The 72,089-nt window shown below is 41.1% G+C and overlaps 1 protein-coding gene across 1 annotated transcript; it reads right to left on the reverse strand.

Moving 5' to 3' along the window:
• Positions 1–13,662: 13,662 nt before the first annotated feature.
• Positions 13,663–24,031, reverse strand: bmp4 (bone morphogenetic protein 4). The gene is made up of 4 exons (XM_004540344.3): positions 23,892–24,031; positions 19,951–20,073; positions 18,940–19,304; positions 13,663–15,161 (listed from the first exon to the last, which is right to left on the reverse strand). The coding sequence occupies exons 3-4, from the start codon at positions 19,295–19,297 to the stop codon at positions 14,308–14,310; spliced, it is 1,212 nt and encodes a 403-aa protein (XP_004540401.1). The 5' UTR covers positions 19,298–19,304; positions 19,951–20,073; positions 23,892–24,031; the 3' UTR covers positions 13,663–14,307.
• Between the last annotated feature and the right edge of the window lie 48,058 nt (positions 24,032–72,089).

Raw genomic sequence — 72,089 nt, forward strand, 5'->3', positions numbered from 1 at the left:
TTCAAGGAGGAAACCACTACTGACCAAAACCAGAACACGAGGCTCGTTTCACATCCCCCCCCCCCCCCCCCCCCCCCCCAAAAAATCTAGATGATCCCCAAGACTTTTGTGAAAATATTCTGTGGACTGATGGAACAAAAGTTGACCTTTTTGGACGGTTTAAGTCCCGTTACATCTTGAATAAAACTAACAAAGCATTTTATGAAAAGAACCTCATTCTAACATGTAATCAGTCAAAGAATGACAAAAAATTCAATGCAATCACTGGCCGACCCCCAATTTCTTCTCAGAGGTTGCTGTCCTACGTTTACTCTAGAGTCACTGAGATGCCAACATTAACAAGCATCCATATCTGACAAGTTAGGTGTGAAACCTGTTGCACAGACTACTTACAGCAATTTATTTGTTCATTAATTATCTCATAGATATGCATCACTTCAAGAAAGTTGTGGCTCAGGAGGTAAAGTAGGTCGTCTACCAACCCAAACACTAGTGGTTCAATCTCTGGCTACTACAACCTGCATGTTGAAGCGTTCTTAGTCAAGATACTAAATCCTTGCATGAATGTGTGCATTACTGGGTAAATGAGGCTTGTATGATCTAGAAAGTTCCACCAATCGGCTATTTCACTTACGGCAAACACACCAAAGGCTGCTGACTTGATCATGATCATGCACTGTGCGTATCTATCCACAACCTTGAAGAAAGAATGCACTGCTAAAAGATAATCCAGTCTAGATCTGTGCAGATGTTTGCTGCTCGTCTTATGGAGTGCTGTATTAAAGTCTAAAAGGTGAACAACAAAGCACAGGAACCAGCTGTTCCAGTGTTACATAAGGCTTTCTGTTAGAACTCATTTGGAGGTACTCACCAAATACCATTCATATTTTTTCCCCCTGTCCACTGAACACTCTCTCTTTTCTTTTTGTTCATCCCAAAGTCTTTTGCCTGTATGCTACACTGCACATCTTTTTCCTTTTCTCTCAGTTGGAGTTTCTACGTTCTGGGCTAAATCATGTCCATTTGATGTTATGTCCAAACCTAAACAGAGGTAATGTAAACACTTATTTGACACGGAGGACCAAAACACGTCAAATTGTTGAGAGCTGCAGTCAAAACTTCCGTTGTGGTTTGCATTGCAGCACTGATTCAGCTGGGGCTTTATCCCGCTGTTGGTCTATAAGCAGCATTGCATCATATAGCCACACACTTACCCTTCCATCAAAGCTTATGCGAGTGTTTTCCATCACTACCTGAACAACACTGTTGTTTTGTGCTCTGTGCATTCCTTATTCTCCGGTGTTAAAATGTGTCTATCGGTGTTTTGTCCCAGATTTGTTGGGTTTTTTGTTTGTTTTTAATTTCACACTTTTTCCCAGTAACTGTTTTCGATAAGTGTGCTGAAAAATACCTGTAAAGTTCTCTAAATCACAGATATCTGACACAGATATGATATTTTTTTCTCTTCAACCTCTTTCTTGTTCTCATCATCCTGATTTGAGAGCATCCTCTGCTTGTAAGAGTTACTGTACCCAAGCTATAATGCACACCAGACAGCCTGACTTCCTAATGACTGGTTGTGCTCCAAGCCTTTCCGGGCACAGCTATGGCCGGGAGCCTCACACAAACTCCCACAGAAAAAGAAATGCAGCCACACACACACACATCATAGTGACATGTTGCTAAATAGCTTTAAGTTATGTGTCGTCTTACCATATCACTGTATTGACTCCCATAATTTGTGCTTTTCTCTTTAAGAGCAAATTCTTTATACCATTTCAAAAACATCGATCGTTCATCTCTGAGTTGTTTCATCTGTTATTAGATGTTGGATCGCAGGTAGCATAAGGTTAGCATGTGCCAGGAGCACATGTGAATACCAGGTGACGTGAGTAAGTATGTACATCCTTTCCCAAACGTAAAGGACAAATAACTGGAAGTATTTTGTAAATCCCCTGGCTGTGTCCAATAGAACAGACCATCCGCTGTGATAGCCTGGACTTAATTAGTACGGTATTCTTCTCTACCTTCCCTCAGATTTTTGCAGGACCTCAGAACCACAAGAAAAATTTTGTTTCTCTCTCTCATTCCACGTCTGTCAGCCATTACAACTCTTTCCTGTAGCGATCTTTTACTTTTTAGATATAACTCATTTTGATAGCACACGTGCACCACCTCAGCAGGGGCTTTGCTCATTACCAAGGCAACATGTCTGTTTGTTTGGTGTGACTGTTCCTCTGCCTTTTTATTACTGGCTCAAATGTTTAATTGTATGTTTTCAGTGTTTTCCTCTTTTCCACGTCTTCACAGTCAGTCAATCCTGGGGAAACAAAATCCTGCAAGAAAGGTAATTTTGTGAAGACTTCAAAGGGCAAATGTTCAGTTTCATAACATTCATCTTAGACAGGGGTTAAAGTGGGATCTGGCAGGTGGGGGAAACCAAAGATTGGGTGTAGCAGTGCACCACAGGGAAAAGAATTACTTAGAAATAAGTCATATAATAACTTGTTTTGTGAGCTCCAGTGCATTTTTCTTTCTGTAGGCTGTGATCACAGGACATATGAAGCTACTCCAGTATTCACAGCTCTTTGTGGATTTAGTCAGCTGAATTCAACAAAATATAAGCAGATGTCTCACGAGCTGTATGGCTGTTTTCCAACCCCTAGACACTATAAAGCTGCTATAAAAGTGTAAAATTCAGTGAGTGAGTCTAATCAGCGTCATCAGCTTAAACATGACTTGATGTCTGCTACCAGTTGTGACCGCATGCTGCATTGCTGCAGAGCAGTGGCACAGATTTGAGTCTGACCTGTGGTCCATCGCAGCGTGTCTTTTCCATCTCCTTCCTTTGACTGTCTAAAAAATTATGTATATTTTTTTGAATTTTTTAAACTATATTTTTTGATCCAGCTAGTCACATCAATCACATAATTTCATTGAACAAATTTGCATTTTGGGTCAAGTTTGATTTTTCTGATTTTAGCATGCAAATAAAAAGGTTTAACCAATCAGATCCCTGCATTTGGCAACAAGTGCACTCATAACTCATAGGACGTGGCACTTGTTGCGGTGACCGCTTGCCCAAAACTTGTGTTGTGCTACCTGTTGTGCTCTGCTGTACATAATTTTGTGTGTGTGTGTGCCAGCTCATTGTGTGTACTAGATGCACCCTTTACCTAAACTACACATATTGCATACCTAAATACATCAAGCTACTTTATTGGCCAATTTAGTGGAAATATCTTTCCACAACACCACTTTCCTCCCTTAATCCATATAATCTAGTGGTTAACATAGTCGCCCGACATTTGAGCGATCCCTAAGTCAAAACTGAAAGGAAACCTAAAAAGTTGCATCAGGCCATCAGGCAGGATGTGATATAAAAACCTGCAGCAATGCAGATCCTGTCCTGTGGTGAACTCTTGTGAATAAGGGAGCAACTGAAATAAGTTTATAGCTGTTATGAGGAGATATATTAGCTTGAGAACAAAACCATTTTATACAAGGCCGTAAACATGTTTATTTCTGTTGTAAGGTTGGGCATTTTAATGTGGGATTCTATGGGACTGACTCATATTTGGAGCCAGGAACTGTAGTTTTTGGGTTTCTGACTTCATTTCTCAGCACTGGAGGTTGAGACTTGGTGGCACATTATTGTAGGAACCTCTTCAAACTTTTGCAAATCACTGCTGGACAAATGAAAATCAATTTTATCACATGACATTTCTTTTTGTCATGGAAACCAACAAGCTTCAATATTTTCTTGTTGAGGTTTGCTGTCATAAGATGTGGAGACTTCACCTTAAGCTTATCAAGTTTGTCCATCATTTGTAAGGATGTTAATGGGTTTTGTCTCTTTAATATAAACATATGTTTGAGTAGCACAGTGTCACTAGTTTGAAAGAATAATAATTCTTCGAGCAGGAAAGAAGTACTGGTCATTCACATAAAACCTGAACCCTTTCTACTTTCCCAAGAAAAACTCATAATAATCCAAATGCATGTTGGATACCCTTGTTTGTCTCTCACTAGCTCGTCGTAGGTTTAAGAACTTAGTGAGCACGATTTTTCCACAAATGTCAGGGGATTAATATCTGAAGCATATGATCAGTGTTCACTTACAAAGCCATGGTGTCCCTCAGGGCTCACGCCTGCACGCTTTTACTGCTTAGACCATATGTTCATGATCTCACTTACACATGCCCCAAAATCCATGCTTAAAAATATACAGTTGTGTACATTAATGCCAAGATCAACAAACAGCCTTGCGGCGGTCACTTGCAATGAAGGGAGCTTAGAAATGGTGGCTTATGTTCTCTTTATACTTGTATGGATGTGCAAACATTCATATATTGTTGGTCGTTTTGTAGAAATCCATCCATGATTAAGCTACAATATATTATAAGTTGTTAAATAATGTGATGACATTTTCTCCCTGACCCTATTGAACTCTCCAGGTGGCTCTGGACCCAGTGAAGGCCGTGCTCTTTCACTAAAATGAATCATGTTTTGGGCTGAAGCAAAAACCTCTAATTGTAAGCCAGGTCTCCTATCTTTGTCAGGATATGTAACTTATGCTGGGTGGCCTCCCCACACAAACACAGAGTATTGTACTTTCATCTGAGGAAGCAAGTTCTTCTGCTGTCTCCAGATTAACACGCAGACGAACAAACACCCTTTCAGAGCGATGCGCACACAAAGGGCAGGTTGTGCTGTTGCATCCTGCCACCAGAGGGTGCAGACAATATGCCCCCATCACCCCTGGCTTCAACCCAAGATTCCTTTAGGACCAAAGAATGAAGCTCCGGATGTCGGATGGGCAAAATGAGCCCACCAGACAACAATGAGCTATGATAGGATACACACATACATTTTCCACCCATACACAATCAAATGTTCAAAGACGTGCCTACATATTTGAAGATGTGTTCGATGATACAAGCCTATTCGAAGAAGCTGTCCTCTCTCTGTCTCGGTCTCTTTTTCTCACATGTTCCAATACAATGAAAATTATTTGATAACCCTGATGCAATCCCCCATATGAAGTCTCTCTTTGCCTGATGTTTTCTGTTTCATTCCAAAGCATTTTTACATTAAAAGCACAAAGGAACGTTGTTGAGGACAGTGAAATAACAGAAAATGTGTATGATCTTAGTATAAAACCCTAAATGAAGAAAAAAGATTAAAAAGGATAAAAAAGCACTGAGAGTGCTTCAGATATTTGACGTTAAAAGTTGTTTCTTTTGTCAAATGACTGAGCTGTTGCATACGTCTTTTATTACAGGCCTTACTTTGTTCAGTTTATCAGTGTTTTCCTTTTCCTCCTCCTTTCTACAACACCCCTGAGAGGTTAAATGGACTGCAACCTAAGGTAGCACCAGCAAATAGGAAAATGCTGGTAAAACACACAAAAACACAACGGAAGTAGTAAAGAACCAAAAACTAATAAACAGAACACAACAGAAGTGATTTAGGGGAGACAATAATCTGATGGAACAACTGTGGAAGATACAGAAACCAAAATATGCAAAGAATTGCACTGAGACACACTGAGACACACTGAAAAGAAGCTTTTGGAGCTTTGCTTTTTCTACATCTATTATATTTTGTTCAACTTCACTTCCATTGTATTTTGCAAGTTAGTTTTGTGCAAAGCTAACTGAACCTTGTGTTTTATTATTGTATTATAACAATAAAATATTATTTAGGATCCTGTGCACTCTTTCTTATGCCTTTCTCCATCTCTGAGGGTGAATGTATCACACATTACCCTTTATTTTCTCCTTGTGGTAAATACAGCAACTGCATCTTTAGCTAGCAGGCACATTGTATGACAAACTGCACAGAAACAGTTAATTTGTTTGCTAATAATTGATGAGCTGTTAGAAATGTTGTATTTGAAATTATCTTTGAAATGATCCCCCACTTAAAAATGTTACTCTGTGTACGCTTGCTTCTCTTCTGTAGTATCGGGCCACAACCTTGTATGCTGCTCTTTAACTTCCTAAAATATTGCATTAAATAATTAATAAATTATATGTTTTTTCGTCTTTACGTCATATACGTCACACCAATAGGATTTTCTTTCTAATAATGTCTCCACCAACTGGGTTAGAATCAGTTTGAACATAACAGTGACAAGAAAATAAAAGTCCATAACTCTCCTCAGACGCCTTAAACCTAAAATTCTACTTATGAACAGAAATCAAGCAAAATTAACTCTAAAATGATCATTTGAGCTTTTTTCGAATGTAATTCTTTAGATAAAAACTTAATATGAAAACGTGTTCAGTTCACTGAATGAAAACGTTTTCATCTAGAAGCACTGAACAAGAGATCTATTTTGTCACATAGGTGTCTAGATTACAAGGTAACAAGTAAATATAAAGTGGGAAAACAATTCAGAGGTTAGACCAGGCCCACACCTCCATTACTGCAGCATGAAAAAGTGTGCCAAGCATCACCCAGCAGCTGAGGCTGTAGACTGCAGAGCTTTGAGTTAAAACAAAATATCGGTATGATAGCATGCTAAGATATAAAATGTATGGGTTTATAAGCACGCTAACGTCTGTAAAATTAATGCTAAGCACCTGTAAATCAGCACAGTTGGGGCAGCATTTGTTGCTGCTCTCACGAAAAAACAGCAAAAAAAAAAAAAAAACCCAAAAAAGTGCTGGTGGCTCAAGATGAAAATTAGGATTTGTCATCTGAGGACCATGACCACCATTCAGTTCAGTCCAGAGTGGCAGACACGCATACCAACAGACCGCTGTTAGTGCTAAAAATGGTTCAAATAACTGCTTAGAGATATACCACTTGTGCTCATTTTAGTTCCAAGATGTAAATAATCTATGATAGAAACATCACAACTTTCCCAGACTAAACTGTTAAACCTAGCATATAGTAAAAGGGTTTTGGTACTGACTCTATCAACGTAGTGTGTGTGTGTTTTTATTTATTTATTTTATTATTCTTTATTCACTCGGGCTGTGGTGTTACCAACATTTGTTTCACATTTGACTGTCTGTGACCCATACAGCACAAACATCTGCTTGTAGACCTGGAGAAAGTTTTGAGGCTCATGTGTCATCATATTAGCATTTCACCCTGTGTGGAGTCATACAGACGCACATGTGCACCCAGACATACTCACACACATCACTGTTACACATTACTCTTGCCCTACAGCACACGCAAATATTCTGAACATCCATATGTACGCAGGCTAGCACACACGCCATCTTTTTGCATTTAGCTGCAGGAGCACCAGCGCAGCACAACAGCAGCCATCTCTAGTGGTCTCCTTCACCACAGAATCTTGATAACCTCTGGGGCTTTTGTTAGCTCAGAGCAGAACCAGACCGCCACTTTAAAACACACATGCATGCACACACCACAAATATCCCACCCCCAGCGTCCCTAACTGTGGCTGACACATCAAAGGCCAGAGTCCGAGGAGCCAAGTTAGGGAGGGTCGGAGGAATCATGGGAGACAAAGGAAGCGATTAAGAGATAAGGATCAGTCTAAGATATGACATTTCATCCTGGGCAGATCCGGTAGACACACTCCATTCAAGGAAGGGTATATAGCAACTAAAAGGGAGGAGGGAGAGAGGGCGGAGGGAAGGAGCTGCAGGGTCTCTTGCTTCTCTCCCTCATTGCACCTTTCTCAACACCAAAGTCAGTTTCTGAACAGCTTATGTGCACGCTTCAAAAAAGCGCCGGACAACAAGGTAGGGCAGCTTCAAAGGTGAGCTCTATTGATTTTCCTCGCTTGTGTACAACAAGCAGCCATTGCTCAGGAACAAAAACTGTTGCTGATTTACCACCTGGTTGTACATTTTCCTCAGTCTCACTGCCAAAGCACCCAAGGTTCCTCATTTTATTTCCTCTTAAATACTATTTAGCAACACAAAAGGAGCGAATGCGAAAAAAACGTCCTCATTGTGGGCCTAATTGCCTCAGGGTCATGTTACATCTCCAGTTTCACGTTGTTGCTTTCAAACTGTAGCCCGCAAGCCCGAGGCACAATCCACCTGCCTCCCAGAGTGCCACACAAAAGGGTCAGCGTATGAACACAGAGGGAGTCTGTTAGCAAATAAACACTGAGATCGAACTCCAGCCGTGCCTCACTCAAACACCGGTTCTCTTTTCAGATATATATTAACCTGAAAGGGAGACATTGCCTGCGGCCAAAATAAGGCTTCTGTAACTAACCTGAGCAAAACAATGAGAAGTCATCAGATGACGCCATACTGTATATCAACTATTGTCGTGGTGAAAGCCAATTTGGTGTTTCATAGAGAAGGGAATGAGAGAATGAGATGGAGCAGTTGTGCATAAACAGCTTTATCTAATTACAGGCGGCTTTAAACAAATTTCTGAGCTTGCCAAAGCTTTCAGAGTGGTGGAGATCCATACATGAACTATGCTTCTGTTTAACTCACGGTCTTTAATTTACTGCCTTATATACTTAGGAATATAGAGCTAACACGTAATGTAATATGATGCACAAGAGAACAAAGTTGTTTTAAGGCAATATCTGAATGAAAGTCCTAAAATCCACTCAGGCACTGAATCTATGAAGATACACCTATATTGTAATTTGAATGAATCTATGAAAAATGCCAAAAATAATGTTTGAATGGCATAAAATAGCATTTCAATCTGACACAGGACCTGAGAGATGTCTCAGTGGAAGAGGGGCTGTTAAGAAGCAAAACAGGAAAGAAAATACAAATGGATAACAGATTTCAAATAACAAAAATACATTTTTATTTTATACTCTTGGTTTGGCCCTCTTAGCGCTGTGAAGAGGAAGTAAGTATCTTTGCTCTAACAGAAAATAAAGGGAGGCCTCTTTCTTCTATTTTTGGAAAAAGGGAATAAAATCCTGAACAAGTTGCTTTAAATTAAAATAATGTTGTGAAATGAGCTTGTGAAAATAACTTTCCAAAGCCTCAAGCAGATGAGGATGAAACGTGTTTTTGGAGCATTGGTGTAGCGCTGCAGGGCCAGCCAGCACACCTGTTCAGTTGGAGATGCAAGGCAGGAGCTCTAAATACAGGCCAGAAGAGTGTCAGGGGGCCAGGCTGCGGGGCCAGCCATCTTTTCATTAGCCGTATCTAATGAAACTGCACAGGGCCACAGGAAGAAAGACCTACTGCCGGGACACCCTGCCCTGCCCGAAATTACACCAGAGACTCGCCCACAAAAGAAGCATTCCGTCCGCACAGCGACACTGGCACTTGACACCAAATTTTAAACCTGCGTGTTGTTTCTTCGACAAATGGAAATTTCCACTGTGGGCCCTTCCCAGGCCGAGAGGCTGGTGAGAGAAACGACTGCTGAGGGGTCAGTGTGTAACTCAGAGAACCCACGCTCCATGCCCCCCCCCCCGGCCCACAATTCCTGTGTGCTTTGTTTGGCAACAGTTGTCAAGATGCAAAAATCCAACTCTCTTTCTAATCACACAGTCAGCAGATAGTATTAAGCTTTCTTTGAGAAGGCTCCATTGTTTTCTTTCTGCTCATAACAACTGACAGACACCAAGGGCATTAACAGCCTCAATGGAGTGATCACTTGAATTTTGGAGTTGCCAAATCTTCAAAAGAAGGTATGCTTACATGTATGTATTTACTTTACATCTTTTCATAGCAAAAGATGTCCTTTCTTTATCCTAAATGTTCTTACTCACCTGAGTCTGATCCCTAACAAGTAAAATATCCCTCTGCTGTTACCTGTTAGTACCTCCAGCGTACTCATCATGCGTCTGTGCATGCATGCGTTTGTGCCAGTGACCCGAGGTCAAACTGTTCCACCGATGACAGCCTTATCCCCTTTAATGCACCATGGAGTGTCCCAGCTGCCATGTGCCAGCACAGAGGTGTGCGTGATGAGTGGAGATGAGTCACAGACAGGGTGAGAGGAGGTGTCACACAGATAACCCCTACAGATGGACAGCGGGAAGGGTCTAAAGTTTCAAACCTGAATGTGTGTTTGTGTGCCCTTTTGTGTAAAAATGATATATCCTGAAGAGAGTATAAAGAATATGTGTGCATTTCCATGCACGTGTGTGGAAGTATGAGTGAGAGGGTGTAACAAGAGGCCCTGACCTCGAGCAGCACTGACATGAGCTGTCACCATGATAGCCCCTCTTGATTCAGGACAACAGAATAAGCACACACAGTAAATGAGTCCCTTAATATGTGGACTCATTTAATATTTCCAGTCCAAAATTTCATTTTATAGAGCATTTATATACAAAGCCTTTTTGTGCAGTACTTTTCATAAAAATAATTTTATAACTGTATATTGTGTCCCTAGTGTTAGTAGTCTGGCTCACCCTGCAGATAGTTGTGGTTTTAGATGCTGTTTGGAGATCTCCGCTGTTCAAACATCTGCCAATACCTCAATAAAGCAGAGGTGAGCAAGTCTTTGTGGTGTTCGAGGCTTTTACGTGATATTTGAAAAATGCTAAATCAGCACGAATTTTCAAAGATATGCAGAAGCAACAGTGTTTATCCAGCTAATCTCAGAAATGTTTTGCTCTGAAAAGTTCTCTTTTGAACTTACAAAACTTGCCAACTATGCATCGCAACCATTATGCATGGCTCTGTAGTGAATGGATAGATTAACAATCTATCCAACAGTCAAAAGATTAAACCTCCTTTCTCTCTCATCTATTTTGTGTTATTGTAGTTTTAATTGACCTTAACAGACAACAGATATTTTAGGTATCTTTTATTTATTTTTTTGTTAGACAAGTTTACTACCAATCAAGTAACTACTTTCATGCTTGATTTGGATCATTTTAGAAAGTCTCTTAACTGGAAAAAGATAAAGGATGCCAGCGATAACAGTATTAGCTATGGTTGGCTGTACAAAATGAAGGATAAACGGAGCTAAACGGACTTCTAGAAATCTTTGTTTCTTAGTTTATTCTGCAACATGAGCCAGTGTAGTGCAAATTGATCTTAGCTGTGGTGCGAAGAGAATAAATCTTTTGGGGTTTTTCTATCGTATTTTCTTCACGGTGGTTACATTTCTGCCACACTTGCTTATAGCTTTAGTGTGAATGGAAGATTTTTTATTGAATCTGAAACAGTAAATTTTAATCGGTTTTGTAGAGTATTTGTAGCTCTTTAAATGCATGTTTTATGTAATTTGACAGTGAATATTGAATTTTTGAGCACTACCTGTATCACAGCTATTTTGGTGTCACACACAATTGATATTGTTCACCTTAATGAAGGCTCAGCCTAAATATAGCATTTACTACTGCTGCAGTTACCTACTATAAATCAGTATGGCCACAGTAAACTAGGCCTACTCGACTGTTAGCGGTGAAATAATAAATATATAAGTGAAATAACAGTAAAATAGAATACTGTGGCACTGAAACATTTGATAAAAAGAAAGGTAGTATAGATGTATCATTGTATGAGACTGCAAGTCAAACAGGCCAGACTAGATTCTGCGTTAGAACTCTGTGGGGTAGTTCTGACTTTTTTTGACATGACATGTTATTTAGCATCAATTTCCCAGCCAGCATGGGGACTCAAGACAAATATAAACTGTAAAATACTTCTAGCTTTTTGTTTCTCCACCAATGGACAGAAGTTAATGTTCTAGTAATTTTATGTCCTTTCCTAGTCCTCTCAAAGGGAGGTGATTGTTAAAAGCAGAGTCACATGACTTGTCTAAAAGATGCAGTCAAACACACTGAAGTCTCTAAAATCTTGTAACTGGGGGGGGGGGGGGGGGGGGGGGGGGGTTTAGAGATAGGGGTATGGAGTGCTCCCACTATAGCAAGGCAATGTAAGCAAGGATCATCTTCCTTTGTTCCTGCGGGAGGGCTGGCTGTCTGTAAACACACGGCTCACTTTACGGTGGAATGTCCAAATAAAAAGCTTTTTGAAGACTTCACCCAGTCAATTAGTCACGCAGTGTCAATAGACCTCCTGCATAATGACTCACCTGTAATTGCGTGAGAATGAGTACTTACAGGAAGCGGCGGGGTACGTCACATAGGAATGACAAAAGCCTCAATCTGTTTTTAAGGACTTGTTCTTTAATTGACCCCCACACCCTTCACCTCCATTCATGCTAACACACACTCATGAAGTCCTCACTGCTATGTGGCTGACTGCACTCAGTGAAGCTTCTTGGACTTGATGCTGCTGAAGGTTCTGTAAAGGTTGAGTCACCTCCACCAAATACACATTTTAAGGGCCTGCTTGACGTTAACCAAAATGCTAGCCTCACTAAGTTTGTCGAGCTTACATAAATGCAACTCGCTCTGGGCTTTTTAATAGACACGCATGCTCTTTGTGTAGGGTAGGGAGATAATGAACAGGCAAGGTGATTACCGTAACTAGCAGATGTTATCTCAACTTTAGGGGGGAGATCAGTTGAAATGTTGTAATTGTACTGTCAAGCTGCTAAAAACAACCCCAGCCCCCTTCTTTGCCAAGTCACACACACACACATGAACACGCACACATACATACCTCCCGTCCTCCTGCAGACACTTCAAAATTAAATTCTTCAACGTCCTCCACTCCTTTAGGAGTCACCCCTTTTTGAGGCAGATATGCAAGCATCAAAGAGACATCCAGCAGCAATTGGAGTGCCTCAGGGCTTGCACGTGCTCCAGTAGTAAAAACTAACAAACTTGTCTTTTATCATTAAATAAAACTGAATTAACGTCATACCTAATTTAGTTGATTCATCTTTTGTTTTTTTGTGTTTTCTGTCAATCGTTTAGTGGCTTAAGTTGCTTTTAAAGGTTATTTCAGAAAAAAACACCCATCAAATTAAAACTCTTTAAATGTAATTATACTGTTCTTTAGGCATTTAAACAATGCGCAGTGGTTTGCCGGAGACGAATATGTACAGGACGCTGTCTAGGCAACAATGCACAGCCAACGTCCCCCCAACAGTTCAAAGGAGACGCTCTCCCTAAACATTATCACATAATTTGGGACAGCTGTCAGCTTGTAAATAAGTGATGTAGAAGCCTTTTGTGTGATGGGGCACAGGTTGGAGACAGGCGTCTTTGCTCTGCCGGCATGAGCCGCTGAAGACAAAGGCAGGAGACAGAGTGTCTAACCTTTGATTCTTCTGAGGACTCAGCCGCCTTGTATGAGGGCAGGACGCATCAGCCACAATCATGCCCCCAATGTGGGGATGTCAGGAACAATAGAATCACTCTCACGCAGTTGGTCTGAACAACCCATCTCGACTGCAATTGGATTAGCAAGTATCCAACCACCACATGTTAGCCTAATTGACATTAAAGTGAAATTTGAGAACAATAAGGCCCTAACCCTAATCTCCTATGTCCTGTTAAATGGCATACTGCTTCTCAGAAAACAAAACAACAACAAAAAACTTCCTATGTTGTTTTAAAAAGATGCAGAAGCAGTTTTTCTGCTGGTTTTTGCTCTTCCTTTGATGAGCTGCAATCCATTGAAAGCTGGCGAGATACCAGATAACAAGCCAAACATTCTTTTATTTGGCAAAGACAAAACAGAGAGATTTCTGTGCTCGTCTCTTTTGTTTTAGTAAAAAGTGATTACACCGCAATTAACGTGCCACGGGGAGAAATTTCAGCCTCATGTTTAAATCCAAATTACAAAAGTAATGGGAGATTTAAGGTCAGATTGTAGTTTTTATTAACTCCTTTTTGTTTCTATTACATATACTTTACAATGACGTTTTTACCTTTATGATTTTGTTTTGAGGGCCTTTTCAAAATAATCAGATTGATGTTGAACGTCTTAATTAAAGCCAATACAATTCACCATTGTAACAAATTCACTCAGTGCTCTAATTTATGCAAATACACAAAGGATGCATCATTTGATATTACTGAATGTGTTACTGGAAGCAATTGATATTTTTGTTTATTTTTTTCTATATATAATATGAAAGCAATAAATATTACCAGTAAATAAACTTTACTTTTTAGAGTTTTTACTATTTTTCAACAAAACAAAACAAACAAACAAAAAAAACCTTATACAATCTAATGTACATTATGAAAAGTTGTACAGCTTTTTTATGTTTAAAATAAGGATTTATTTTTATTTATTTATTTTTAATATGTAGATATAAATATATATTTTGTCAAAATATATGATATAGTCAAAGAAAAAAAGTGAGACAAACATACATCTCATAAAAGTTATAAATAAGGGTCCAAGTGAACATTTTTGGGAGTAAAGACCTTCCGATTTGTTAGCGCCCGTGTTGCTTTTTTCAGTGCCGCAGTCCAAGCCCACACTTTAGTACGTCTGTGCGTTAGCGGCAGCCGCAGCCCTCCACTACCATTTCCTGGTAGTTTTTAAGGACCACCTTGTCATGTTCATCTAGGTAGAGCATGGAGATCGCGCTGAGCTCTGTTGGCACACAGCAGGCCTTGGGAATATTGTTGTTCACAGAGTTCACCAGTGTCTGAACAATGGCGTGGTTGGTTGAATTCAGATGATCTGCCAGAGGAAAGGGGCATTCCCCGTGGCAGTAATAGGCCTGGTAACCAGGAGGCGCCACTATCCAGTCATTCCAGCCTACATCGCTGAAGTCCACGTACAGCGCATGGCGCCGGCAGTTGCGGTTGCGTTTACGGCCCCGCTGTCTCGGGCTGCGCTTGGTCCGGCGAGTCAGCGGATGACCCTTTCCGTCGTGACCAAAGGTTACCAGGAGGGGGCGTAGCTGCTCCCAGTCTTCACCGGGCTCTTGGTGCAGCGAGCGGCTAATGCGAACGTGTCGGCCCTGGTGGCGTGGAGTCTGGTTGAGGTGCAGAACCTCCACAGCCAGCCCGTAATTGGGAAGTCGTTCACGAGCCCAGCGCAGCACGGCGGGGCTGACGTCAAAGCTCTCCCAGCGCGACGCGTTGTGGCGCACGAGCCGCGTATCCAGTAGCTGTGTGATAAGCTGCCCGGGTCGGGGGGCTTTGAGCACCTCGTACACGTTTATTCGGTGAAGTGCCTGGTCGTCTGAGATGGCATCAGCAATGGCCTCATCAATCTGATGACGGTAGAGCCTCAGTTCTGCGGAAGACAGAAGCTCGTCCTCTGGGATGCTGCTGAGGTTAAACATAAAACGAATGGGCATGGGTCCTCTGTCATCCAGCTCATGTAGCTGCTCCATGTGCTCTGAAATACAGCAAAAAAAAATATTTACTGCAAGCTTAACTAAGAAACTCAATAATTTTGAGACTATGTAAAATAGACTTATACATCCTGAGCAAGGGCAAAAATAGCAAGGGTACAAAATATGTGCAATATCCTGATTCAAAATTGCACAAGTTTACACTCATTTCCTCAGTTAAACAGCAGAATGTTTACTTTTATATGTTATCAAAAGTCACTACATGTTTGACTACCAAGATTTACATTTTATACTTTTTCTGTAATATTTATATCAGTATCAGTGAGTTCTAGCATAATCCTGTTATTGCCAGTTGCCAGTTGCCAGTGACAGGATGAAATGAATGTTACTAGGTTTTGAAGCTAGGGTAGGCAGCACTTTTCCAGCATCTTTCTGCAAAGTAACCACAATGAGCAGACAGAATGCGATTTTTCTTCAGACAAATGCAGGTTCTTCAACAAAATGCGAAGTTGTAAAGTTAAAGAGTGAGGCACCTTGACAGCTCTTTGAAAAGCGCATGTGGCATCAAAGTGTCACTTTAGGGTGCAAAGATTTCCGAGTTTGGTTCCCACCACATCAGTCTTTCAATGTTTTTGGTGATTTTGTTTGGTGGATCTTTGTTGTTTAGTGTCACTACTAAACCTACGAGGAATCCCTGAGAGTCAAAGGATGTGATAGCAGAGTTTGGCGAGTCACATCTTTCTAACCTGCTCAGGTAAGGTAACGTTGTATGAAGACAGCAGTGATAACAGTGGTAGTATGTCGGAGATGAATGGGTTAGAAAAGGCTTTCACGTTTAACAAAAGGGTTTGACGTGTCAGTTAAATATTACTCAGCGGAAAGTGCTGTGCTTATCTGTTGGGAACGCACTTAGGATGGAGAGTGAGACCTGCAGGATAGCAGTGCATTGTAGTTTTTTGTCTTTGCTTTTTCAGGTTTATGCCGACTGCAGTTTAAATGACTGATCAATATTAGTATGCCTTAAGCATCTTATGTGTTTTTCTTTTAATGGCACTCTGTGCAGCAAACTCAGAGAAAGTTAAACATGAAGAACTCTGGTGAATATCTTTGTGGCTGCCATGGCTCAGGCGGTAAAGTAAGATTGTCCACTAACCACAGGGTTGAACGGTTTGTTCTGATCCCAGCCTGTTGCTGGATGCGTGTGCAGAAGGGCTGCAGCAACTTTCAGCAATTACAATGCAATTTCTCCAGAAATTGTTTATCCTGGATTTATCTAACCAAATAATATGCTCCCAAAATCATCACTGCGATATGCACCAAGTTCAGTCTTGCAGATCTGTGCTGGAGAGCCAGCAAGGTTGTTGTTTTGTTCTTTTTTTGTTTTTTACTGGCATGCATCATTTCTCTGGACAAGTCTGATGCTAGATTGTGCAAGCAGCTCTCTGTCCCTGGTGTCATTTTAGGAGGTGGGCACTGTGGCTGTAGCGGTGGTTTATAGCCCCTAATTACGAACGTTTAAGTGTGTTTGTGAAGTCTCACAATCATATTTTTTCAATTCTTCTGGCAATTCTTTTTTCATATAGAGGCTCAAACAGACAGTAAATACATGCAGCCTAATTGGAAATCACAAGTATACTCATTTTTTGTTTCGGGTATTAGGTTTATCAGTGATCACAGGTGTGTATTGTACTTCAGCTGTATTATTTAGGATTTTTTGGAATTATTTTGACTCATCACATTTAAAGGATTTTGAACAGGGGTGCACTCAGTTTTTTTTTGTATACTGTGCAAGCATTGTATGCTTTCTTAAAAATGATTAGATATAAAATCATTTCTTTGTATAAAGATATAATTTTGTACACTGGAAATATGTTTACTTTGAAAGGCCTCCAGGGTATTCAAGAATATAAATGTATATCGTCCGTGTTTTCTTATCTATCTTTAAGGATTATCCTGCCCTTCTTTCAATGCCTTTCTCTGAGCACTTTGCTGAAACATGCATTACAAGGAGGGTGGTGATTAACGTACCACAGCTACAGTATAAACACAGTGGAGGCTCCCTATTCCACGCACAGTCTGCAGATTTCTGGCAAGATCATCATTGTTGGGGAAAGGAATGTTGTGTCTACTATTTTCCTGCTCAATCCACCCCTGTTATTTCACACCCAGGCCCTAATCTTACCCAGGTGGTTCTCATTATTAAAACCTGCTGTGTTTTTGATTAGCTCTGCAGTTTATTCACTTAAGACATTTATCATTTTCATCATGAATAATCATTAAGGAGTCAGACAGTACAGGAGAATCTCATTTATCTGAAGCCGGTGGGAAAGGAGGTGTTGCGAGAAGACGCGGTGCGTATTCAAATCCTCAACCAAATCAGATTTGAAGTGGGCACTAACACACTTCGTAACTTATGTAAAACAAAGAGATGCCATCAATTAGACCCAGTCAATAAACGTGCCATCTGAATTCAAGGTTAGAGGTTACACAGTTTAACCTGCCTATAAACATGTCTCTTCACATAATCATCCATCTGCTGCAGGCTGCAGTGCCTCCCTATGTTTTGGACAGATCATTTAACTGAGTCATACCATCACACAATGGCGCTGCCATGAAAGCGAGAACTGCCACTCTTAAGGCTTCAGAGCATATTATTAACATAGTTTAGTAAATCAGAAGAAGGGTAAATGCTTGTAGAGGAGTAGAAACCGATGCACAAGCACACATGTGCGCGTGTTCACATTGCATCATATGCAGAAGTTCCTGTACTAGCGGTGGTGCGCTTCCTTTTCTTGCTAGCCTTGCTACGCTACCATTTGAGTTCATGTGGCCGTGCGCTACCTTAGCAACACGTCTGGCAAGGCTGACTCATCCCTCCTTCCTCACTCCCCTCTCTATCCATAAATTATTCCCAGTTTTCTCAGTTATCCATGGTACAATTGAGTTCCTTGCTGACTAACAGTGATACATCATTTTCTTTCTTTTCCAAACACATTATCTTTTCAAACTAAGCTTACGTTTCACAGATCACTCAAACTGGACTTTCTCCAAGCCCAGAGAAACCTCTGCATTTGATACTAAAACGGACCAGTCACAATAAACAGAAACCCTTCTAATGTTCCACTCTGTCTATCACACCAGCTTTTTGAGGCCATTTTTCCATCTCGCCAAAGAGTTGCGAGCATCTGCTCTCAGCACCCACATTGTTGGCAGTAGGGGCTTTATTTAGAAGTCTGCAGAGTAGCATTAAAGATAATTGTACGTTGAAGAAGGTCCTTCTAAAAGAGCCCTCCATATAAACTGGAGACATGAGAGAGGAGCACACTACAATTCCCGTCCAAGAACGGGCTTTTTAAAGCCGTGTTCTCCTGGGTGGGGTGAGAAGTGTAAGTCAGTAATATGGAGGTATGCTTTTACTTCAGCTGCTAACCAAACACACAGAGCTTTGTCAAATTAGGCTCTTGAGAGCTTGTCTAGCAGATTTTTTTTTTGCCCCTCTGTAGACAGTGTTTGGTGACCACATCCTTAGATTCCTTGGTTATGGTGAGATGGGTGGAGCACTCTTACAATCATGTTTCAAGGGATGTCGGAAATGTGCTTTTTTTAAAACCCCGAATACTAAGCAAACCTCACCCATGCCAGCGCACTGCATTACCACCAAAACTATTGGAATGCTTGGCAACAGCGACCTTGCTGTAAGAGTGGTGTAATGGTTTGTGTGCTGACACTTGTATTTATCATCTCTCCTCCTACTAATGACATTCCTTCTTTCAGTTTTGTGCTCCTTAAAATTGTTTTTCTGGAGTTCATGTGTTTGCTTACCTTCATGGTGGAAGCCCCTCACAGTGTTGGCCCGACTGGCTGACCTTTCTGGGTACTCAAAAGCAATGTCGTGCGCTCCGGCCTCCTCAGCCTCACCCGACTGTAGCCGATAAAGGTCCAGCAGGTAGCGGGGCACAGTGGCTGAACGACTGGGCCGCGGCCGCCTTTTGAGGCCGAACATATGCAGCAGTGTGGCCTCAAAGTCCCGCAACAGTTCATGGCTTTGAGCGGCCGAACGACCCTGCAGGCCAGGTACTTTCTTTTTTCCTTCTTCAGGTATCAGACTAGCATGGTTGCTCTCTCCCAGCAGGACTTGGCATATTAAAATGACCATCAGCATTCGATTACCAGGAATCATGATGTCTCTGGTGAGAGCAGCAGATGGAACAGGAAGATAAATGATTAAAAAAAGGGCTAAATAGAGCAGATATAAAGGCAGCTATAAGATTTGTCTTACCCTCCATCCAAAACACCATTATTTTCTCTTGTATAAATGTTCCCACTAAAGGCAGACTAATTAGTTTCAATAGTCCAGTCTGCCTTGTTTACAGTAAAGTAGTCTCCGATCAGATAGACCATTTAGAGTTTATCTTTATCCTCCAAAGGTAAACAGCTAGCTCAAGAACCCATCTTTTTTTTTTTTTTTGAATGGAATCTCAGGGCCATTCCTCCCCACTATCTCCCTTCCTCCTTGTCTCCTCCACTATAATTAGACAAATAAAAGAGGCAGCCCTGGGGTCTAAGCAAATTCTTAACTTGATAAAAAGTCTCGGTCTTAAGACATTCTGCTCAAACAAACCATGGCCCAAACCTGGGACATTGTGCCACACACTTATAAGAAAAAGCTCTTCCTCAGGCACGTGGCTCGCCCAACACCCCTTAGGGACCTTCAGTCCAAGTCTGGATAGACGCCACATAAATGAGTGAGTCAGCAGACAGAGAGAAGGGAGATGCAAGATTTAGCAGCGTGTCACATGCCGCAAATTTAAATGGCATGGCCCACTTACTTACCGACAGAAAATAAAGCATGGGGAAACAGTCCATGTTTGTTGGGAGCAGGCAATGGACCCGTTCTTCTAGGAAATGTCAGGTGGCGTTGGGTGGCTGCAGGAGAACTTTGAAGTGACCCTGTTCCTGAAAGATGAAGGCAAAAAACACAGGGATATTGTGAACTGACACTTGCAAACACTTGAGGTTGTTACATGGCATTTCTTCAAAGAGTAGCACAGGAGCTTGTGTATGTGTGTGTTTATTGGTGAGAGAGAGACCCAGTGTCTCTTTAAGGCTTATCATTTTGGCTGGTGGGTAAGCTAGCTATTTGCTGTAAGTGGAATGTAAGTAGGCATGTGCTACAACACAGACAGCAGATACCTAATGCTTGACACCCACCTTGGTAAGAAAATACAACTTATTCAATGCTTACATCTATTTCAGAGACACCCATTTGAAAAGCAGCTTCCTACTTTACATTAATGACAAGCTAAAAATCTGATTAGCGCCAGGTTCAACAGAAAAACGTCAGAACCCACAGAGCACAAAACAAGTCTGATCACAATTAGCAAACTCTTTATTCAAGATAAGAGGGCTGTTGGTTTACTAAAACTGAAAACCCACTCAGCCTTTACCCCTCCAAGCGACTGAGTTGACCTATTTTAGACAAGGAACTAAACAGATTCTTCTTAGAAGAGCTTCTCTTCCATTTTAGAGCTCGCATGGGTTGTGACTCTGATGGCAGGACTTCTCTACTTTGATAACACTGTACATACAGTAGTACATTCACCACTGATGTACGCATGATATACTGAGCAGAATGTGCTTCTAGAAGACTAATTTAAAAATATATATATAACACTTCCACACACAAAAAAGAACCACTTTCCAAAAAGGGAAAAGTCAGAGCTTTAACAGGCAGGTTTAACAAGAACAACATGGATCAAATGATTCAGTTTGTACACCTCATTTGAAGTGTTAAGTGCTGCTGAATCGCACTAACAAGGTTACTGAATTTTAAGTGACCACAACAACAGCATCATGGAACAAACACTCCAAAGTGACACAAGGCTTCGGTCATCATTTGGATCTTGTTCCACTGGAGCACAACCAAGAATTACTGCACAGTGAGGAAGCATATTAGCTCACACTCTATCTGCGTGTGTGTGCGTGTGTCACATACAGTTTGTGTTTTTCAGCTTGCTAGCATGCCTGGCTTCATATCTATGTGATTAACTTGCCTCCTGCATGCCTCACTATACATGCAATCTAGGATCTATTTCCCTAACGGTATTAGACTTTGACCTCGGTTTGACCCTCCTTTTCTCGGTCATGACACAAGATCCACTGTGCAAGAAGAGAGGGTGACATGCAGTGTGCGCGCGCACGACTGCAAAACGCAGCGCATGCATTGACGTGCGTGTCCGCATAAGTGTGTGCCACCATTTGCATGTTCGTGAGAACTGCAGCAAAAAGAGTGAGGAGGATTCAGAACATGATCAGCTCTATTACCCATGGGGTGAGGGGATAAATGTGTGTGTGTGTGAGAGAGTCTGTGTGTGTGTACATCTCTGACAACAAACGTTCATTGTACAGAGAGGGCCTCTCCCATGATTACAGGGATTCATAGCACTCAAAAACACTGACCATACAGAACATCTTGTAACTGTAACCAGCCACTGACAAAGCTGCAGGCTAAAACAGACAGACACTCAAAATGGTGTGATGATGATGAAAGAAGATGTAAGGCAGACAGGGAGTAACGCTCAGCTCTGTGTCTCTCAAGCCAGTGTGCTCGTGTTTACTGGCCTGTTTTCACCAAGAGCGATAAGAAATAGTTTTACACCAAATTCTTAAAAAAACCACAACAGCAGCAAAAAAATCGCCACCCACACCTCTGCACTCATCATAAACGTGCAGTCATTTATTGCCCTCTCAATCAAACAAACGAAAACAACATGAGATTATAAAACAAAGCTGGACACACAGAAAAGCTTTCCACAAAGTGACAGAAATACATTTTGCAGCAACCGTTGCAGACCAGGCTGCAATTAGGCTGCAGCAGTCAAACTGCCCTTGGCTTTGCTTGATCCCCCTTGGCCTCTCTCATTCGTTCTCTCTCTCTCTCTCTCTGTCTCTCTCTGACCAGAGATAATGTGATCAGACTATGCACATGGCTCTTCAGATGTGTTTCCTGAGGAATTTGACAGTGATGGTGGGAGGGAGGATGGGAATGAGGGAGGGAGAGAGGGAGGAGAGCAACAGGTCACTGTGGAACAGTGATTTTATCATTTTAGTCACAGGGTTCTACTTATTGATTGATCAGTGGCAATGTCTATGCTTAATTCCGGTTGCTGCCTGTATAATTAGAAGACATTTATGTCTTTGAATGGTAGTCCCAAAATAATGCCATGTTCTTGGAATGAGCAATAGGTAAAGAAAACACACACACACACACACAACCCCAAATGTCAAACACTTTTTCTTTTTTTTTCTTGTCTTTTTTTTTTTTTGCTTTGTAGTAACCAAATTAACAAAGCTAAATAATAATATTTAACCAGTCAGCCTAAGAAAATTCTATATTTTATGTGCAGGTTGGGATATTTTTTAAATTTCTCAAGCTCGAAATTACAACATACAATGATGTTTCTCTGGCATTATAAACGAAAGGCAAAAAGTCTGAGGGAAAAGATGAGGTGTGTGGGATTTTTTGATGTATCCTGTCGGGTTTTTTTCCTTTTATTGAAAAATAAAGGGGAAAATGTCAATGGCACGTTTTTTCTTTTAAATTAAAAAAAAAAGTGTGTTGTTAATTGTGCGTTAATAACGGAAAACCCAGAACAATCAGACGGAGGCTGACAAGGAAAATGACCGAAAAAAATTAAAGCCATCACCAGAAGTGACATGTGACTTCTTTATATATAATATATATGTGTGTGTGTGTGTGTGTGTGTGTGTGTGTGTGTGTGTGTGTGTGTGTGTGTGTGTGTGTAAAAGTAATTCTAAAATTAATTTATTTGGCCATTCTGCTCCTCTGCAGTTCACGAGATGAATTTGAGTTGCAAACTAAACTGAGTGCCAAGGAGACCGGGCGTCCGCAGGCCGCAATTTTCCCTGCTGCAGTTTTACCGGATTAAATGACAGGATTTATCTTTACAACGACTTGTTGCAAACAGATGAAAAACACGTGAGTGGACAACAAACCGGACTCACATCTGCAAGACTCTGCAGCTGTAATGTATTAGCATTTCATGTTTTCGCAAGCATTATGTCATTACTGGACATCAGCTCGGTCACCTGGCGCAATTATGCGTCAATTATTGTTCAAAACCCGTGCGGTAAAATGAAATGAACTTCATCTTTTGCGAGAAACCCCCCAACTTATTTTCATTATCGCTCATCTCTGATCTGTCAACCTCCATCGTTCATACGAGCCTTCATACTTGGATGACAAGAAGCAGTTACAGATGTTTAATCAGTGTTAAACTGAATTATAAAATGCATACACGTGCGCAACGCTGGCGATTTCAATGAAAGACATAAAAAAACAGAACAGCAAAATCTGACGCTGTGTTTGGACATGACCTCATCTTGATTTGTCATCGGCTCAAGTCTCGGGCACAATAACCTGTTACTTGTTTGGCCATGATCACAGCGCCATTCGTTCCAAAATGCACTTTTATATCGGTTTTTGAATGAGTTCCGCGCGCTGTGAGTGTTTTTTATGCCCATTTATTCTCGCGCATTTATCCCGGAACGGTGTTTAAACTCTCAGCGGAGTCGCTTAAATGCGCACAAAGGAGAGACCCAAACTTAAAGTAACAACACTTCAGCGAGAGCCTCTCTTGCTCAAAGATGTGTGTGTCTGTATGTTGTTGCTGTTGTTGTTGTTTTTTTTTTTAAGTTTCGCTGTTGACTCTTTGATGTGTGTAGTCTAAATGTGTCGTTTGGTGAGCGCTTACCATCAGTAGAGGTACAGGTATCCTCGAATGAAGTGAATATGAAAGGGAAGGTGTAAGGCAGTCCAGGCGTAACGCCGAAAAAAAGCCGAAATGTGCCTTAAAGGAGAAATTATGCGCCTTTTTGGCTCATTAATCCTTTAGCGACACCTCAGAACGGACAAGAGGAGTGAAGGCCGGCGCTCGGGCTCTGCAGCGAGGCTTCTTATTCGTCTCCAGTGCGGCTCACTAGGGCGATCGGCGCGCAGGACGGCAGGCTTTCAAATGATCCAGCATCTATGGCCCCTTGCAGTTTTTATGTGTCCGCCCAATTTACCCTCTCTGCCTCCTCCTTCCTCCTTCCTCCACGACCCCCACCTCCCTCATCTGTCTCAAACACCTTGGATAACCCCCCCTTCTCTCCTCCTCCTCCTCCTCCTCCACTTTAAATAAAGACAACTCACTGCGCTTTCCCCCCCTTTTCACTATGTGAAACTTTGCATTTTGTCTTTAAATAACGCCCAGCGGGTCAAATGCCCGGTAAGTCTCCATATGCAACGTGTTAGTGACCTAACCTAAAATAAATAAATAAATAAACGCCTTGCGTACCTGCAGATGTAAACAACTGGTCTACTTTAAAAATGCTATGCATATTTAATTATTAAATATATATATATATATACACGTGGCCACGTGCGTACATTTTTATTGGTTAAAGGCTTTTTCTTTAATCCTTCATCAAAATTTATGAAATGTATTCAAAGTGATTGGCTTCCCCGATATAAGCGATGTGTTCCCACTAATGTACAACTTTACAAAATAGCTTTTCTGCCTCTTGCACTTCTTATTGTTATCGTCATTTGAAATTATTCCACGATCGCATGCCGTGGATCCATGTTTCGATAGTGCTTTTGATGAGGGGTTTCACGGAACTTCATGACTGCTCTTTAAACTTAGTAGAGGGTTCATTTAACATATAGACATTTTATATGACTGGTATCACCGTGTTATGTACTTGTGTAACATTTCAATCACTGCCTAACCCCACAGTGGGCCATCTGTCTGAATGATTTTAAAATGACTGTCGTTTTAGAACTACGGATGTGGAACGGTGATAAAGAAAATGATATTAATAAAGCAGATAATCACAATTAATACCACGTACTAAAAAAGATCTAAATTCAGCCATAATGTTCTTTTCAGTCCTGTTTTTTTTAAAGTATGACTGAAATTATTCCTTGAAGGATTCCGTTTGGCGAACCGCTGCTTAAAAAGATAAAAATCCGTTTCCCCGTGTTATGACTAAAACGTTTCTGCTCCTGTATATGTTTAAAAAGCATTTAAAATGTGCCAGAAACATTACAGATTTGTTTTAGTTTGTTTGCAGTCTTAATAAATATTATCTCCACTTGTTCTTTCCCAGATTTTAGTCTTCCAGCATTATGCACTGTATACATGTGCATTTTGTCTTTTTGATGAGACCTTGCTCATTTATTTTTCGTCAGACTTAGAGCTTTTTTTTCTTTCCTGTTTTTTTTTCTTTTTTTCTTTTTTGATCCATATTTAACCACTTTTAACTGAAGATTTAACAGCTTGAATAATCACACCAGTGCCCAAGAGTCTATATTTAATATTACAGGTTTGTAGGGTTGGCAAGAGTTAGAATGCATAGATGAGTGTCAGATAGGTCGTGCAGTTTCAGTTTTACTACAGTACTACAGTTACTGTATTATTCTTTGTATAATGTAACTTAAAACTTCCTGTTGTTAAAAAAAAAAAAAAGATTCACCTGCATTCATTTGGTTGTGGTTCCCCACTGAGTTGCAGTATTGTTAAAATTGCATGTGATGTACTGTGTATCACACATTGGTGCAGGATGAGTTTTAGACTGTAAAACTGCTTTGTAAAGCTGTGCATGGTAGAATTAGGAAGGGGTTGTTGTATTGTTTTACAAAAAAAATCCACTGCGGTCACTCTGGATATTTAGGAGTGCTATTCTGCCTCCTTATTTTCGATTTCTTTGATTTCTAAGGTGCATGGAGAGCATCCAGTCTTCTATCAACAAGTACTACCACAGCATAGAAATCAGAATTACGTGAGCAAGCTTGTGTGCAGTAAGTGGTGCTAGGCTAAAACAGACTTTATAGCTGGATGGCTTTCACATTAATCCAGTTTTCTGATTCACTTCCTGTCTTACATTAAGATTGACAGCATGTCAGAATAATACACACTAATAATTCCCTCTCTCATGATAGACTAAGTAAATACTGGATGGTACATTATATCACATCTTGAGTTAAAAGTTGCATTGTGGAATGATATGAGTCCGTGCTGATACAATGTCTGTAATGCAACACAAACATCTTTTCCATATTGTTAATAGCTTTAAATTCTTTACTTTTTTTTATTAGTTTTTAAACGAATAATCTTACAGATTGCCCTTTTAGAGATGTTTTTGCTATTAAACTGGTTCCTCTCAAGTCCTTAAGCCCTCTTCATCATGTTGATTGCCATTCAGAGATTCAGTCCTATTTGACTTTAGGTTTTATGATTAATTAAAGCAAAAAAAAAAAAAAAAAAAAAAAAGACAAACCAACAAAAAGAGTGTGTTTCCTTCTCGACAGTTTATTTAATGTGCGGGTGGAAATTCCAACATAATAATCCTCTCGGTGTTTTTAGGTGAATTAACAATGGACAGGATGTTTCTGTGAGGTCAAAAGATACAAAGACGTATAAGGCTGCATCAGGGTGATGTACGTAACCTGTGGTTGTCTCATCCATCAAAACAAGATTACACCAGCATGACTTTGTATTGCAAGTTTTAAACAGAAGATAAGCTTCAAACTAGTGAAGTAAACACAAACAAGCGGAAAAAAATAAAAACAAAACCTGAATTATGGCGCAATTTATTTTGGACAGATAAGATAAAACTCAATCCATCCTGTACCAGTGAAAAAAGAAAAGTTAAACAGTTCAAGCACACGTCACCTGTCAGATATGATAGATGTAAAGTATGTTATTTGCCTGCATGAGAGTGGATTTCATTTTTTTTAGATGATTAAAAAACAGTTGTCTCAGTAAAGCTCTAAGATCTTTATTATTATTATTATTATTATTACTATGTAGAATATTTTTTACTCATACTCATCGTATGGGTATGAACACACATATATTCAAACTTTAAAAAATATTCTACTATATTCTTTGTGATCCTTTTACATTAAAGGTGAGATTTTTTAAAATCCAAAATACACCACAAGTCACCCTAAAGTGGACTGAAAGGTTAACTTTCAAAACTGTCTTGAGTGCAAGTAATGTGGTGGATGCCCATTCCAAGCTGTTGACTGGGTTTAGCCTCTTTGAGCTCCTCAGATACGAAGGAGATTATCAAATGTGGGCGGCTTAGAACCACAGGTAGTCAGTGAGGAGCTTTCCCACTGCTTGCACCTCTGAGTCCAAAGTTTTCTATAGATGGCAAAAAAGTCCCGAAATGTCAAATTCAGGCATGTAAAAACATCAGCATTCTGGTAGCGCGAACATCTATTGAGGAAGGTAGAAGTTGCATGGAAAGTTCACCCTGTTTTTCTTTTCTTTGACTAAACTGAGCAGGTCAAAGAGCTCACTTATCTTCTGACATTTGCCTGCAGCTATTTGTGGGGAAAGGTCAGCAGCTTTGCTGTTTTAACGTAAGCTGGGAGAGTGGAGTGATTTCACCTACCTGTGTCACTAAATCCTGCTCGGAGCTGCTCACCTGTGAACACCAGCCCTTAATCAGCAGCGGCTCAAAGGTGACCCGAGCACCTAGACCTCCAGCCTGATGTCATAACACACCTTAATTTTCTCTTTTTTTCTACCTCAGAGGCTCTGCAAAGTGCTCACTAGTGCAGACACGCGCCACAGCCATTGATCAAACCTCAGCGTTCACTGCTAATGCTTGGATTTCTCACTGGAACATTCTTCAGCACAGCTGCCTCGTGTTTCTTTGGGTTCTCGGGCTGAGGGTTGCTTGTCCTGTAATCCCCTAACCCAGCCTTGAGACCTAAAAGTCTGTAAGTGGTGTGGGGGGTTCAGGGAGGCAGACAGACAAGGGAAGCAAAGTCTGAGGATAGATTGGACAAACTATTTTAATCCCTGTAATGGAATTGGCATGTAAACTCATGAACCTAGAAGTAAACAAAAAGAAAATGGAGAAGAATGGATGTTGAACTGATCTGAGCCTCTCTGGGATAACTGTGTTGAAACTCTTCTTTCCCCCACCAAACTGCTTCCAGTCTCTTTCACGAGAACAAAGGTGGCCCAGCGTCTTTTCCAGCCCACCCCGTTCAACAGATGTCATGCTTAAATAAACCCTACAACTCCCCTTTTACAAAGAATGTTTAAGCAAAAAGTTGCCGACCCACTTGGGGTTTTATTCTTCTGTAGTCAAAGAAACACACAAAAACTTTAGCAAAGACAGTATCAGTGACCTTTTGAGTTCACAATAAAAATAAGCCATGCCAAGTCACCTCTTATTGGCACTCTTGCTGGAAAATATCATCAGACCCGTAACAAAGAGAGATCATCAGTGACACTCGGGCATATGAGATTGAGGCTCTGTGTGTCAAATGATGTGGAGCTGTGAGTGAGAGGACTTTAATGTTTGTCCATCTCATGCTGTCACTGGTGCAATCCTGCCCCTGCCAGATGTTATCAAAGAGACCTGGTCAAGTGAGCTGCAGAAGGGGGGCTTTTTGAGCCTTTCCCTCTCTCTGTCAGGGTGCAGGAAGATACACTTGGGCTTCAACACTGTCCAGACACAGCCTGAGTGCAGCAACGCCTGATGCCGGGACTCTGGGGAGTAACGCTGGGAAACTTTCTCAATGGATTAAAAAGCTTTTTTTATCACCATTTGGATTGGCACTTGAAGATACTCCTTTAATCTGAGAGGGGGAATTGACTTTGGCCACACCGCAGCCCCTAAGAGGCCAAGCAAAGAGGTAGCAGAATAAATTCTCCAGTGGTGAGAACTTCACAAGTGTCATGTTCTGGAGCTTGAGAGAAAAATAGATTAGGCTTGAATAGATGGAAATCAACCAGGAATAGAACATAATTAAATAACATGGATGCAGAAGGCTGATACACTGCCCTGAGAGATCCTGTGACCAGTGTTTCAAAACTGAATATCTAGGATTCTTTTTGGATAAGAACGACTGTGTAATATTCTCCAAATCAAGTTATGAGGTCACCGTACAAAGTTGCCATTCAGCAAGAAAACTGCTGCCATATTTTACTTTCTCAAGCCATAATAAAAAGAAAGGCAGATCTTTCCAAAACTTTACTAATCCATTTTTCAGAAAGTTACGTACCACCTTCAGTGACCCCGGCTGAAAGCAGAAAGCTGTATCAAAATGAGAGACACAAATCAGACTGCCTATCTACTCTTTAATTCTATCAGTGACAAAGAGCCTAACCTCATAAATCATAAATGGGCCACAGAAGAGCCGCAGCTCCCCCAAATGAACCAACACAAAATTCAAAACTTACCAGAAGTGAAGTACATTCAAAGCTTCTGCTCTAATTTAAAATGTTTCCACTTTGTTATCTTTTCGCTCCAAAAACACACGAGTGTTAACAGTATCTTTTCGAAACTTGACATTTAATGTAGTGCGTAAATCACTCCGGCGACCTGTTGTCCTTTTAAGAATGTAATTACATACTTTCAAATAAAACTTAAAAGGATCTGACAAGTTTTAAAATGCAGTGTGTGCTCTCAAGACGGAGGGAAGGAATTCCAAGCAGTTGGGATATGCTAACATCCCTGTGTGGGCGAAGAAGACATGATAGTGTTGAAATGAAAGAAGGAAAAACTGAAAGAAATATAAAATTAAAGGTAATCAATGCTGCATTCACCGATATTATCGTGAATCTGGGTTCTATTTTTCATCATAGATGTCAAATACTACTATTGAGGGTTTACTATATTTGTGAAATAGTGAAGATCACAGTGGTAGGAGAGACCCTCAGACATCAATCCCACCACCTCATTTAATTATTTATAATCTACGAATGATACAGTACTGTGCAAAAGTCTTAAGTTACAGTCATTTCTTTATCTTTTAATAGGCAAATGGTTGATAGAAATTTATTGAAACATGTGTAAACATAACACGCTTGTAATTATTTCTAACAATTGGTGTGGCCACCTTTACTCATCAGGCTGAGACATGTCAAAGCTTCCCTTTATTTGTTGCCTTTTCTTCCATTCTCTGTCAAGATGGTCTCACATTGTTTTAATAATTTTGATGTCCGAGCTCTGGAGAGGGCAATCCATGACCGATAGTGTTTTGTTGTGTGTTTTTCCACCGAGCTATGCTTTTACTGCATTGGCAGTAAAAGAGATCACTTGTAAAAGAGATCACTTGTATTTCAGATCACTGTCATGCTGAAAAAAGAAGCGTTTCAGATGATTTTGCACGCTGGATCAAAATCTGGCCATAATTTTCTGCGTTCATAATTCCATCAGTCTTGATAAGATCTCCAACACCACTGGCTGAAATGAAGCCCTGAACCATAACAGAGCCTTCACCGTGTTTTACAGATGGCTGTAGACACTCACTTATTGATGATTGACAACGTTGTGATGATGTAATGTGACAATAAAAGTGATTTGATTTGATTTTGATTATTTGAACCTAAATTACACATTTGGATTTTAAGCCTGTCAAACTGTGCTACCTAAAAAAGATTCAGTTGAAGAAATTGAACAAATGCCCTATCTCTAAGCTGCATTCTCTTTCAAAAGTTTTGGGAAATATAGTTTATACTCAGTTGAAGACTTTTGTTTTTTGGAAAAGCATGATCTCCTGAGGTTTGAAATCCTTCCTAGCACAGAGTTACACTGTTACAGGTCTTTAATGATATTTTCCTGGTATCTGATTCTGGTGACTACGTGATTTTTCTTCTGCTTGATCTAACTGTGATACATGGACCTGGTATTTCATTTACAGCATCTTGAGAGTATCCGTGCGTGTGCTTTGGAAGGATTTCTGCTGCCTCTGATTCCTCCTCCACTCCCCTGCTACACGGGGTTCCACAGGGCTCAATTTAAGGGCCACTGCTTTTTGTACTTTATCTACTTCTACTTGTATCCATTCTTAGAAAGCATAGAATCACCTTTCACTGCTATGCTGATGACAATCAGATCAATGTGTCATTAAAGCAGAGGGATGTTTCTCTCTCTTAAATACTGCATGAATAAGTCTAGCTTCTTTCATTTAATTCTAGGCAGCATTTTCAGAAAGTAATATATGCCTTTATTAGGTCTCAGCTATATTACTGCAACACACATTATGTTGGACTTAGTAAATCTCATCTTCAAACACATTTGTACTCTTTAGTCTTCAACTCAGGAAGACGCATTGTTTTTATTGGTGTTGTTTTTACTTTTCAGTGTATTTATTTGTTCATTCTTGTGCACAGCACTTTTTTTATTATCTTAAAGAGCTTTATAAATGAAGCTCGTATGGTAAGATGTGTTTCTGCAACAGGCTGCTCATAAAAAAGTGCCATAAGATACAGAATAAATTGGTTGTTTGCTAATCGTCTGTTATGTGTAGACACAACACTGGTTTATCCCTTGAGTTAGGTGCCTTTTTAATGTTTAGATGATTCATAGGTCAATTTTAAGTGACATACCAAAAACAAAAAAAAGGGAGAGGGAAGAAAAGAAACTATTGCTCAAGACCACTTTAAAAATACTTTTAAGTAAGTAAGTAAGGTAAGTAAGTAAGTAAAAGTCTGGCTCCTTTGATCCAGAGTGTAAATAAATGAGGAGTGGTTTATGAATTTTGCACAGCATTGTATGTTTCTTAATACTAGGGTAAAAACCTTCTACTAATGTAGGCTGTTGCTGTAAGTTAAATAGCTAGACTTACTCATTATTACAGCTTACTCTGGGCAAATAAACACACTGTCCAAGTCATTTCCTGAACTTTTTCTGGTTTGTTTTGGTTAAAAAAGAGACTAAATGTCAACTTTTGTTCTTACTAGAGATCAGTATTCACCTCTTTGTCTGTGAAGAAATCTAAATCTTAACAGTTTGGGGCATTTTTTTGCCAAATAATAAGCTGTGATTAATGTTCTTAGTTTAGCAAATAATCATTTCTGATCCATGTTAATATTAACAGACTATTGGACTCACAACATTTTTCTTCTAAATGTGGACAAAATATTTAAAGCTTCTTTTCGGTTTGCCCTACAGGCCTGTTCATGCCATCAGTTAAGAAATTCTTTTGTAATATTTCGTCTGTTTACATGATTTTTATCTGTGTATTTTAGTGTCTTGTTCCAAAAAAATAGTTCCCGATTATATGTTTCACAGGTCAAAGTGTTTAGTGGACTACTGGTTGCTAGCCACGGCTTTACTTTCCAAGTAATCTGCAGATGTTGGGTAGTCAGCTCACTGACTGATTATGTGCTTGACTGATATGTCAAAACACTAATAAAAGCACCATCAATTGATTTATTAGGAGAGACCGATCTGTTTATCAAACTTGGATATTTGTCAAAGTGAATTTGTTTGCAATGTCAACAGTGCACAAAAGCTGGATGTTGAATCATAGTGCAGCATGTCAAAGAAATGTATTTGCGATCGGCTTATTCACTCATATAACGTGACGCTGGATGTTTACACCGCTTATTTTGGACCTTATCTGAAAAGTGTGGAAGCTAGAAATGATACATTTCCTTTCAGTGATACAGTATATTCACCAGTTTAATCTAGTCTGAGCAAAGCCCCTGTGTTTGTGAGTTTATAAGGCTGAGTGAGGCTCAGTCTCCAATGACTCACTCCTGACGTAATATTTCATGGTGCAGTCAGATGTTACTCTCAGGGGTGTCTGGCTTGCTGCTTGGGATTTGGAAGTAGGTGGTGAGGCGATTAGGTCACCGCACTGCTTAGAGATCCAGGAATGCTGTAACCCAGGTTTTGGGATCTGCTCCATTTATGATCTCTCTGTGAGAACCAGTATGTTGCATGCTCGTGCCACACGCTTGTGTTAGAGCAGAGTAGCCTCCAGGTTCCACCCAGCACCATATTTCTAAACCAAAAGGGATTTTTACACACTTTAAAGAGAGAACCTTTCAACTTTACTTTGGGGGCAGCAGCATGTAATTGCTTTTGCTGGAATTGCTGACGTTTTAGGAGCGGTCGGAATATCTTGGCGAAGCCAGTGGCAACAAAGCTCTGATGCTTGGAAGCATCAGCCTGTTGTGGTTGCTTTGGGAGGAAATTCTACAAATATCACCATAAAGTGACATAAACATTCTCAAACATCATGTCAGTGTGAAGTGAAGCTATATAAACCCTTTTGCAAATACACAGAAACATAAAAAGCACGTTATTTAAGCAGTCATAGGATATGGAATTTTAGGAAAAAAGGTACAAGGAAAAGGGGAGGACTACTGAAGAATTCTCTTTTGTAGGATATCCTATGATCTTTTTCTGGATGGCTGACTGAAAACTTAATTTCTAGCTGGGCCTGTAATTGTAGGTCATTTTGCTCTATGAGTGCAATTGCAGATTTGATAAACAAGATCCCCTGGCAGTGCAGTGTTTACTTTCAGGGCCTTGATTTGAGAGCTGAAGTTCAGGGGTGGGATACAGTTTGCCCCACATACACTCACACAGACTGGCTAACATAGCATACGGCACAGTATGAATGCAAAGACACATGATCCTGTGGCAGGGCTCATTCCACTTTCTTAGCCTGCTGTTGCGCTCACTCCCAGCACATTTTTCTACTGTAAAGATTCAATCTTTAAATGCAGGCTACAAATTTAAAAAGCAAATAACACTGTATGTTTTAGCAAACATTACCCAATCATGAGTAAATAGTAAATCTGCAGGGGAGCTATTTTCAGACACAAATTAGTTGTGCTACTGACTATTTATGGCAACAGGACGATTCACTCACAGGAAAATAACTGCACCCATGCTCATGATACTGAATTAGCATTTCGTTTAGTACTAAAAAAAAAAGCATCAAGCCTACAGAATAGGAATGCCACATCTGTGATGATGATGAACTGAATCCCAGCTGGGAATTAAGCATAAGGTGATGTTTGAATTTCCTGATTTAAATTTACGGTTTGCACTTCTAGCATCCTTTTGTGTAGCGCGAGTCAGAAATTTATGAGGCCGGATGTAAGCTGAGTTGTTGAGTGCTGGGAAGCTCTTAAATACGTGCTTAGTCATATTACTTGTTTTCACGTCAAATCAAGCTTTAGGGTGAAAGCAAGCTTCTGAGGAGCCTGTGACGCAAGTGCGATGGAACGTGAGAGGGAGTTTGGTTGTGTAGTAAAGAGATGCTCCAATCTCTGCAAACAAACATAACTGAAACAAAAATAAAGCTAAAGAGAGGAGGACAAAGCGGGCAGATTTATTCGCTGGAGTTTCGGAGACATCTTAATGGATCCAGTTAACTGAAGCCACATTTTTCTCCTCTCTGTGCTTAACCGCTGGGGCTGGTTGACATGACACAAATTTTCCGTGGACAGTAAAATAAATAAATAAATAAACAATGGGTCGGTGATTCTAAAATGAGTCAAGAGCATTAAGAGTAGTAGTACGTTTTTGTGTACTCCATCTGCATTAGGGCTGCCGCTGATGATCTCAAAAATACAGCGACTTAGGCAGAGATGGTCCATCCTCTCACCTCAACTCAATCCAGTTATCTTCATATTATACCAGGTACAGTTGCTATATAATGTAAGGTAAAGAGCCTACAATATTAGTGCAAGAATCCCCACAATTAGACCACCGGATCCAGCTGTAAACATAAGTTTCATTAAAATGAAAGTTTAATCTTAAAATTAGGATCAGTGTCTGTCTCTCAATCCCAAACTGGGAGCTTTGTGAGTTAAAGAAAATGTTCTCCAAGATTTTCCAAGTTAATGGAATTTGTATTAATTCAATTCAGTTGTATTCATGTAGCACCAAATCACAACAACAGTCAGCTCAATACTCTATATTGTAAGATAAAGACTACAATAACCCCCAACACTGAGATGACCCCCAACGAGGAAGCACTTGGCAATAGTGGGAAGGAAAAACTCCCTATTAACAGGAAGAACCATGCCTAGGGTAGGGACATTAGTAACCTACACCAGTGCTGTTTCTGTGCCATGATTCACTCTAAATCCTGAGTGAAATTCTTCAAATAAACGATTCCTCTCCAAATGGTAATTTTAAACAAATCCTTTGAGAAGGAATTTAAATGAAGATCAAAAGTTTCTAAAACTTTCACTGACATCAGTGAGACGGGTGTTCATTTTTTTTTCTATAATGGTTCTATAACGTTTCCTGTTTTCCTCTATTAGTACAGAACGGTAAGTAGTATGTATGTGGTGAGCTTTTTTTATGTGTAAGAAACTAGCTTCCCCAGGGTGTAATTCTTTTAATTGAAAGCCTTACTTTTATAAGGAATAACGTCGATTTGTGAATCGGATGTTCTTTTCCAGGATCTCAAAGAAAAAAAAACTTCTGCAAAGTCCCTTTTCTTGGAAAATCTAACTTATAAAGATTGTGTGTTTGTGTGCACATCAATAACCCTTTATCATCCAGGAAACACAAATATGCCACTTCTGTATTGACGCATGCAAACATCGTATTCCTTTAACAAAAGGCCAAATGTGCTCACATCCAAGCCACAAAATAAAAGCTTGCTGGAAAAAAGTTAAATAAAAGCACCACAGTTTTAGTGATATTAGCCAGAGTAATGATACATGTGTCCGTGTTATTCCATGTGTTGTTGTCTTTAGTGGTTTGGCTCACTTTAATTGTACATGAGGGCTCATTTGAAATGTTTTGTTTATTTATGTGTGTGTGGATATCCGGGAGCAGGATCTAAAAAAGATATGTATAAACATCTTCTCCAAAATTTGATCTTAACCAGAACACAACTACAAATCTGAAAAACAGTGAATGCAAGTGAAACTTCCTCCCTCCCTTCCTCATTGTTGTGCAACCGACACCTTTTAAACCAAGCTGCTTTTACTCTTCTGGAGCTGTAGGTGCAAAAAAAAAAAAAATCTATTGTGGGATAACACTGGTTACCATGGCAGCTACCTAAACATGCCAGTGGTTGGTTTGGGGTTTGCTGCCAAATTTGTTGCCTTACTCCTCCAGTTTCCTCTCCAGGAACCTGGATCATACCATGGGGTGGGGGGATTGTGTGCTAAGAACCATCTTCTGCTGCAGGGCTATCAACACAAACTGCTTCTGTAATGACTGCAGCAGAAAATAAGCAGAAATGTTATGCGTTTCATCATCTCATCAACATGCACACTTACACTATGCTGAAAATGCAGGATTTTCTTTTCTTTTTTCTTTTTTTTTTGTCCACACCAGTACCTCATCCTCTTACCTAAATGAAATTCAACTTAAAAGGGAAGGAGTTGTAGACACACAATTTCAGGTAATCTGAATTTAACTTCAATAAAGCTAAAAACTAAAAACAGAATAAGTGGCGGAAGTGGTGCACTGAAGGTGATGACCCATAAGAGGAAATTTAATTGGAGATTATGTATCGGAATTTCAGGAGCGGGACCACGCCTCCAAACACGCTCCTTCCGGCTGTCATCTATATAGGTTCCCCCAGTTCTGCAAGCTGTTCATTCTCGTTTACGTGCCCCACCCTCCCTCCCTCCTTGTTCTCAATTCCATAACTTCTTCACTCCTATTTAGTACAAGGGGATCTGCCAGGCCCAGCAGCCGTCGCCAGTCCCCTTCGAGGCCTTCCCCAAACCGCAGCTCAGTTCATGTCCAATCATTCACCTTTACCTACTAAAATGCTGTCAAACCTAAAATGAGAACGTGGGCCCAGCTAGTGAAATAAGGTATGATTTATTTTAATTGTCCAATCACACTTCATACTTCTCTCTGGTACAAAAAGACTGCTGGATTATGTGTCTTTGTCATTTTTCCTTTAGTCAAAAATTTAGCACAACCCCAATTCCAAATCAAGCTGCCACACTGTGTGAAATTTAAATAAAAATGAAATGATCTGCAAATTGCAAAAACATATTTTATTCACAATAGAACACAGAAAACATATAAAAAATGTATTGGAGAAATTTTTCATTTTGAATCTGATGGCAGGAATATGTCTAAAAAAAGTTGGGAACAATGTAGAATAAAGTTCCGCAACAAAGACTTTGAATATCTCATCATCTACAGTACATAACATCATAAAAGATCAGACATCAGGGACGAAGCCAAAAATCAATATTGGGCCCCCTCAGGTGGCACTGCATTAAAAACAGTCCTGATTCTGTCATGGAAATCACTGCACGGGCTGAGGAACACTTTCAGAAATTGTCTGTAAACATGGTTCAATCTGCCAAGAAACAAGACCTAAACGTGATCCAGAAACATATTTATCCACAAAGCAAAGTGGTCCCATTACATTGGATAACATTGGATAACATGCCCCCACCACATCTTATAGATGGAGGGACTATCTGGCTTGTTATCAGCACTTACCGGTAGTTCAAAAGCCTGCATCTCTGATGGTATGATGGTGCATTAGCACCTATGAAATTGGAAGCTTGCACATGTGGAAATGCACGATCAGTGCTTAAAGATATACTCAGATTCTAGAGCATCAAATACTCCCATCCAGAGGGCATCATTTTCAGGGAATGCATTTCATATTTCAGCACCTTACATTGCATGCATTACAACAGCATAGCTTCATAGTAGAAGTCTGGTTGCTGAACTGCCCTGCCTACAGTTCAGAACTTTTACAATCTGAAAGCATTTGGTGCATCGCAAAACGAAAGCTGCAACAAAGAAGATCCAGGACTGCTGAGCATGTGCTAGAATCCTCTGTCAGACAAGAACGGGACAACGTTCCTCTCCCAGCAATGGTACATATTCTCACTTATAAATTGATATGTTCTATTGTGAATGCCATATTATTTGCATTTTAGTAAGCATCCTATCTTTTTTTTTTTTACTTTTTTTTTTTTTTATTGAGGCTGTAAAGTGTTTAGAATATCAGATGTTTTCTTTTAATTTTTTGCCCCCGCAGGCTCAAAGACACTTCAGCGGGGTTGCTAAAGGATGGCAGAGAAGAACAAAATTGTCATTTTTTCCAGTAAAGATTTAATCTCCTTCCATTGTGTAATCAGTATTACATACACTTGGCTGACTCATGCTTAAATTTAGTTGATCCACCTTCGTGTCACTTCGGCACGATACCAAATTAGCAAACATATTTGAATACAAGGTCCTCAAGAGGGGTTGTTGACAAAAGAACAACAAACATTTACAGAAGCTGCTGCACCCTCCTTGGCAAGAAGAGCAGGAGATGACATCAGAGGGGGGAAAAAACACAGAAATTCACTGTTTATGTGGTGTATTTTTGGGGCTTGATTATGTGGGACTCCACAACGTTTTAGAGGCTTTAAGAAAACTTTAACCATTGGAGCCTCGGCAGATCTTATTATTGCCTGCATCTGTTGAAAACCAAATAATGGCGGGTGGTCACCTTTCATCATGGAATGATGAGAATGGGTTCTGTAAGGTAAAACCACACAATGCAAGCATGGATGTGACATCACTGCTTTTAAATGTGTTTTGTGTCCACTGGCTAGTAGAGACAGGAACCATCTGGGCTTGTTAGAGAAGGCTGGATGATAAATGGAGTAGCACTGTGACCGTGTGCATGTGTTTGTGCCTCTGCACTTGTGATAATGCATGGAGAGCAATATGGAATGTTTGAGGCTCACTTTTCCTCAACACTTCTAACCCATATTTAACTACGAGCTTTAAAGGTGCAATACATACTTTTCTTAACAGCGCATGAATAAGCAACAGCTGAGACTTTATCTTACTGACATATATGTATTGTATTGCTGCTGAGTTTAGGGCTACATGGTTGTGGCCAAAAGGATTATAACGATTAATTTGGCCTGTATTGTGATCACAACTATTGTAATGAATATTCATTGATTTTAGTGACAAAAGTTAAGAAAAAAGTTTTTACTTTACCTTCACATAAACACAACATTGCATCCATATTGTGTTGCATTTGTGCTAATGTACAAATCTTTGCAATAAAATAAAACTGGTCCACCTTAAGCATCTAAAATCATTGGATCTGTTAGAAAAGAAATATAAATACAATTTAAAAAAAAAACTTTAAGTACTTAGTAAATTACTTGACAGCTGTGAGATCCCTCTGTTTCCTATGTAGCATTTTGCATATAGTACATGTACTGACACTATCAAAGTTTTTATACAGGTTCGCTTTTATGGACCAGTTGTGCTGTAGTGATTGGCTTTAATACATTATTATACTGCAGCCTGCAGCGTTTTCAGGCAGCTAAATAAGTCTTGGTTAACTTTCCCTTTTGCTAATTCCAAAATATTTCCAAACAGCAGATTAATGATCTGTTCCAAGTGACAAGTTGGTTCAAGATACTGTGCCAGATATTGATTGTGCAGCTCTAACTGAGGTTAGCATGCTTACCAGCACACAGGCCTGCACCCAGTTGTTACATTTTTTTCTTTTATGCATCAGTAGCTGGTTCCATACATGAATTCTGGAAAATGTTCTAGGGAGCAGGCATTTTGAAGACTAAGGTTAATGGTTGCTCACACACGTACCCCAAAAACCCATGGCCACAGTGCATGTGTTAAAAAACACTCAGTATTCAAATATGCTAATGGACAGGCAACAAATGAAATGGTAAATATATCTATTATTCATGATGTGATTTAATACTGATCAGCTAGGGTTAGACTTTGGTAAAGGTCCAATTAGTTCACTTATCCTTCATCACACCTCTTTCAATTATCAAGAAGACAGAGGACTCAATGGCAGGACTCAGAGAGGTCAAGTTTAGAGCATTTATTTACAATGAAAAACCAGGGAGATATATACAGGTTGTGATTCAGGAAGCAGGGGATCCAGGGAACCAGGGAAAGGGACACCTAAACAATCCAAACTCTCCTCACTCAGCTCAGGCAGTTTCTCCAAGCACTCCAGGGCGAAATCCAGGGAAGGTCTGTACACGAAGGAAAGAACAATGAGATTAGTCACAAGGGGGAAAAGGCAGGGAAACCACACTAGACTAAAGAGCTGAGGTTTTACTAACAGCACAGTTCAATGCTCCAACAAAGAATGAACCTCAACCGCCCCGTTAAGTAGTACCTGCTGACGAGATCATCGGCAACAGGTGATTGATTATTGCAGGTGTGTTCAGCCAGAGGCGGGAACCTGCGATGAGTCCTGCCCATGAATCCAGATACAGACACACAAGCACAGAGAGAGGAGAGCGAGACACAGAGAGAAAATAAAGGTCAGGAGGACTGAGGGACCGTGACAGGAATGGCTTCTCTCTAGCTACCAGCATCAAGAGTAGTCTGGAAGCCTGTGAGCATGAACATGCTGTTGAACTGGTTCCCATGTGAGACAAAAATAGAACTAAAGAGTTCTATTACAAAACAATAGCAATCTCTTCTTGAAATAATGTATTCTACACATTGCACCTTTAATGTATTTGCAGGACTATGATTTATAGGACTGTCAGGGATGTCAGGTTTTGGGTGAATTTCAAAAACACTGGTGTTTGTGATAACACAGGTCTGGAATCGCTAAGAGATGATCCACCTTAAAACTCTCTGACACTCTTCCGGCCTCTTCAACTAGGCTCATGCTATTTATGCAACCCTGCCTACATTAAATACACATATAACTGCACACACACAACCACAGAGACACACTCACAAGCACACACATAGCTACCCACTACCGCCACCCTGCCCACACTCTATTTCAGTCTGGACTTTACCGTTCCAGAGACCACAGGCCCCACCACATAGAGAGGACTGTGTTGGGCTCTCTAAACCCAGTCAGACCAGGCGAGCTGCTGGGGTGGGGCGGGGCGGTGGTGGTGATGGGGGTGAAGGTGGTGGTGTAGGTGGGTGGTGGTTGTGGGGGTGTAGTGCTATCTCGCAGCTGTTTCGCTAAGGACGGCGAGGTCTCTCAGCATAAATTTCACTGATATCACCTCCATCAGAGGGCCATAAAGCTGATTTATTATAAATACAGCTCTCATGTGTTTACTGCGCACATTCTTGAGCCTGCAACATCTTTCAAAGTGAGCACTTGCAGGTGCTCTGGCTCGGTCTCCATGGGGCAGACTAGAGGAAATCAAGAAAAAAACAAAAACTGAGAGACACACCGCAAGGGGGGCCGATAGACAGGAGGGAGAGAAAGAGAGGGATGAAGCCGGTGAACTGGGAAAACATGGCAGCCATTATGGCAGTGATTTAAGTGTCTCTGTGATGATACATATGTGTGCTAAAGGATTGAGTTACTTTGCATCACCTTGCATTATGCTCTGAGAAAATAAATCTGGAGGTGAGATTACAGCTAATCAGCCTCTGCTGCAGCTCATACATTCCTCCAGTTGAGAAAGAACTAACAACTGTGGCAGATGATGGATCATGGCATAGTTTATGCCAAGTAGGCTTTAATTGTTTTTAGAGATAAATGAGAATTAGGCACGGTGCTTGAATTTTAAATTCGTATGTGCCTTATCACACCTTGGGCTGTTTGATAAAATGGTAATGAGCTGTGCTAGAGTTGTGCTTTTTGTTGTTGTTGTTTAACACTGATATTAAAACTTAGCAGATGTAAACAGTACGGCGATGGATCCCTGCACTCTAACCACATTACTGTTGGTATCATTAGCTTTTACGTCTCAATTAACAACTGCATCTCTTCTTAAACGAGCAGCATTTTAGGATAAAATCTTATGTGTCTGTTTCTTGTGTACCAGCAGTGCTGACAAGGAGCATGGGGAAAAGAAAACATGTTTCAGTGATGACATGAAGTGGCATTTAATCTTGTTTATGAAATAAAGATTTGGCGCTTCGTTTTAGTGTTGAGAAAATGAGTACTTCTCATCTTACAACCCCTGTTTATTTTAAGCTGTTTAATCCACTCACATAACAGGGTTCCTCTCCCTTAATCTTGTCACTTTATTGTTTGATTGCAAAGCAGCATGACAGGAGGATAACATCTAAAGGAAACAAAATGGAGTCCAGATGACCAAGAAGGGAGTATCCTTCACCGCAGCTTGGTGGATTTGCTTTCTCTTGATCTCACCTCAGTTTCCGACAGTGACACAACGGTGAAAGGACAAGTCAGAAGGGAGAAAGGAAAGAAGGAGGGAGAGGGGGGGGGGATTTCCAAAACATCTTGGCTCTATTTTGGAGATCGGCAATAATGAAAAAGATGACAGAGGGGGAGAGAAGAAATGTGAGCCATTCCAGAAATGCGAGGGAGCTGCTTGCTTTGTGGATACAACAGGAGACTGAGTAAACCTAACACCAGGAACTGTGAACACACCGCTGCACCACTGAACTGCATCATTGTGTCTGTCTGACCTCACACTCATATATTTTCTTTTCCAAAACATATGTGATGCAAAGATGATGCCAACAGTGGAAAGACAAAAAAAGATTTGGACATAGGAAACACTGAAGGGCTGAGGTTAGTCTGAGGATCTGCAGTCAATAGACAAAAAAGTAAAGTAGCAGTGGGAGCACTGGATTTTTTGGCATGCGAAGAGACAGAGAAGATTATGAAGAAATCCTTCACTTTGATGGAAGCCTTTTAGCAAACCTGTCAGCGATGAATGTGTTCAATTCGGACTCAAACAATCCGCTGCAGCTCTTCACTTTTGGCCTTCGTCCCTCTTCTCTTTTATTTGCCCAACACTTCAGAGTAAAAGCAGGGGAAGTGGCTTTGGTAAACAGTAACATTAGGTTACAATTGTTTCAGAAGCACCTGCTATGCCAATTTAGGGTGGTTAGACTTGGTATTTATGCATGCACACACACAGGCAGACACACATGCACACTGAGAGACATGTAAACAAATACCCACAATCGTCCTACCACTAGTCCACAATCTGGCTTGTGTTTGCTTTCCAGCATTTTTTTTACAGGGTGGAAATATTTAGCCCTGATGAAACATGCATTTATCTAGTGTTTTTTTTTTTTCCTTCCCAACCACAGGCCCTAAAATCAAATAAACGAAGGAACTCTATTCTGTTTTTTCCTCCATAAAACCCCATCAAGAGGAATGCTGGTAATCCATGTCTACTCCTCCATCATGTCCTGTTCCTATCATTACCAGCCATGTTGTTCCTATTACGCCTCAACATCCTCTGCTCTTATCGAGATAAATGTGCTGAGATATCATTTCATGTTCCCTCATTTTGCTTATTGCCTGCCCAAACAGAGAACGCAGGTTCACTGCACTGAACCAATTTACTGCATGGCTGTGGTGTAGGATATTTTTTTTCTTCTATACTTCTCTTTCTTTTTCTCAGGAAAAGCATTTCCACTGACTTTGTGGGCTGTACCGTTTGCATTTTTTTTCTAACTTTAACATGAGGAGTTGTTTACTTGGATCCCATTAAACAGGGAACACAAGCCTCCGAGACTTGAGTTAGTTAAAGTGATGCAGGGGGAAAAAATGGTATAAACATGTACATGGAAGCCGTCCACACAGAGGAAGGGCAGTGAGCAGAAAAAGGGACTAAGCTGACACAAGATGTATTGTGTCTCTTCCCAAACCATAGTTTGAAATTCTTCGTCGTTTTAAACAGGAGAAAACAGCTCAAGACCCCGAGGTATTACTTCCACGTTGGGCGATTCCACATCTCAAAGTGTAAGTCCCATGCCAACATCCGTTGCTAGTGAAGGGAGAAATGTATCCATGTTAAGTTTTCCTACATATATCTGCATTTTTAACAACTGCCACCACCACTGCACAGTGTTTTTGCCTCCTGGGTTCAAATATGCGATCTGGCTGGGCCTTTCCATGTGGAGTTTGTTCTCTTCATGTGTGCATGGGATCTCTGAACACTCTGGCCTCCTCCACCCATCCAAGAACATGCTGTTAAGGGAGTTAGGTTAACTGGTGATTCTAAATTGAATGATTCTTAAAGACTGCTATTATACCAATAAATAATTATATTACCAAGCAAATCAATTGAATGTGAGTGTCTGTCTTCCTGTACTAGCCACGTGACAGACTGGTCCCCTGTCCATTGTGTACCCTACCTTTCACCCTATGACAGCTGGAATCGTCTACAGTCCTGGAATGGGCCATTTGAACACCTTGATTCTTTTCTTTTTCAGTCATTCTGTTATAGAGTTCCTGCTTCGCTCAGCATTGTCCTGTTTCAGCCAAGTTTTAGCTGTTAGACAGATGGCTCACATTTGACTCTGGCCTTGTAAAGCCAAGTGTATCATATTTGATACTTTAGTTTTTGTGGGTTTTTAAGACTTCCACATCATCAGTGTGATGTTCCCTCCCCTCAAAAAACAAAATTAATTCAGCAATACATGTGTAAGCATTAAATTCCAAAAAGAAATCTTTTTTATTTCATCAGAAGGTTCAACATATATTCCATTTTTTTTAAATGATTTTTTTGGTAATTATTTCATGGTTCAGGCTTTAAAGGGCTAAAATACTTTGGTATGCTTAGTTTTTCACACGACTACATCTTGACCAAAGTCAGATTAAGCAGCTAAAACGATTCCCAAAAAGAAACATAGCAGGTGTATGATGTGACCCAAATGTATTACATGGCTACCCACAACTTGCGACTAAAATGACTTGTTGCTGTGAATGGCATCAGACAGCTGCTTCCTTTCTGGGAACACTAGAATATTGACTAAAACCAAAGCCAGGAACTGTGACCACACCGTAGGTCATCACTGTCTGCCTTGTTCGTTCTAATTCACACGTACAACCTCCAACACTTTTAGCCCCATTTGAAAACCTTATGACGACGATAAAGATGATGATGCAAAAGTGACGCTGAAACTTACAGTAAAAGAGCAGCACAAAAGCTGCAGTCAGTACTGTGGTGTTTAACCTCTAATAGTCTGGGACTTGTGCTTCTTAAAGACTGCTATTATGCATATAAAAATAAATGATAATATCATTACTAAGCAAATCAAGTGAAACGTGTTAAGGAAATTATATCACAGGTGTATAATTCTAAATGGGGTTTTCCTACATCTGGGATAAAAGCTCAAAGATCCAGTTTTATATCACGTCCTTCACTTTTTTCTTGTGTGTCCTCTTAGCACACGCTGGAAATTTGGAAAGGGACCATGGCAAAGAGAGAGAGAGCGAGAGAGCGAGAGAGGAAGGACAAGAATGAGTACAATTAGCCAGTGTGTGAACAAGCTCTTGTTTATTGACTTTCAGGGGGAAACTTTATTAACCTGCCCAGCCTTGAATGGAAGACACCTGCTGTTGGCACTTAGGCCGTTATTACTGAAATAGCCACAGGGAGGGTCCTTACTATGCCCAGCACTGCCTGCTGTTCCATTGTACAGCGCTCCATCGTCCAGCAATTGAGTGCTACAACGTTTATAATGAGATTGCCCTTTGTTAGATATCGTCACTAGGCTGACAGACCTTTTTCCCCTCACTTGTCAGCAATCAAATTATAGTGGGCAAACCCACCGACTTCGGTTTTGTTCCTATTGTCCGTCAGTAAAAATAGACTCTGCCCGTGATTGACTTTTTTTGTTGAGGTTGCCACTGGTGAAGTGAATGAGTGCAAAAGAATTAAATTCACGACAATGCAAACACAAAACAGCAAGTTTGGAAGGATAAAGAGCCAAAAAGAGAGATACTGAGTCACTGTAGGCTACAAGCGAATCAGTGTGGACACCATAGATATGGCTGGTCTTTCTGATTTGACACAGTTCCATGTCAGCCAGGAATTCAATTGTCTGATATTTGCTTAAAAAACAGGTTTATGGTAATTTACTACAGTTTGGGTCTCATTTTTCATGTTGATCACCGTAACATTAAATGGACTGAAGATATTTGAGAACACATCATCATCAAAAAGGACACACTCAGAGATTCAGGTGGGCTGTAAAACAAAGTTTGTGATCTCAATGATTACTGATAGAATGTAAAAAAAATTTTAAAAAAGTATTTTCTCAGTAAAGCCTCAGTCTGCAGCAACAATTCTTGTAATTTCTATGGTCACTACCAGTTCGTCACAGCTATTCGCAGTTTGCATGGAAAACACCAACTTGTCTGCAAAGACTCGTCCATTACCTTCCGGACTATAGTGACAATTAGAAAAAAATGCAGTGCAAGCTGAAAGAAAAGTGTAAAGTGACTGGAGCCTTACCGCTGCAACTAACACACTTCAAAAGGTGCAACTATTACTTTGAAGCGAATGGGCTCGATGTCCAGTTTGCATCGCACCTAGTCTCGCTACTGTTTGGTGAGCAGCTTTCAAGTGTTTGCAGACAGGTTAGCTTGTTCTATGCAAACTACAGAAAACCATGCTAGCACCTGCTAGCATCCAAAGCAATTGCAAGGAGACATTTGCATAGATTCACATGCTATTATGTGAACCTTTCTGATGAATTTCAACTAGCTAATGCCAGGAATCTTCCCTAACCAGTCAAAAAATATACACTTAGTGACTAGTGGAACTTTAGCGATCAATTTCACAGTAACTGGCAGCAACCACTCACAACTGGTCAGAGAATATTCACATCTCCTTTGCTGACTGGTGGTTGCCAGATAGTCCTTGACAGATCTCCAGACCTGTGTGACTATGGCTTTATGAGCCTCATTGATAGATGGAAAAATAAGGAAACTTTTGTATAATTGCATGAAGAAATTTTACAGGTAAATTTCAGGGTCGATGACTGAAACCTCACAAGTAAGTTAAGAACAAAGAGGCTGAAAACTAAGAATTTTCATGTTTGGGTATTGCAAAGATCCAAGTGATCCCAAGTAGACTCCTGAGCTAGTCTACAGGAGTCTACTTATCTTCATTCTGTACTTCATTCTGCAAAAAATGTAAATTAGATGAGGTGTCAGACAAGACTTTATAACCAATAAATGTATAAATCATCTACATGATCATGGAATAAACATGCTAAGTTAATTCTGATCTATGCCCAGAAAGGGGACGTGTCACTGAGGAGATGAGAGGATTGATGGGTCTTCCTACTGAGTGATACTTCCTCTAAAGTGCATAGTGTCAATAGCTGACTTTCAGCAGAACCGATAAAACGCAGCTACTCTGGCTTTTATCGTCCTTCCTGAGCTCAGGGAGCGCTGATACCGGCCATTACAAGGACAGCACTGAAGGCGAGCCTGGATGCGTGGGCTTCAGCATGTCTGCAGCTAAAAGTAGTATCTCTGTGTAGACTTGTGTGAGTTCTTGCCTACTCATTGATGATAGTCTACTTAAAAAGATGGAAGGGGAAGGAAAATTATGGCCATAAAACCAGAGTATACTTAACCGTCTAAAGTCTCTTTATGTAAGTGTGTATTTATTTATTTGTTCTTATTCAGGAAATTAGGTAACTGGAAACCAAAAGCAGTTTAGAACCAAATATCCACAAATATACAAGCTGTGCACATCCAACTTTTAACCTTACTGGGGCCAACATGTACTCTGTAGACCCCTCAGGCAAACACAATGTTGTGGATCACAGCTCAATAAAAATAATGTTGCAAAGTCAGCCACTGGCTTGTCCTTCCGTCCTCCCGGTGCCCAGCAACAAACTATTCATTTGTTTATACACTGTTGGAAATTATTTGATAGCAGACACTTAATTTCCTGCTTTTGCTTCTTTGTGTGTAACTTTTGTTCTCATTCCTATCAGATGGACCCACAGTTCTGAGCATGTATAAGAGCTGAAATGATTAACTGTAGCAAATTCCCAAGGATTACCAGTCAACTAACAGCTACAGGTCAGCTATGCCTGCCTTCAGAAATGCCAAACTATAAACAAGTCAAAGAATGAGATAAGTGTGCATTTTAGTCCAGCTTTTCTGCAGAGCTGGGTTCTAGTAGACCCTCAAACATGCTGCTGTATGATTGCATTTAAAGAAAATCACTATAGTGCAAATGAGCTGTGAGTCTCTGTGCCTGCATATGTTGTGTGAGGAGTGTTAATTAGGTGTGGAATGATGACCTTTGCCTGGCCTAAAGGGACCCTTATGCATAGCAGCCATGGAGAGATTAATAGCTATTGCTAAGCAACATGAATGTGGGGTCTGAAAATTCTGCCTCAAGTCATTACAAACACTTAATTTGACCATGCAAACACCAAAAAGCTGCACAGAGGGTTTAGATGTGGATCTTAAAGCTATGATTTAATCCATATAAATTATCGGCATGAATTCTGTTAATTCTAGGTTATCCAAAATAAGTGACATGTAAGGCTCCAATAGTTTGTGCTTGTGGCTTCTTTTTGCCTACAAAAAGTAACTGCATGTTAAACAAGATAACAGAGTGTATTTGGGCAAATGAGGAATGAAAGGTATTGTTAGAGCCTTAGCTCATTGTTGTCTCTCATAGCCTCATCCTAACAATAACATGTATCTTCCAGCAGAAGCCACGTTAGACGGATTGATGTCTGTATAAATATAAATGCATTGTTACCTTCTAAAGGCATTCATTTGGTGCCTCTTAAAACCTCCCTTCAACCATTTGTCTGCTGCTTGCTGGCCAGACACTGCTAACCAGCCCTCTCAAGAGAAAAGGCAGAGGAGCTAGGGTACTGAATATGCCTGTTTAAATAGATATTTTAACACAAAGGCACCGCCACTCTCTCTCTCTTTCTCGCTGTAGCTTCTTGTCTTTCTGGAGTCTTTCGATCTTCTGCATTACGTATTCGACCGGCGCTGAAGCCACTTCTGTGGTGCTTTTCAAGAGGAACCCCTTTGAGAGGCAGCTCCTCAGGGACTGGGGACAGGCAGTCGGCCAGCTTCCAGAGTAAACATATAATCATCCCTCGGACAGCTATAATTATATCTGGGACGTGAAGGAACAGAAGCAAGCAAGAGCCAGGCAGATACACAGTAGCAGAGGTAATGCAGAAAGCCATGCACTTAATATTTGTTTTCTGCTGGAATATAAAGCTCGGGTTGTGTTTGTGCAAACAGTGAGGGAAGAGCGGCTGATGGAAAAGCAAGTCAGCGCTCAGCCTGTTGTGGCGGGTTTGGGGCAGTGGCAGTGTTTTGCGCTCATGTGCACACACCGGCTTTGAATGTTAGGACACGTCTGCGTCGATATGAGCGCTGAAAAACACACAGGCGCACACACACACACACACACAAACACACACACCTTGCATGCACATCTCCACCCTCATGCAGTTGAACCACACATGAAACAGTGGGTGGTTTCAGGGGCAGTATGGAGAGTTCCCCTTAGCCCTGTTCTTTAATCCAGCATCTCTCAACAGTGCGACTTTAATGCGGTTAACTAACTAGCAGGCTTTGTGGTCAACTACCATTCCAACAGTCCATGCTGAAGAGCAATTGATTATAGTGCCTGGCTGGAAAAAATCTAATGACTTCCAGGATGCTTTTTTTTTCTATAATTAAAAATGAATTTGTCACAACTGAGCAGCAAAAAAATGAACCCAGCCTGTGAATGCCTGTTTTCCTTTACATCACCTGACTCTCTTCTAAACCAGCCAAGCCTTGGTCTTTTATGTGAAAGTTCCCCTCTAATTTTCCTTGTCTGCGATGCCCTCGAGCCAGGTTGGATGGGGATGGAAGGGGTGGGGGGAAGGGTGACATCACAGCATTTAGGCAAATTCCATATGTAAGAAAAAAAGAAGCTATTCTCTATAAAGCAGTGGAAACACTATAAAGTTATAGGAAGCGATTACCTGATAATTAAGCAGCCTAAACAAACCCCCACCGTTCTCACACATCATTACTGCCTCCCAAACAGACAAAGCAGCACACATGTGCACACAAACACATGTTGCGGAGGCTGAGAAAGGGCTGTCTCTAGGGCTGCAGGTTGAGGCATCGGGAGCAGCAGGGACCAGGGAGGGAGGGCTGAGGGACCAGGCTGCAGCTGGGGTCAGGAGAAGGCACGTTAATCACTGCTATCCTGTCAACAACAAAGAGTGGGCCTCACCCAAATGCTCTGCTCAGTAGCCATAATAACGCCATGTTAGTCAGGCAGAGGTGTCACTAGAGAACCAAGAAGAAGGAAGAGGAGACATGGTGTGATGATGCAATTACAGGAGTAAACCTGGACAGGGGAAACAGAGTAAGATGGGAAAAATTCTCAAGTGATTCCTTCTCTTGCTTGACTATCACTTGTTAAAACCACAGGGTTTTTTAGAAAGAACCCCCCCCCACCCCCCTCCCAAAAAACAAACAAAAAAAACCCCAACACACACATACACACCCCAATGAAAATGCAATAAATTATCGTCATTGGCTGGTATCTGACATGACTTATTACTTGCATGCCCCACCCATCCCAGTAATCACAGCTAGTTGTTTCATCTGCACCAGACATGCAGACACGCTGGAACTGAGTGTCGGACGCAGAACTTGGACACATGCACTGATCCGTTGTCTTATTTCTTTTCTGATAGCTTTATGGCTTTGCTTCAAATGATTTAACAGGACGTCTACATGCTGAAGATGCTTCCTTACCTTTTATTTTTCTTTAAGTTTCCCCAAGAAAAATGTGTTGTTTCAAGCTCCGGTAAGTGAAATGCAAACCCTTTCCTGCAGTGGCCAAACCGTGACCCCACATCAGGTCACATTACTGAGCAATGGACATGTTTAGATGTTTTACTCCAAAGGAAAACATCATTAGGATCTGGGAGCGTATTTCACTTTTCCCTCATGTCCGCAGCTCAGAGGTAATGGCCACCCAACCCCAACCCCCATCCCTCGCAGAAAGTTCGGCCTTAGACCTGACCTTCAGCCTGCCGGGCTTCCGCAATATACACACATACACGCGCACAGACACACACAAACACGCATTATACATTTCGTCATTTGAATTTTGAAAACGCATTTACACAAGTGCAAACTATTTTGAAATGGTCTTTCTTTTCTCACTGTTCCATCTGGACTGTCTCTGCTTCAACAGTTGTCTGATCTGACACGGCCTGATAATAGGGTCGGGCCCAAGTGAAACCAGAAACAATTTGTTTTGGTCTGAGCTATCATTCCATTTCCCATAAGCCATGCCTCTCCCTTCTCTCCTCTCAGCCCCTCTTTGTATCTCTTGCCAAGAATTAAAAGGCATGACTTTAGACACAGTTACAAAAAGCAGCTGCTGAGTAACTTTCCTCTCAGAAACATACTAAAAGACCATTCCAGATTTACATATCTTATTCCAAATCACAAACTGCATGCCTTTTAAAGAGCCCCAAGGCCCACTGCTCGCTCAAATGGAGCAGCATTTCATAGCCCACCTCTGGAATGAATAAGGGAGGAAGTGGAGAGGCCACACTCACCCTAAGGCAGGAAGTGACATACTCATGATGCTAAGCAGCAGTTGTTTTGAATCTTGTAAGACAAAAAGAAAGTTCTTAAAAGGAATAGCAGATTGAAAGAGAGGGGATCAGGAAAGGAATAAAGTAATCTGATTAAAGTCGTTGCCTACAGCAGCATTTCCAATTCTAAACATGTCCATCCTAAACCTGCTGATGTAAACACGGCATGCTCTTTGACCTTAGTGGTAAACATCTGCTCAAGGATAGGCTTTCACTCTTGTTCAAGCACTGCCTGAGTTGACATTGACAAACTTACTTTTAATCACCCAAAGTTACACATAAAATGAATCTTGATTATCTCTTTATGTTAAAAGAAGAAGAAAAGGAGAGGCCTGCTGTAATACGAGTATCCACTGCAAAAGAAACTGAGGTTTCAAGCTTATGATTTGTTTACTGTTAGGTCTCTGATCTGTAAGAGCTCCAAATATCAGCTCAGAGGAAAAGGGATGCCACCATCTGTATAACTACTCAAATTATTCAAATCTTATTTTGTCTTTATTTCAGAAGACACAACTGCAACTACTGTGCTTTATACAGAGTACTGAAAACAAATATACCACCAATACTCCTGTTTAACAGTGCACGCTCAGGTTAATGTGCATTCTTGGCTTTCTTTAATAGGAAATGAGGTCCTGATGTTTTGCTTATCACATCAAAATACTAAAAAGTAGAGTGAATGGAGACTCTTGTGCTATTTTGGATTTTATGTCAAAAAATGATACTTTTCCCACATTCCGCCACTGAAGGATTTGTCTGACACAGCCTGCCCTCTTTTATGTCTTCAACTGCCTTCTTGAAAAGGACAGTGTTGCAATATTTGCATGTATCCAAAACCTGTTGCTATCCAGGTCTTTCATGATGTTTAAAAATAGATCACTCTCCTTTTAATCTGAAATGTGGGTTATTCTTGTCGGCATGCATCTCTACCACAGCTTTGGAAAGTGTTGGTTTTGTGTATGCTCAGAGCTGACTGTAAACAAGAATCCATGAGCTAAAAGCTGTGGTAAAACCCCCATTTGAGACGCATATCCAAAATGTGCTAAATACATCCAAAAAACCTCCTAAAAGTTCTAAAAACAGAATGAAAAAAAAAAAGATAAATCAAACATCCAAATGGAATATGCTGTTTGCTTGACGTATATCAAATTCAGACTATTGTCATATTTAGAATGACAGTGGAATTGTTCATTCATAGCTATCTATCGTTTGAAAATGAAGACATGCTTTAGGAGACATGCCTTGGGGGAGAAGGAAGACCCTTGAAAGGGTGAGCAGCAGCCGGTGGGTCCGGGGCCCTGGGGCTCATAAAATTGCCGCCACCAGTGAGGAAGGAGGGGGAGGAAGGAGGCAATTAAAAGAACTCCAAGTGGCCTGAACGCTGTGCACCAGCTGACTTTCTTTCTGCTGTGATATGAGTAGATGCAGAGGTGGAGGAAAACGAAGTGAGAGAAAGAAATGGGGAATAGCGGTACAGTTGATAAGTGCTGTGACTCCGCTCTGGATTGAGGCTAGACCTGGCCAGACCACCACTGAGAAAGGGGCAGACTATCAAGACAGACGACTTCCTACTACCACTGCAGTCTGATTATCCCCTCGAGGCCCAGAGAGAGAGGCCTATAAAAGCCTCCTCATTAAGACTAGACCATTTATAGATGGCTTAATGAGTCTAGGTCTCTAAAAGAATAGAGGGAATGAGGGACTGATAGAGTGTCCACATACTACTTTGAGGTTCCCGTCTCCGCACCTCCCTGCCCTCGGAGGTCTTGTCGAAGAAATCACAAACATGAGTGAAAATCAGACACAGCAAAGGTTAGTTTTCCTGTAATCTTTGTCTATCTCAGTTAGGATCGTTACCTCAGAATGGAGGTAGGCTGTTTTTTGTTATGTTCAGTAAGACACCCTTACCCAATTCGTTCCCTTTAGAGGTTCTCATCAAAGTGTGTGAGCCTAACCTCTCTCAGAAATGCCCTGAGCATGTGCATTATATGCTTGAATGAGCACCCGTTCTAGATAAGTTGCGATAGCGATCTAACTAGGTTGGACTTAACATTTCTGTATCACTTTTAATGCTGCATAAGTCAAAACTGGATTTAGTCAGAGTAGCAGATAGGCACCTGCAGGATTACACATAGCTGTATCTCATGTCTGATCAACTGTGTCTTGTAAAGAAAATAATAAAACATTCCTCTATGATGCATTTTCAGCACTGTCTCTCGGAGCCTGTGAGAGAGCAACGTGTAACTAGTTAGAACGAACATGATCCGAATGACAGAATAGCATAACTTTAACAGAACTGCTGTATGTGCCATATTTAAAAAAGGATGAACATGGCCACAGCACTAGTTGTTATTTAATGGCTTATAACACAATGTACTAAAAGGATGAATAGACCGTAAAAACTTGTTATGTGGGTGACAAACTGTTCTTGATGACAAATCAAAACCACTAATTGCTCTGTTAAGTTCTCCAACACGTAATCTTCACAGGTTCAATCATCAAAATTCGCTGGAAGCCATCAGACATTACTTTTAATTAATCATTCTTGGAAAACTCTACACAACAATTTACATTTTTTCCCACAGAGACACAAAGAAAAAAAAGAATCTCAACCAAGCGACTGGATTGGTTCTCAACATCTGATAAGTTCAACAGTACAAACACAGCGATAAGCTCCTGTAGGTCATTCATCATACCACTCCCCCCTAAGCTCCATGCATCCTGGTCACCACCCTCCATGACTTGATAACCCACATTGATTCTATCTGTCCCCCCAAGAACAATAAAAGCTACATATTGATACCATGTCCCATCAAGTTACCCCATGTGCGTGGGCATGCGTACACACCTGTTGTAAGCACGCACAAGTACTTAGATGCTTAAACGCAGGCAATTACAAAGCACGTACAGCTGTAATCTTTATGAGAACAAAATGCTATTTAGCGAGATGTTTTAAGAATAGCTTTAATTTGTTTAATAAGCGAAGAAAGCGAGAAAAACGAACAAAGTTTTCCTCTTTTAAACTTAATCCAGCACTATTGTTGAGACCACATTGTAAAATCCCTGTCAGACTAATCAAGCAATACTTATAATAATGTAATGCCTATAAATGGTGCAATAAAACTGCTGGCAGTAGTCCTGGAATCCTTTCACAGAACATTTGTAATGAGCGCAGATGGATAGGTCTCTGCCTCCTCACTTTCTTGGTGGCACGGTAGGTGTTATTCTCTTCCCCACAAAATAACGAGGTGTTTTGTTCTGTGAGAGAATGGATTAGGGATGGTATCAGTGCGCCACTTTGTGCCAAAGCAGAGAAAAAGAAAGTGAAAGCAAGTGAGACAGGCTGAAGAAGAGCCTGAGAGGAGTTAAGGATTAATGATTGTCCTGCAAGCAGAGACCTGTCAGGTGGGAATGAGCTGCCAAAATAACACAGGGTGATTAAACTCTTACACATTTAATTAGATAGTTCCCCTCCTACAGATCTCTTTAGCATATGAATCCAGGTTTCAGCGTAATGCTGCGGAACCCCAATGTGACAGGAATATCATAAAGAAAAGTAGTGTCTGACAATCGAATAATAGCTGGACTTAGGAGAACTTTTTTTTTCTTTCAACCAAAATGGGAAGCACCTTGGAGCATGAAATGTGGCTCCAATTGTTTCTCTGTGTGTGTATCCACCCATAGCGCTGGAGAAGGGTTATTGGCAGGCAGGAGGAGGGGAGTTTGGGGAGGGGATGCTGAGCTGAGAATGCCAGGAATGTCCAACCCTGTTTACAGCTCGGGCCGGTTCACACCTGCAGGTCAGGGTGCTATCACCAGCCCCGGCCCCTCCTCTCCCTTTGCCCCCCCACCCCCACCCCCCTCATTACAAGGGGGTCAAACTCAGAGGTGACCTAATTAGAAGCTCATTACATCACAGACAATCTCCATTAGCATGCCAAGCCGGCCTGTTAATCCATTAGCACCACAGAGGCCCCCAGTGCAGTCTTTACATTCCTACCCCTGTGGCCCTCACTCAGGGCCCCTGCCACACACAAACACACACTTCTATTGCTCCTATGGGAGATGCTGAAATAGCCCAAACATTCTTATCAAGGACACAAACAATAACAAGAACATTAATAAACTGCTACCTATCCTCATAAGCAAAAATTAAGATCATACATTCCTTCAAGTGAAAATCTAGTTTGTTGGTTGCACCTGTCACCTTCTATTCTTTCGTCGTCCTTGAGCTAAGTGTGTATCTTTTTACGAAACACATTAGTTAAAATTGAAGCCGCTCATTGAGCAAATTTGTTTCAGGGTTTTTGTGAAATCACACATAAATCACTTTTTATTTATTCAAAACACAGGAGATTCATTCTGATGAGGCAGTGACGTCCTGACACGTCAAGGTGTTATAGGCGCACTGGGACAGGTAGGAGAGGATGACTGAACTTTTATACCACAGTGGTCTCTGAGCGGGTCTACACCTGCGGGTTTTGGCTGCCGAAATACGCTGTTAGATCCAGTGTGTCTTTCTACATCTGCTGATGCTGCTGCTCCAAGATAAATCCTTTCTTCTCCCATTTGAGAGAAATGAGAAAAAATGAAAGTCATATTTCAGTGAGCTGCTTTTGGCATTGAGCTCTCAGAATTACGACCCTCTAAATACTTTTGTCCTAGGTCTGCTTGTCATTATTGTACAAAGTTTTTTAAAAGTTTTTAAAAAATTACAACTCATCTCACAGCGAGAAGCTGAGCTGCAGTCAAGCATGTGTCAACAAATTTCCCTGCTTCTCTTTTCAACTGTTCAACCCCATAAATGAACTTCCCTCACTGAGTCTTTGTTGGAAGAGGCCTCTAAAGTGCTGGATGCAGCTGTGGGGTTGTGGCCCAATACAGGAGACTGAATGAATCAGTTTCTATCTCGTCACTGGGGACCTGGGAGACACTGAGCCCCACTACCTTCCCTTTGAAACCTCTCCCCTCTGGTGACTGGCAGACCATACAACGCACAGGGCTTTGTAAGTGACTCCATTGTTAGGGGCAGATTGAGAGGAAAAAAGGGGACTAGCCCTAGGGATAGAAAAGCAAGGTGAAATAAAAAGGTCTGGCTCTGCGGTCTGAAGAGGGCAGGAATGGATCAAAGGACTGGGTACTGACCTGCGGCCTTTGTCCATCAGACAGCCATGGCTTCATTTAACCTCTCTCTGGAGGTCGACAAAGTCCATTGGGATATCGAGCTTCACAGGAGCTGTGCCCTATGGGCACATCTCAGTGCCTCCTCTCCAACCCCTCCACCTGGGACAATATCACAGGTGAAAGTGGATGGGAGGGGTTGGCCTGTGCATCGCCCTAACCTGTCAGGGATCCACCACAAAGGGAGCTGAGCCCTCTCCCCGGATGCCCGGCGGCCAAGTCTTACCTTACTATACGGTATTCACATGGTCTTGCTGCCTCCCTGCCCTGGCTCCACTGGGAAAGCCACAGCATGGAGGGAATCAGAACAGAGAGGAGCTCTCAGCTGCTCACCTGGGGATGGTAAACCTCAGCTATGTGGCAAACAAAGGTGAACTTAGAGGCTCTCTGCTGCATTGTTTAGTTGTGGAAACTTAAATCTTCTAGCCTTAATGAACTGTTGAATAGAGAGGATTTTCCATGGTTCAAGGGGCCATGTGTGACTTTCAAAAGCCCGTCTATCCTGCTTTCTACAGAGCCAGACCTAACAAACAGGCTGTGTGCAATACATACAGGACATATTCTGAAATAGCCAATAGCAATTACACAAAATGTTCTCAGTTTTCCATGATACCATAAAGCTTGTTGCCAGACGAGCTGATGCTGAGTAAAATATTCACATGCAGAAATAATGAAATTATTAAATTGTTAAATGTCCATGTTGCTATTCATTACATTCACAAGTTACTGTTTTACAGGAAATGCTCAACTGTTGCAATACGGCAACTGTTAAGCATTTCCAAACATTTGCCCAATTTGTGGGATTACCAGGTCACTGTGCCCCAAAAGGAGAGGAGAAGGAGAGGGAACCAGAATAGAAGATGTGGAGCAGATGAACAGGAAAAAGCAACACTGCGGATGGGAGGCAAATAGAAGCAGGAGTACCTGCACTCAAATGAGGATGGGGGTCTAACTATGTTGGGAACGAAAGCGGCCAAATTGTCCTGCTTTCATTAATGCGCTGAGTGAAGCCTCTGCCGAGGCCTCGATTCCCAAGACTCTCAGATAACAAGTGGCTTCCCACACTGAGGCTTTCTGTTTTCTGTTTCCTCTCCAATAAAACCAGCCACAGAAAGAAAGCGAGAGAGACGGGGAGCAAGAGTGATAGACGGGTGGGGAAAGGGGAGAGGGGACCCCCGTGGTCTACGGTTATCTGGGGCAGTTTGGTTTATTTTCCCCAACCCCAATGAATGGCTGCCGACAAGGCATTTCTGATGGCCATGATAAGATATCCCACCCCCGGTGTCCTACCTCTGTAGCCTTGACCAGACCTCCAGCTCCATCCTTTCAAGTAAACAGGTTAAGCATCCCATCAGGAGGTGGAGGTACTGACAGACAAAGTAAGGTGGTCTTGTGCTGAAATGCACAAATGTAACAGACTGAGTGAAAGCGGAAGGCAACGAGTGGAGGTCACTAATATGACCTCCCACACACAGTAATGCACAGACTACGACAAAAGCATTCCATTGGCATCCTGTTAGTGATAGGTCTAGATAGGAACCACTGAGCACTCCAGTGTATGCAGCTGGCTAGTGGATGGAGAAAATGTTATGATTCTCTGAGGCCTAACAACAATCAAATTGATGCAAGCGATTTAAATGGCTGTGTCTTGAATCATCTACTGCCATACTTATCCATTTGCTGTTTTGAGAGAATAAGAGTGAATATTTTTCAGGTAGGCTACAGCTTTATGAAGTGTACCCAGAAGGTACTGTATACACAAAACAGTCAAACCCTTCAGTATGAAACACTGTAAACGTTTCACAGTCAGCAGCTGCCATCTTCGCCACACATGGAAAGGGAGGGTCCACCAAAAAATATGTATCCATCAGAAGTAGAATATATTGTCAGCATGAATGATGTCAACAGGTATCGAGCTAACAATGGCAGATTTTATATCACATTAAATGGGCTGTGACATATTTTAGTATTTACGTGTGTTAAACTGTCATCTAAATTTTAGAGGAAAAATTGTATTATGTGCGATCTGAGGCATGTTTTTGATAAGTTCATAACTTGTACATAGAGTATAGTACACAACATGGACATATAGCAACTGAACTATCTTAACTGAGGTAGTAAATATGACTTCTATACAGTCATTAGTCACTTTGTTAGGTACACTTGTTCACCTTCTGGTTAATGCAAATATTTAATCAGCCAATCACATTGCAGCAACTCAAAAGACAATAGCCAGGCTGCATTGATCTGATATAGAAGAGCAACAAGAAGCTCAAATGGCCAGTCGTCACAACCAAGGTATGCAAAAGAGCATCTCCAGAACACAGACGTGCTACAGAAGCAGAAGGCCATATTGGGTAACACTCCTGCCAAGTAAGAACAGGAAACTGAGGCTCAATTTGCCCAACAAAATTGGACAATACAAGAAAATGTTTCCTGGTCTAATGAGTTTTGACTTACATTGCAACATCAACTTTTGTTAAACACAAAGTCAAAAATTATAGTTGTATAAAATCTGTATATAAACATTAATCATTATAACATTAATCTAATCTAGAACATGAATGGACAGTTTCCTCTAGTCTTTAAAAATGACTTGTTTAATACCACATAAAAAGAAGTAAGAAGGCGGGCATTTAGGGAAGGCAGAGATAAAATCCACCTCGGGTTACCTTATTACTTCCTGTCATAACAGCTGTCCCTCCGTCCTCACAGACACATATTTGTGTATTGCCATAAATGTGAACTAAAATGTATGTAACTGCACATCACATCGCAAAACACCACACATAAACATCCAACGTAACTGGATGAATGTAAGATTTTTAGTACTTTTTTTGTCCACACTGGGAATACAGCAAAAGGGATTGTGAGCATTCATGGTTGTAGAAGCTAAACACAAGTATACAGCCACAGCATACTGATGCAACTGGATTCAAATTTAAAGGTTCCACTCTCACATCTGCACCAAATGGTCTTCACCAAACCTTCCTGCTCTCCCCTCACCTCTGCTGATAGCAACTCAAGGACTCTCAGCCAGCCGGCGGAACCGATGCTGAAGGTGGAGGAAGAGACAGAGGAAATACCAAGAGGGTGTCTGTGTTGGAGAGGTAGGGTGGCAGGAATGATAAACTGCGACCTTCTCCTCATACTTGCAACATGCCTAATGGCTGTTCTGAGTGCCACAGCTCAAGGTGTCTGAGCCTCTAAATGGAGGGGTATTTTTATCCTCATCACACACTCACTCACATATTAACAAACACTGTGAATTGTGTGCATATCCATGGCTGATGTCCGGGTGCACCACAGGGTGAACGAGGACTGGCGAGTTGGCACGCAGTGCTGGCAGTACTCAAGTTCCTGATAGCTTTCAGGGGCCTTTGATGTTCTTTGCATCCCCCTTAACCGCTCCATCCCCCGGGCCTCCCCCTTGCAGGAAATTACATTCTGTCCACTGCCATAGCAGATAAATGAGGCAGGAGAGGGTGCTGCACACTGTCACCAGCCGACCTGGCCTGTCTCACACCACACCGCAACCTGTGTGTTAGCCGCGTGTCCTCTTATTCAGCACCCATGGCAGTCCTTGGGGAAAGAGAATGTATTTAGACACATAAATGCAGTCCTGCACCTACACACTGAAACATACAAACTGCAGGCAAGCATGGCGGTGTATACAATACAAAACATTGTGAGTTTAACGTTTATGCTAGCAAGTGGATCTTTGCAGGCTTAAAACATACAGTATATTATTATTTTTACAGTACAAGGTCCCAATCACACCACAAGCACATGCTCACTTTGACTCTGTAAGATTAGCTTTAGCATCCAACAAGGATAACAATGCATTTCACACTTCAATCAAAAGTCAGTGATATGTGATTACATCATTGTTAGAGTCCTGTAATCCCCCCATTGACATTGTCTGGGAATGTCAAGAAATAATACAGCTAAAAAGAAGTGCTCACGCAATGGGGACCCCAGTGGTACTTAGAGGGATGGAGGCGGCTAGAAATTTATGACAGGTTGAACGTACTTGGATGTGTGAGATCATGCTTTTTGTTGTATGCAATGACGTGTAAGTGTGCACTTGTGAATATAGGTGCATGACATGGGCGTATGTGCAAATATGTTTGATTAGTGTTTCACTACATACAGCACAGTTAGTGGTAACAGAATGAGTTAGAGCTATAAAATGATGTCAGTCCTATTGGTACCCAATGGTACAACCCCACCCTAAATCCTGTAGGTTTAGATTCCCTACACTTAATAACCACTATGTCAGAACGAAGAAAAAACAAACTGCTGCACTAACATGCTTAAGCTGAACATGTACAGTGTTCATAGATGTGCATAGATTTCACAACAGCTTTAGCCACCAAAATGATGTAAGAATCCTTTCAGAAATGATGCCACAAATATTTTTATTTTTTGCACAGAGAACAGTACATAAAAAGGGAAAAATGGTATGACCATGATTAGCTGTGACACAGCACCAGTTATTTGAGGTGAACTTGAGTACAATGGCCAGTTATATGAGCACTTTGCTGAGTTTCTTCTGTGGATTTAGCCTGTCTCAGTTGCCTCTGTCCCTTGACTTATCTACAACCAAGTTAGGGCTCAGGACATCTGTGTTTTGGACTGCTTTGTATGTTGTTTCAGGAGACAATTCTTTATATTTCCTGATGTACAGTTTGTGATTTTGACATGGTTGCTGTGAAACCAACCAGATGCCTTCTGTATGGTGCTGTATATCCATCAGATACTTCACTGAAATTCCATTTTTAGGCCAGTTTCTAATTACTCTTATCTTCCTGAGGTTTTATCACAGTGTTTCAGGGTGAGTCGTTGTTATTACACTCTCCCACATCACACATTGTGTACATCAGTATTTACAGAATTACTTATATATTGTAGTTCATTTGTAACTTATAAAAAGTGAAGATCTCAAATACGTTTGGCTTATGTTCCCAACCATGTGTGGCCTAAAGCAAAGCAGGAGGCTCCAGAGTTTTCAGTCATTCTACTCTCTGTGTTGTTTTCCTTTGATTGATCTCTGCCCACCATGTCAGCATTAAATAAACAGGAATGCCAAGTAGACCTCTGATCAAAGGTAGAGTTTTTCTTTCATTCTAAAACCCCACCCTGTTGTGTTTCTTTTCCATTTAACATGACAGTAAAAGCAACACCAAAATGTATTATACTACATGTCAGTTACAGTAAGAGTTACAATAAGCCTTACAGTAAGCCTTTTTTCTTCCCTGCGTGTAGCTTCTGGTGTTTCTCAGGTTTTATGTTTGTAAGAAAGCAGGTGTCTGAATGACACAAGCACAAGTCATCTAACCTAAAAGAGCTGTGAGTAAGATAATGTAGATTTCATTGCTCATTTTTCAATGATTTGTGATCTTTTCAGTCAGGTTAATTCAGGTTAATTTGAAATTTTATTTTAAAATCTGAAAAAGAGCAACAAAGTCAAGATAGGTTAAGTCTATTCAACCAACATCTTTCCCTTTTTCCACGCCAGCAGCACGCTCCTGTTGATGTGAGCGATCCTGCGTGTGGTGAGTGAGGAGAGCAAGGACACCATGTGGTTCTCTGCTGTGTAACACACATACCACATGCACACGCACACATTTATGTACACATCGACCCCATTACCCACCACCATCTCCACAAGTGCCCCATGTGACCCTTCATCCTATCCTGAGCTGTAGCAGAGCCCCCCTACACATCAGCAGGCTTCTGATTGACAGGCCGTGAAGATACACCAACATGGTCTCCATTTAGCTCAAGTACCACACCACCATCACCTCAGACACCCCCACCCTGTCCTCCTCTTCGAGTCCCAGGAGAAAACACACTTGAGCCAAAGTGTTTCAGAGCAGGATGTTTCCTGGGGAGAAAAGGTTTCGTCTCAGGTCAGTGTGCACTGCTGTGATGGAGGGTGCTTTTTCACGAGGGTGTGGGGGAGCGGGGGAGGCGGCGCGTTGGGGGGGAGGCGGTCAGCTTACGATGAGAGGGAAACGAGGAAGAGGAGGCGCGGTGAGAATTAGAGACAAAACTTGTGGATGTTTGAAGAAGCAAACTGCAGCACAGGCAGGGTGGCAGAAGTTTGTGTGTGTTTGGAAAGGGCCAGAAGTGGAAGTTGGGTGATTGTGTGATGAAGTAGTGGGGTGTATGGAGGGGGGGTTACAGAGTTTGGAGAGGCGAGGTGGTGGCGAGGGGTGCTGAGGGTGTTTAGTCCTGAGAGGAAACATTAGCAAAGCGAAGAGGAAAAGCTGCCAAATTAACTTCTCACCCTTTCAATCACACCCCTGAGAATTCTTGCCCCACTTTACCTCTGCTGATCTGGCTCCACTTTTTGGATGAAGGAGTTTCTTTTTTACTCTTTTCCTTTTTCTTTTTTTCCCCCCAGCTGCACACTGTGGAGAAACATCACACCCTCACACCAACCCAAGCGCAAACTTACCCCTCCCCATGCATCTTGTCTTGTTCCCTCAGTTGCAACCCTGTTTCATCCATTGGCCAAAACTACAAACATGAGTACCGCAGCCAATGAGTTCGCAGGACCTCCCTCTGCCTCCGTTCCCAATTCGGCAGCAGCAGAAGGGCTTCAAACATGTCCCCCCGGAATAAGACTAATGTATTAAGAATCAAACCCGTACCTTGTTAAGTATGTCCACTCCCAAACACCGGCCAATAGAATGAATCAAGCCCCAGAGAAAATTTTTAAAAAATCACTCAGGGTATTGCATCATTCTGTGAAGAAAGAAAAAAAAACTGCATTTATGTAGGTTTAAAAGATCACCAGAGAAGTGGAGCAGATGGTCTGTCATGACTGGTGCTTTTGTAAAGCTATCCATGTACATTCAGCTCAACTAGCTCCAGCCTGTAGAGCAAGATCTGGAGTGCGGTAATAAAGTTCAGACCTTGGTCCTCCTCTCTGTCATTCCCTCCCACCCTCCCTGGCATTCCTACATAGAGCCATTCTGCTCTAATTTGTTTGTATTTGTGCATTTTTCCCCCCAATCATCTCCACTTTCTGTTTTGCCTCTTTCCTTTTCTCTCTCCCCCTCTATCATTTTGCAGATTATGTGGTTGGTTCCTCCTCTTCAGGTCCTTTCAATCTAAAATAGATGATTAGAGTCATTCTGCAAGACAAATGTAACTTTTCTGGACGCTCTAAATCTGTTTAGGCACATTTAATAGTGTCAATTATTGTGGGGCCAGACAGGGGACTTGGGCCTTTCTGTAGTCAGGGCCCTTAATAACATTGGCTACAATGAGAAGCAGATGCTGACCCTCTTGGTCCCTTTGAAAAAAGACATTTGAGTAGCTCTGCTTCTAATTTATGAGCCCCCCTCCACATCTGGAATTCTTTATAATTAAAACATAAACCCCAAAGTTCTACTTCCACCTGTCAAATGTTGAGAAGATGAACATAGTAATAGGCTTCTCCTGCACTGGTTGAGAGATGGAAAGACTGGTTTTGCTTGTTCTTTCTTAAGGGAGGGGATTGGGCTGAAAAGGTGGTGCAAAGAGAGGCCTTCTTATGTGATTGTTTTGCTTTAAGCCCAGGTCTGGTGTGCCACATGACTTTTAGCTCTACGAGTTTAACCCAAGCAGCTACATATGCATTCAAAAGTGAGCTAGCAGTTAGCATATTAAATTACACTCTGGTTGCGGGAGTGCATAAAATCATATTAGTCAAATAATTTCCGGGTCAACAATTTAGCAAAAAGAAACAACAACAAATGTTGAGCCATTTTTCTTCTACAGTCTTTTCCTCTGAAAGGTTCAAAGTGATGTGGGACAGACGTATTACAGCCAGACGGAAACACAGATTTCCGATCTCACACCCAAAGTGAACAGGAAGCATCACGTTCAAGCTTAATAGAGTTCCTTTCCATGTATTTGCAAGTAATAAAAGCAAAGGAATGGATTTGCCACGGCTGGCGAATAACATAATTGCCCATAATAGGTTTGTTCCAACAGATCAATAAGACCTACATGAGTGAGCGTTGAGTGTGTGTGTGTGCATGCGTACGTGTCCGAGGAAGTGTGTGAGCATAAAGCCTCTCAGACTTCAAGCTCCCTTCATTAAATCGAATTAAGATCCTGCACCCAGCAGATTAATTTTCTTTGTCTTTTTCTTCTTTCCTCTCCTCCCACCTCCTCACACCCTCCTTCTTTTGAGAGCAAGACAAAAGCAGCTGTGAGAGGGGCCGTCAAGCTTGTGGAGGTTGGAGAGTGCAGCTCGTGCAGTTAATCCTGCTGTGGGTACAGCCATGAGGACAGCATTCCTTCTGTTTTCTCCTCTATTGCCAGATCACCGTAATAAGGTTTTTGGTGTTAAAGGTGGAACACGCCCTGAAAACACAGCTGATCAACACCAGCCTCTTGTGCCTGCACACCTGTAACACCTACAGTAGATATAAAAGGCTGCATAGATAACACTTTCAATTCCCAAAGAGGAATACTGCCGATTTTGTGCTCTTACAAGGGGTCCCTACAAATCTTCTTCAACACTCACTGGAATAAACTACTCTCTGTTCCTACAGGTAACTCATGCCATCAGCTGTGATGAAGAGAGTCAACGTTATCTGCAGGTGTAAGGCAGTTAAAGTACTTCCCAACAACAAGCATAAAACGGAGAAGGAGGCGGGTGTTTTTAAAAAAAGAAGGAGGTTACGCTGCTGTCCTGAGGAAATGAAATGAGCACAGTGTGTGACAGGTTTGGGAAAACAGCAGGGCAGCAGGGAGGGGAAAATGAGCTAAACAAGGCAAACTTAGAGGAGAGGGTAGACTGCACCAGAAAAAAAAAAAGGGGGGGGGGGGGGGGGGGGGGTAAGTGGCAGAAAAATAGGGTGAGAGGAGAGCATGAGAGGGCAAGCTACTACACAGAGAGGAAGAGGGAGAGGGAGTAAGTGAGAGGAGGGCCTCTTTGTGGATCATTGGCAGATAATGGGCTCATTAGGCCAAACGTAGCTTTAAAAGGCTCTGGCTCTCTAAACAAACAGAGCAGGCGCTGAGGAGACGGACTTAAGGGCCCGACATGGAGAGAGATATAATGAGGCCCTCCGCCCCCATCCTGCAGAGCTTACCAACTGGCTGCCTGCTCAAATTCTCCAATGATCAGGCAACCTGCATCAACCCAAGTGGTCTTTACCTTCCACCTTCAGAAATTACCCTCTCCTGATTTAAGCTTGTCTGTACTTATTTCTTTCTCTGTTTCGGGTTTTAAAATGAGCATATTTTTCCTCTTCCTTTGGTTTTGGCATTCTGTCTACACTAAACTTTCCGTAATTAAGAAGTCTGGTGCATGTTTCCTGTAACATTGCTCTTTCTGGCTATGTTAGTCTATTGAAAAGGTTATGACTGAGCGCTGCGGAGATAACTGGTTTAGATTAAGGGTAGGCTGGATTGAGTACATGCATTACAGTAAATGACTGGTTTTGGTTAGGAAATAATTTGGGCTCAGGTTGAAGTAGAGGAAAACAGAAGTCTGTGTCGGAGCAGATTCCAACACAACAAAAACTGTGCTTTATTGGGCATGGGAGAGTTTTGGAAAACTATGGCATCCACCAGCAGCCATGTGGCATTACACAAAAACTGGTTAATGGTTTTGCTTTGTTTTTTCACTTTTACACCCACCTCTGATCCTCTGTGTGATCACTTATTGTAAGCTAATGACACATCGTTATTGTTTACTTTACATTATTTCCATTTGTGTTTGTTCAAGTTAAGACGCATTTATGATGATAAACTGTTCACCTGGTTAACAGAGGTTAAATCAAATCAAATCAAATTTCAATAACTCTGTCACACAGAGAAAACCCAGATGAGTGGGAAAATTATTACGTGCTTTGACTGTGTTAAAAGAGGTGATCACATATATAAGTAGGTACTCATATCTGTATGGACAGAAGAAGAGACCACCTATTAAAGTAGAGGTTGTTTCTAAAAATCAGAAAACACTAGTGTGGCTCATTTAGTGTGCCAGATCACCTGATCGCACTAACAGTCGACATACAGTAGTCTAAGGGTTTAGCTGATATGCTTTGACACATCTATTAGAGAATGTCATCTAGTGTGGACTCCGAAAGCCCCTTTGCAACCCGTCTCTTCCTTTTTCCACTATGTTTGACTTAGTTGTTAGTTGTAATTTCTGTCATCACCAATGCCTGTCCTTTTCTCAGACTTTCCATTATAAAAATGGAAGGGGGAAGAGTTTTCAAACCAGAGCCCTACCTCCAAATATAAATTGCTGCAGATGGAAATAACAGTTTTCTTTTGACCATGCTGGTCCTTACTGAAATAAACACTTTTCATCTCCTTTCACACCACTTAGCGGTTTGGCCCATGCACCATCCCCCCACTTGGTTTTACTCACCGTAAGCAGTTCGGTTTGTTGATGAGTGAGAACTACTCATATTGACTCATTGGTACTCAATTGCAAAACACATAGTTTCAGTCACCTTATAAAATGCAACAAACACCCCATGCTGTATTTTTCCCTCATTTAGCTTAGCAGTCCAGCACTATCCTCAAGCCCTCCCCGAGGACAATGCTGCAAAGAAAGAAAAAAAACTCAAGCGATACAAATAAAAAGTTACTGAGAAGTCACAAGAAATGTGAGCTGGAGTGTTTAATGCTTGTGGTAAAAGAGTGCTGTTCCAACAAAGAAGTCTGTGGGAAAGTTGAATTCTTATTAAGCAATTGGGATGTGAGCTCCATTGTCGGGAGGGGATGGCCTTTAGTTGAGCTCATTTGGATGCCACTCATAGCAAAAACAAAAAAAACAACCTCTCTTCAGGAGTAGCTTTGGTGAATAACATATTCCCGTAGAGGTCCAAATTGATATTGTATGAGAGTGCATGCGATTGAAGTGCTTCACTGTAGCATATTATTAGGTACTGTGGCTGTAAGCAATAACAGAGCAGTTTGCCTTGAACTCCTTTGTAATCAACTGAGGGAAACAGTGCATGGCTATCCAACCATTGAAACTGCCACAAGATTTATAGTGAGAAAAACTAAAGAGACTGCCGTCTGGTTCTCCAGGAAACCAAAATATCTTCCTCTCCCATTACAGAATGTTTGCCTTTGTTTGCCTTTATTAATGCCAATATATTACAGTGTGAAAAGCAGGAGAACATTACTTGGAAGGACTGAAGTAGGGATTAAAAATGGAGGTATTGTTGGGGGCGAGAGGCGGTTTCTGTTCATCTCCAGCTGCTTCCCTGCTCATCATGCTGAGAACTAACATGAAACACACTCACGCTATGGCCTCCTCTCACACACATCTGACATCCATTAAAAATACTGTGATGGAGGACCAAGCCTCTGAGGGGACTTGCGGTCCCATCTCTCAGCTCTTCTCGTAGAAAAGTAAAGAAAGGAAGGGGGAAGACGAAGGAGATTGAAAGAAGGGGGTATTTCTGACAACTGGAAACCAATCCAAACTTGGACTGTGTATGGGGTTTTTTTTCCGTCTCTCTCTCTTCTGAACAGGAATCCAACCAATTCAACATGTGCATATGTTTCCAAACCATGCTTAGATACCAAGATATGTACAATTCACATTCTTTGTATTGAAAACAGCATTACTTACCATTAAGATAAACACTTTATCATATCATCATAAGCACAGACCATGAGACTAGGGGAAACGAATATTGTTTTGGCATGTCTTTTCAGCTTTACCAGGCATCACGCCAAGATTAGGTGGTCTGACTCTACTTGAGATTATCAGGTTAAATATTTAAATTGACAATTAAAAATGATAACTGAGAAAACTTAAGAAACATCTTCTGGACAACACAACTCTTGCCCTGATTGTGATCCCCGTGCCATAGTAAAAACATTCCAAACCTTTCCAGAGGATATGTCTATTCCCTGGTTCTTTTTCCCTACTCAGATAAGTTAACCCTGACAGTGTGAAACATCATTTAAAAACACAGAGGTTGGTCAAACACATGTAGGTCTCTGTTTAGGTCCACAGAGGTCCTAAGGGCAAAGTACTCACCTTGTAAATGACAGCCAGAGAAATTTTACTCATGGACTGTGTAATAGGCATCATTTTCTGCACTCATAGAGTCATAATCAGGGCTGGAGAAGAAAACAACAGGCACTTTCTTGGAAGTAACAAACCCTAAACTTTAATGCAGGTACAGACAGTAACAAAGAAAAAAATGTGTTTGTGTTTGTAGCAATACACCCTGAAGTGTGTATTAGGGTGTATCGCTACAAGCACAAGTGAATTTGGAATACATATTCAATATATTCAATAAAGTATCATAGCAAAATATGAAATAATCACAAAAAAGCAGTATCGTGAAGAGGGTTTCAAAAAAAAATTTTCTTCAAACCTAACACAGTAGTTTTATTGCCTAATCCTAACCAGATTATTTCTAATTCTCAAACTAGAACTGCATTTGTGATTAATAATGTATTAAAAATAAATACATATGTAATATGAAGATCTGTTACATGTATGAACTGAATTGCCTGGTGTGAGTGATCAAATAATTCACTCCACCACCACTTCTTCACCCTCCAAATGTGACCTTTTTCACTCCATGTAAGTGGAAAATATAAATTTTGTGTGCACAGAGACAAATTGGTGCACATGAGACTGAAAAGATGAGCAATCACAAAAGAACACAAAAATAATAAACTATAGGTTGAGTATTTCATGATCTGCCACAATATTCTGTTGCCGCAGATTAATTACTGTGCTTTATTAAATGTACTTTATACAAATAAGAGAAAAAAAACATACATTGAAGCTGTAAATATATCAATATTTCACTGTTTCTATTGGACTGGCTGCTTGCTGTGGTATTTTGATCAACAGACATGTGCTACACCTGTTAGCAAGAGTAAAAATTAGCCCATTTTTGTCACGCTCCTTGGTCTTCGACCCTGTTTTTGAGTTTGTTCTGGACTCCTACTCACTTCTTTGGATTTATGAAAAGTTTACAATCATGTTTTGTATTACCTAGTCTTGAGTTTTGTGTTCTCTAGTGCATCTGAGTTTTGTTATCTCTAGTTCCTGGTTCCTTTTTATTACATTAGTTCGCCTTCATGTCCAGTCTGTTCCTTGTCTCGTCTCTGTATCTTGTCATCTGTGTCTCCTGTTGTAGTCTGTCTGTTCTCCGTGTTTTGTTATCCTTTCTGTCTCCCCGGTCAGTCCCCTGTGTCTGTCTGGTCTCTCCCTGTCCTGTCTCTGTGGTTGTCTGGTTTGCCTGTCATGTCATGTTTATAGGTCTGTTGTCCTGGTCCCCGTCTTTCTCCCTTCCTGTTTCTGTAATCATCTATGTTTTATCCTTTTCTCACTCGTGTCTTCATGTCTGTTTATCTCCAACCGCCATATGAAGTTCACGTGTCTTAGTCCGGTCTCAGTGTGTGTTATTTCCTGTTTTGATTGTCTGTCTCCTGCATGTGCTGTTCAGATTTTGCTTCCCCTGTCTTATCAGTCAGATTCTGTTTAGCTGTCTTCCACAGGTGTGTCCACTCTGCCCTATTCTCCTCTTGTACATATAATGTGTGTGTGTGTGTGTGTTCTTTTGTTGTATTCTTCCTCATGGTGTGAGAGTTTTAGTCCGGCAGTCTTTTTATCTCTCAGTCTATTTGGCTTTCTTTTCCTTTTTTTTTTAAGTCTGTTACAATCCTTCTCAGTTACTGTTACTGTTTGTTTTCTCTGCCTTTTTGCCAGCATAAATAAAGCTGTGATTTTAAGTATGCTTCCATCTGTTGAGTCCTGCCTGCCACACACCCAACTCAAGACAATTTTCCAAAATATTAAATTATTAATGTGCTAATTATTTAATTTGGGGAATAAATGTATTTGTCTGGTGAATACTAAGCAGTTTTGTTATTGTTAGTCCAATAAATTAATGCATTACATCACTTACATTTCTACCCAACATTTTAATGACGTCAACTTTCTCCATTTAAATCTTCTTCACTTAACTAAACCTACACTAAGTGTGTAATAAGGTAGAATAGCGAGGGTGCAGATTGAAGATGCTACCACTTGGAAAAAATAAGCTAGAAAAGATGTCTAAACAAGGAAACACAAGCTTCTTGTTTGATGTGCATAGAGCTAAGTGAGAGAAACATCACCCTGCTGTGTTCGCTGCCTGTTTACTTCAGCACGTTACCCCTTACGCCCACCCTACATGGACCCCCACACACATCGACCCATGGCCTGCGCACTTAAACAGAGCGAATGAGCGAAAGGCACACCTCATTAATCTTTCTGGCACTTTCCTCTCTAAGGCTGTCTATTTTACCAGTAAGTTTACTTTTACATGGAGGTGAAAGTGACAGATACTCAAACGGCGGCCTTAAAACGCGAAATGTCCAACGTCACCCACAAGTAATAACTTACACGGTTTGTAATTTACCCAGCGTTCTTTTTTTCTGAATGCTTCCATTTCCTCTGCATTGGACTTGTATCTTAAAATGGAATAAGGAATTCCAATATGTTTGGACACATAATCTATATTCTCTTGGCTTGGTAAGGAGTGAGGCTAGTCTCATGACATGCTTAAGAGAGTATATCCAAACTTTTCTTGATAAGTTTCATCGTCTAAAGACAGCCTCGGTGAAGTATGCTGACTCACCCACACCAAAAGGGTTCTGTCTGCAGACACAAACCAGGCAGGCTTAGACGTTCAAATATGTAAAAAGGTGCTTTCTGTAAAAGGAAAATGTTTAAGGAACTGGTGGTCACTCGACATTTAAGGTAATATGTTCACTCTGTTTCTTACCAATAGAATCCCTGCCCTTTATACATGTTAAGAGCCAGATTTCTTAACCTTTGTGTAGAACCAGGGTAGCTGTTTCCCCTCTTTCCTGCCTTTATAGAGAGCTAAGTTTTCCCTCTTTTTAAGCCACTTTGTTTCGGTTCCAACATAAATAATTTTGACTAGAGAGGAAGAAAGTATTTCTCAAATTGTCACACTGTTTCTTTAACGTTGCTTGCATTAAACTTACTTAAAGTTAAGCTTTGAACTAAGTTTTCCAAGTCAGATAACAAAAGTGACACCAGCACTGGCACAACAACAAACAAGAGGCTTGAATATTAAAAGGTGTCACTGCTCTGTCATTGTAATTAAAATCACACATGATGTAAAGACGTCTTATTCTCGACAAGCTCACTTTCACTCACACAAGCAAACACAATGACAGAAGTCAGGTGACAGTGAACTGAGGCATCAGACTTATAAACTGCAGCAGGGAATTTGAATGACAGTGGACCCTAAAGAACCCCAGAGGAGAGAGATGTGCCTGCCGTGTGCTGGAGTCAGCAAGCCCAATCCTGAAACCTTGAGCCCAGACAACTGGGGGAAAGGTGGAGCCGCTGGCCTGACTTCATCTACAGGCTGCTTGGATGGAGAATCCCTACCCAGAGAAAACAGCCTGTAGTATAATATGCAGCATCTCTGGCACAGATCTATTCCCAATAAATCATATTAGCACTAAGAGAGACCTCGAAGTTCTTTACCCATGAAAAGAATGATAAATGTAATGAAAAACAAAAACATCTTTGTTTAAAATAATACCTAAAAGAGGCTAACTACTCATTCCACGACTGTAATTGTTGCAGCACAGCATTAGCCTAACCTCCCTATTTGCAACCCTATTCA

Source organism: Maylandia zebra, linkage group LG19, assembly GCF_041146795.1.
Source record: "Maylandia zebra isolate NMK-2024a linkage group LG19, Mzebra_GT3a, whole genome shotgun sequence".
Taxonomy (NCBI): domain Eukaryota; kingdom Metazoa; phylum Chordata; class Actinopteri; order Cichliformes; family Cichlidae; genus Maylandia; species Maylandia zebra.

Coding starts and splice junctions, on each gene's coding strand:
- bmp4 (XM_004540344.3), bottom strand. CDS start 19,297: ATGATTCCTGGTAATCGAATGCTGATGGTCATTTTAATATGCCAAGTC. Junction 15,162..18,939: donor GAGGGGCTTCCACCATGAAG/GTAAGCAAACAC, acceptor GCTGTATTTCAG/AGCACATGGAGCAGCTACAT.